This window comes from Varroa destructor, unplaced genomic scaffold (assembly GCF_002443255.2).
Source record: "Varroa destructor unplaced genomic scaffold, Vdes_3.0 BEIS01000004.1, whole genome shotgun sequence".
Classification (NCBI taxonomy): Eukaryota; Metazoa; Arthropoda; class Arachnida; order Mesostigmata; family Varroidae; genus Varroa; species Varroa destructor.
The window spans coordinates 4,878,809-4,939,756 of record NW_019211457.1 but is presented as its reverse complement, the minus strand read 5'-3'; the positions used below and the strand labels follow the sequence as shown (position 1 = coordinate 4,939,756).

Here is a 60,948-nt window from a genome sequence, read left to right as displayed (position 1 = left end):
GTTGTTTGCCCTTGTCCTCGTTCTTACCTCCAGCTTCGGCCCTCTTAGCAGAAAAAACAGGGCATCAAATCTCTTGAAGGACGTTTACATTTTATCGTTTCCTTCTGCTTGTTCCAGATTTGCATAGTTAGTATATTTTTGTTAGTGCACTGCGCAAGTTAGCCTTTATTACACTCTAGTGTGTTCCTATACTCTGGCCTTTTTTGTCGCAATTCAATGAAGAGATTTTAGGGCGACAAATAGCAAAATCAATCAGAATCTCGGAACAAAGTGCACTCATCCTCGGTTTCACGCTCCGCTAAGAGGGGACTGGTGGCTGATCAGTTGCCTCAACAGAACCTCTGAAAAGGTGGGGTCAATGTCGATTACCTCGTCTCGCTGCATCTTATTTATGATCCACCTAGCAAGAGAATTCTCATTTATTTCAAATGGCAACGGAACTTCCTGTCGAAATAGATCACGTTGGAGGTCATTGTTTCCTCGAAAACTTTCCAAGCAGCATTATCAAATGGCATAAATCGTTTGTTAGCTTTTGGAGATTTTGAATCGAGTTAAAGTAATAGATAAGTGAGGTCGGGGTGCTGGTATTTTCGCTTCTCTGGAATTTTTGCTTGACGAGTAAAATGGCTGACGTAAACACTTTGCAAGCTGCGAATGACAAGGAAATTATCTTTTCCTTTAGATTTATGTCATTGTTTTATGTTTCTAATTTCAAATGTCCATGTCCAACAGTTTTATAGGTAAATACATGCTACAGGCATGATAATACGTTTGTTATTCGCCCTAATACGATATACTCATGTCGGCTCCTTACGCTATCTACCAAAACGTGTAAAAAAAAAAACAACAGACAAAGTCCGCTGTTTCTCCACACAATTTGCGTTCACGAAGTTCTCATTATACTCATACACGGATCCATATATTTCGAACGTGCTTAATCGATGAATGATAAGTTTGTATTGCCTTTCCTATAGTTGAGTTAACCATAGAATATCTACTTAGAAACTCCAATGTAAATTTTAACTCGTATTCTATCATCTTAGGATAGGTGTAGCCATGGCACCGAACGGTGATTTGATGACCTGCTGCTCACGTATGAATCTAAAACCCTACCGATTAGAAATGTCGATGCTGTACAGCCTCAACATTAAGTTTTTATATTGACGTTTAAGGCTACCTTGGGTTTACTTTTTTCTGCTTGATCTTAGTCGTTACGCTATTATGCCTATCTAAGAAGGGCGATTCGAGGCCATTCCTCAGCTACTACGCAAGTGCTTTTGTTGTACAGAAGGGGGCGGGCGGTCAAATCAGAAAGGTTAGACTTAGTCATGTTTTTTTCTAATCGAGCTAAGGCCGATTTCAAGCGGGAGCAATTTAAAGCTCTTACTGACAAGAGATATATATATATATATATATATATATATATATATATATATATATATATATGCTTCTACGTGAAAAAAACGGTCATAAGTGAAGTCGACACCCTTTATATAGGCTTTACGTCTAGTGTACATCACTTCCCATAGGACCTATTTTCTTACAGCCATTTTCGCTTTCACGCCGTTAGAGTTCGACCAAATCTACACGCATGCGGAATGCCGTTACTATTAAGAATTACTATGATTTGCATCGAGGTACTTACCTATGGTTGTTCGCTATCATTAAGTGGCTGAAGGAATGGGGCAACATGACTTCAAATGCTTTATGAAGCAGACCGATTGATGTATAACGATTTTTCCGGCAAAAATCCCTATTTACCAGGTTAATCATTTGATCCCATTTTAATTCATTTTATTTGCGTCATTCCCTAGAGAAAAGCATCACAGCACATTCATATGATTAAATCTGTTCGAAAAATTCTACTCTGGTATCACGCAGTCGAAATATGTTATTCTCTTTTTCGTTATCAACTCCACAGTTGTCTACCTGCTTTGCTTCGTCTCGCTCGCGCCTCCGTTTGCCCCCGGAGGTGCGAGCGAGGCATCCTCTACAGGGACAATTCTACAGTAAACTAGTTGTTTAAATCTCATAGCTACGGCTTAACCTGTTTGCTCCGCGGCTGCACACAATGACGACGGTAAGAACGGCATTTGGCTATAGAACAAGTTTGGGCTGACACCTTTCTCCGTGTCTGCTCCCGTCTGTCTCGTACTTCTACTATTCGACGCCGGCAGTAGCAGCAACAGCAAGAAGCTCCATCGACGGCGTCGTCAACCTGTCGCTGGGCGACGTAACCGGCACAAAATCAAAATATCAGCCACTTTCCCCTTTTTTCTACAAAGGACACATTGGCTGGCGGGCCCACAAAAAAAACGTAACGCTAGGCGTAGTGCGCCGAATTCATAAAGCAAATTGGGCTTTCGCTTCAAATACTCCAATCGCTCTGTTTTGGCCTAAAATCGCCGCGGGCATATAGTACTAGGTCTACCTAGCTTGTTCCAGTGAGATGCGGCTCTACGGGGCTACTTGAGCGCACGGAGATATAAAAAAGGCAGGTTAAAAACGGACACCTTCTTTGCGCCTGCCTCCTATCGTTCGCTCACTATCATCCTAAATCAGAATTCTGCTTCTGCGCTTTCTGTGCCATCCTGTGGTTTGTTCATTTCGCACAGACGAAGGCGGTTTTAGACTTGCCGGGTGCTGAGGCACTCGACGTCGTCGTATGTCGGCAAAGAAGTCGGATGTGACGTGGCTAGGATGGCTATCCTAGAGATATCGGTCGCTTTTCAAAACGCGAAACGCTCTGAACACTGGGGCCCACTCAACGTGTACCTAAATACAGGAGCACGAAGCATCCTTCTTCTTAGATACTATTAAACAAACAAAAGCTGTTCCTGTCAGCTGTTCTACCAGCAGGTCCTGCCTTGGAAAAAACATCAGGCACATCACGGAGTGACTGAGTGGTCGTAGCAATAAGAGGTAGTTGGCTAGAGGATAGTGTAGCCAGCTGTACGTTTGCCGTCATGGAGTGAGTCAGTGTTGTCGTGTATCAATTGTTGAATTTTTCTAATCTATCCTAGTTCGTCCTTCTAATCTTACATAAAAGAGACAAACAAACGATGAGGCAGAAAAAAGGTTTCTGGCACAACAAGCACACTTCCTGTCACACTTCCTGCCTCATGTGTTTATAAGTCTCAAATTGGAAAAAATGAAAAAGGAGAATAGTCACCGTTTGTTCAGCCAAAACAAAAATCCTCCGTAAATACTATCAGCATAGGACATACAAAGACAGCAGACTTTGTAGATGAAAACATTGCTTTCAACAGCAGAATTCGGCCGGCTAGCGTTGTTTGCGCATGTTTATCTGCGTGGAAATAAAAGGATAGATAGGCGCTCGAGCTAAGATTTCCATCACGAACCTTTAAGAGGACATGAGGCTGCTTTCCACTCAGGGAATTTTTAAAGCCATTAAATCGCGCTGACCGTGGTGGCATTTCATAGTAGATTGAATGGTAATTTTTGCGTTACTTTGTTGTTTTAATAGCAGGTGTGCTAATATTATCAGGGGTAAGAATGGAAACAACAAGAAACAAATCTGTACAAATACTACCAAAAGACGACGCCAGCAGTTTGAACGTACCGAATGTTTCCTTCGTGGAACGTCCGATTGAGAAATAATTCATTCGCTGTAAATTCCTAGTCATCTTTTTGGGTTGCCACTAGTTCCCTTAGCCATTATGCCCTTTTGCTACCGCCTTTTCACTGCTGCTACTGCTGATGGCACGGAATAGACGTTGCCGGTTAGAGGCGCTGAGCTGCACCTCGCATTTGGTCCGGTGAACTGCCTTACCATTTCTATCAGGCGGCCTTGCTATCCACTATCATCAGCTGTTCCACGGGTTTGTTGGTGCTCCGGGTGTAGCCGGCCAGCACCCCCGACCTGCCATTCGTGGACACCTGTCTAAACCGAAGTAGTGCAATAACACTGTTCCGGTATAGAATTGTTTCGATAAAAATAGTGCATGCGGAAACAGTTGAAATGGACGAACCAACAGCAGTCGAAACAGAAGTTAGCAGAACGAAGAATAAGAAAGCTATATAAAACGTCGTCATGGTGATACGAAACGATCTGTGATTTTTAGTGTTCCAGAAATGCTTCCCCTGCAGAAGGAAAGCATTGGAAAATGATCGAGGGAAAAGGCGGAATATGAATCCTGGAAAGTCTCGCAAAGTTTTCTGTTGTAGATGGACGAAAGAAGAAATTAGAATGAATGGGTTTCCAAATAGACAAGAAAATGTGTGCCCTCTGAGTTTTGTATAGTGATTTGTAGTCATATGTGGATAACTGTTCTGTTGCAGTTTTACCTTTCATCATATTTTGAAGTATACAGAACGTAGGTTTAGATTTGTGTTTATAGTCCCCCGTCACGACAAATATCGTTTATATAAGACCACATAAATCATTCATTAGCAAAACATTCATACCTAATATCCGCAGTATAGACAGTTAGCAAAGCATTCTGACTAACTATTGCACTATTGTTTGATGATCACAATGGTTAAAGATCCGCGTTATTTCATTATCACGTTCTTGAAATCATTACCCTGTTTTACTTCGACTATAGTCTTGGAGTGCGTGGTATGGGTTTTGGGCACTGCAGTCTGTACTGTGACATGCCCGATCATAAATTAAGGCTTCAGCAAATATTGATCGTGGTTTCGCGGTTGTATTACAACAGTTTATGAAAAGAAATTCCACGTAATATCTTCCTTTTTCGTCCGGTGCTTCTCCCACCGACGTTACTCTTTTCGATGTGGTTGGTCGACCCTCGCAGTTGCTAGCATTTGCCCTCGCCCACCCTACCTCCTTTTGCCCCCTAGCTCTGATTTGCCTTCCCTTCCAATTGTTATGCCTACCGCGTCCCTCGCCCCCCAATCTCGGCCCATCTATTTGTCCGTGTTGTACTATTCATAGCGTTGTTTTACTTGCTGGCACCATCATCAGATCTCTACGGCCTGATCCTTTACCGACCTTCCACTTTCCTCTTGTATCCTTTACTTATGCCAATACCCTTGCATCCTTTGCTTCTCTTTCCCCTGTAGCCTCCCTCTCTCCACCGAAACGCCTACTTGCTCAACTACTAGTCAGCAACTCACTGGCAGTTTGTGCAACTCCGTTGCAGATGTGTTGATGTATTGCGATGATGCTGAGTGCCTCGACATCACTTCCCATCTGTTTGCTTATTTTCTTCTTCGTTTACGTACATACATAGATAGACAGTTGATGCTGAGCTAACTGCTATGGTGCCAGCTGTTGCTAGTTGAAGCTCTCTTAACACCGGTGTGCTGTAAGCGGGTCAAGGCCATGAGTGCTTGGAGCACGCGTATTACTTTAATGGGGCCCTTTGAGGTCTTCTTGGCATGCCGCGACGCGTATGCGTCGCCGCGTCCATTTATGTGCCGCGGTGAGAGACAGGGCACGACAATGGTGACGCAAGCCACACCAATAGTAGCGGAAGAACTAGCAAAGGAATAACATAAAGCGTAAAAGTGGAGGTGGCGGCAGGAAAATACTGCAAGAAATGGAGAAGGCGCGAGTAAAAGAGGATAAGAGGCAAACCTGGCCAGGATACGATCCAAATGTTACTAGTGTGCTACGTCTCTAGTTTAGGCCCGAGGGAAACTAGTGACCATTGGCGTGGCACGTCTCTGTATGTGAGTGTAGGAAAACGGTACATTCCCGGTTTATCGCCACTGTTGGCAAAAGTATCGTTTGCCCAGCGAAGGATGGACCTAGAGACGGGCAGTTTTATCATGCCGAGGCCCTCACCTTTGTAGCTAACTGTTACTATTTTTGTAGTTTCCATCGGATCATAGGAAGTGAGGCAGAGGCAGCTGAGGGTTGGTTCGCTCTGGATGCGTGTGCTATCACATGCGAATCTTGCTGATGACTGCCGCGTGTCGTTTAGGTAATAGAGGAACCACTATGACCGGTTGGTGGTGACGCCAGCAGGACCCAGGGGGCTGTTAGCTACTGCCTCTCACTGAGCGTCCAATGACCAGTTCAATAGCGACTAGAGACAGCAGCTTTTCTTGCAGTTGGTTGAAGCAACCACAATGACAACAGCATCGTCAACAGCAGTGAGCATCTAGCACCAATAGCAGCGGGCCGAACAACGCTTACTGCCAACATCCTGCCGTTAAGAGGACTGGCATGGCGGAGGCTTCTTTTTGACTACCTGACCTCTCGCTCGCCCTCTATCTCTGCCAATGGAGTAGGTAGTCGACTGTAGTCGCAAGGGGCCAACAAAAGGATCTACTAAAACTGTCCGCCTGTCAACGAACCGATCCGTTTACTTACCTTGTCGCATCCACGGTTTCTTAGCCATCCTCTTATGCAGTCATGCTAGCAAAGAGCGTGCACCCTTAATAGATCCCCCGACATGAACGGCGTATAGTGACGCATGAAAGAAAGTGAAGTCAATGCATTGTGTTGTCTGTAAAGAGGGAAAAATTAGGCAGAGCCTTTTGGGTGGGACCGGCCTCTGGGGTCCTGTTGAGGATCTTTACAAAAAAGGGGAGTCCGAAGGCTTTGCTTGTCCTTCCGACCGTCTTAAATCTTACTTACCACCGTAATGCCGCTGCCGACAGCTCACATCTTTTTCATTTCAGTGGCATCATTGCTTATTTCTTTCGGCGTTACCCTCGCCGGATCCAGAGGTGGTACCGTGGCTTTTCGTTGTCGTTGACGCCGATGTAGTCCTCCACGTCTTCGTCTTTCACCGCACCTCTATCAAAGCACGAAATAAACACAACCTCCTAGAGGATGCGCTCGTCATCTGCCAGTCTCGCAGAAATTGATAATCGTAATAGCTAAAGAGGACAAAGAAAATGAGGATATAGGTCTTACGTTGGTTTCAAGCTGCTTTAAAGCCGTACGAAGGAGATAGTTACTGCACTAAAATCACTTTCTTAACCCGCAAAACACATTATAGTAACCTGGATGCATATGCATTGGCATCTGTTCTTATAACTCTACTAGATTTTTTTTACATATTAATAGATGTTTTATATGCAGGCTTAGTCGAAAACGATTTAGGAGAATGCCTAAATGCTGCCTATAACTGTATCTTAGTATGGATGCCGCCTCAGTAACGTCAAGAAGCTTGACTTGAACGCTTACTGCTTGGTCTAGCGCATCGACTCACTCGATATAAATTGTATTCAAATTATTACGCTTAGGCCGATTCAAACAAGTTTATCACGTATGTCTGTAGGGCGCACTCGACGCGGTCAGATACAAGATGAGTGATGTTTTACTTCAAAGACGGTTTGTGACATATTGCACTGACTCTTCATCGTGTAAATTTTCAGACTACTACACGCCTCAACATTGTCTGCTTTAGTGGGTTACGTATGATGCCTTGCGAACATTGTTTCGTGTCTACAATTCTCAACGTCTCATAAAGACATATGCGTATAGGTTTAACAAAACGGCATCTTCTATTACTTAAGCACGGTATCAGAAATATTGTTTTATGCTTTATAATAAGTCGACACATTGTATTTGATTCGCTGTACGTCTACTGATTTGTCTTTACCCCGCCAAGCGATTGCATAGGATGAAGATGTCAGAACGAATACGAAAAAAGACTGCCTTTTTCAAACGTTGAAAACATAAATCGCGCTGTATGAAGCTAGCAGCGTCCGAAAGGGTTAAAAGACGGATCGTGATCGAACGTGATTTTAGAGACTGCAGGGACAAATCCTAGCCCCTGCCTCCTTGTGAGCTTTTTCTGCATCGTTGACCATCGAACGTCCTCCGGCCGCTCGCTCGTGTGCCCGCTTTACAAGAATCCGGATCTGAAAACAGAAACCTATAAATAATCGAGCTTGCAATTCGAGGCTTAATTCTGTGTCTCCATCTCTGGAACAGCCTCGACCAAGAAGATGCCATGCTGCTGTTGAGCTCTTTTTTATCCAAAGGAGCTAAGCCTCAAATCTGCCTATCCCGTCGATGCTGCAAGTTCGGTCATCACCACTTGCTGACTCAGCTGGCTAGGTGAATCGAAATTCGAGTGCGGCATTTTGTACACGCAAGATAAGTCATGCGTATAAACCCACTTACCACTTGCGTCAATCCTTTTTATACTGCGGTATGAATCTGTGAATGGATGTTTATGGCATTGAGCAGTCAATGGTTATCTGCTTACTTGCGAGGAGGTAAGATAGCACAATGTTTATATATTAAAAGCTGAAATAATGAGATTTGGTAGTACGACGATTTTTGTTCTATTGAGCTGCGTAAAGGCAAGGCCTAACCTTTTTGAGCTTGTCCTGTTTTTTGCATTTGCACTAAATTAATAAAAACTAAATTAAACTTGTAACAACGACATAACACGGAAGCATCCAGCGTACAAAACAGTTGTGTGTGATGAGACGAATTGTTCATTCCGCTTAATGGCTCCCGGTAAATTACGTTTACAAGTCAATGTGTAATCATTTTGTTCAATGTGTTTATGGAATCTTATCGTCTCACCTCTTTCGCTAGTCGCCAGTTATTAGGTAACGGCTCGCATACAGCCATATATTTATATACATATGTATGTATTTCACTGATTTCAATTCCCCGTGCTCATTACTTCTACAATTTAGTTGACAAATATAGATTAAATGTTTGCCTTTGTACGCAAATAGGATTCAATACGGTTTTCAAAATCTGTGTTTCCTTAGTCTGTATTAGCAATTTAGTCAAATCCGTCTCGTATCCTGAAAATTTGTTTCAATTGCATCTTTTCGTCCGTCCCGTGAACGCATATACTTCTGCATTATTTGTGGGTCTATTGGACAGAAGACACACACGAATATCCTTAGTTGTGCTTTGACTGATGGTGGTTCAGCTCTGTGCCGTTTTATCTGCTGGTAGATACCTACCATCGATTTGATAAATACGTAAAGAATATATATCATAAGATGTCCGTCAGCTACTCAGCAAACGCTATTCTTACGGCCGAATTAGTACACTGCAATAGTGGGGTCGATTTATGAATCTAGCCGAGACGTCCATTGGCCAAACTACAAAAGTAGAACGACGCATTGACGCTGAGCTGCAAGGGAGCTCGACTTCCTAGTATAGTGCGCTAGTATCTGACCGGTGCTGCTGAGATCAGGAAACGACGAAGCGACAGCGAGAAAAAAACATAAGGGCAGCGAGGACACTCGATAAAGCCCCAACTACTGAAGAGATAACCAAACTTCTTCCCGTCGAATGCGTCTTTTCCACTAGTTTTCCCTGAAGACAAGCCGTCGCCTCAGAGCTGCCAGCGAGTACACGCATAGGATGTACCCGATCACCTAGCTTCTGTCGAAGGTAACTGCTGAAAGAAATAGTGAAACGCCAGACAGATATGGATGCAAACCGTAGGGTCATCCAACAAATACAAATGGCAGATGGGCAAAAGTAACGGAAAAGCAGGCCATAGCGGGCGGAGCATTCGAAAAGAGGACGACGGCCTTGAGGAACAGGACAAAACGTCGAATCTAAGGTAAAAGCGAAGGGCACATTGATGCGAAAACGCTTGTGGTCTTACGCGGCCATTCCTGGAGTGGTTGCGGTTACCGTTGGATCACTGCCGTTTCGATTTGAACCGGGCCTAACGGCAAATGTTATGGATGTGTCCTTCCGCTCGTCGAGGACATCGCCGTTGCAGCTAACCACACGCTTTGACATAGGAATACTTTTTTTGCAGAAGTCGTTCTATTAAAATGTTGGGTTAGTATAGTTTCGCCGATGAGTTTCGACCTTTTATCCTGTGTCATTTCTACAAAACGTCCTGGAGTGGGTCGGTCCAGCAACTATTTATTTCTATTGTAACTACTCTGATCACCTTTGGGGGGTGGCTAGTTTATACACAGTTGTTCCAGAAAGCGACTTCAAGTCAATGAAATCAACAGGGCTTGCTTTCACACAGAGGTTTCAAAGTCATATATGCGGCGCGCGTGCTTATCCCTATGATTAGTTTGTGGGCTTGCGCCATATCCAGCGTAACATTATTACTGAATTATTATACGTGTACAATAAACGGAGCTATTTCATGTGAAATCTTAAAATTCGAAGCGAATTTGTACGATATGACTAAACTACCTACATCGTAAACAAAAAAAGGACTAATCAAAGCGGCGCAATTTCTATCACATAATTGAATGGCTACTGGCAGTGACAGCAATCGTTTGAGAGAAGATCCTAATGGTCTTCTAAATTCGAACCTAGACTAGTTTACGTATCCGTAAATTTAATGGGCAAGTACATTATCACCATCGTACTAGACGGATGTCGGCATTATCATTTTGGGCTAAAATTTAGCCTTCTGTCTCTCTAAAGTAATGTTTAAACGACAGTACCGCATATGAAACCCTGACCATCTATTCAGATCTGCTCACAGTTATGGGCAAGCATTATTGCTTGCTTTTAGTATTGGTATCTGACTAACATGAGCCGATTCTGAACAACAACAAGAAGAGGATGGTAAAAGTTGGCCCGTTTGTCATCTCTTTGCTATAAAGCTCTTCGAAATTCTCCTTATAGAATGACTGTGATCGATAGGAAAAATCTACTTGTTCAAACTGCGTTAGAGAGATGAGTAGATTCTAGTGAATACAGACATACATGCAATACCTGAGATGAAAATAATTCTACACTTTCCTTACTTGTTTGGTACTCGTCATCAAAGAGATATTGTTCTCGTATTGGTTCTTTGGTAAATTGACAGGGATTTGACGGTGCAATATTTTGAACGGAAGTATGATAACTTCAGCCGAACATTCCTATAAAATATCTAGCTTTACTTCACGGCTATTATTTATGAACTTATGCATATTTTCAAGAGCTGCTCTTTATAGAAGCAGCGATGAAATTCAATCGATGTGATAAAACACCACATAGACCTCCGTGACAATGACTGAGGCCTCCGTAAGAAACTTTTAATCCGGCACCGCAATTGCCAAACTATAAAAGTAACTTAACGTACGAACTTTTGATATCTAGGGAAATCTTCATATCGCCTAGGGAATTGCTCAAACCTATTGGCACCTGCATGATGCAAAAGGCTGTCGGCGCTAGAACTCATCAAAAGCGAGGGCCCAAACTGTCAGGCAGATTTACGTCGGCCACGGATCTCCTTGGGCGCACGTAACCAGGAAATCCCGGATCGCCGCCAAACGCAGCTTTTTACAACCAACGCTTCAGGTTATTTGAAGGCCATAGCACACAGTATTTGTGTGCAACCGCTTCCCTCTCCGGGAGCCGTTGTGAGGTCTACCGTCGCTAATACATTTCTGGTTTGTTCTAGTTTTGTTCTTAAGAGGGTAAAGAGAAAATGCGAGAGGGAAAGGGAGAAAGAGCTACCCCCAACTCTCCAAAAAGCCCCTGTGCTGAGGGAAGCGGCTGGACATTTAGCTGCCGAACTTGCTTGGCCTGGGACTCCACGGGAGTGTTTAAATTGAATATGCAGATGGCCGCAGCACGCACTTCACTAGCCCCACTGGTTTTGGTGTCTGTGCTGCTGGTACAATTGCGGCTTTTTGAGAGATAGCAGGGATTTCTGTAGGAGCAGTCGGCGATCCAGTATTTCGGCACTTGTTGGATGAGGGCCTTTAAATCAATTCGTTGATCTGGTCAGCGCCGGTTTGAGCCCGTCGTTTTCATCGTGGCTATCGCTGGATGATTGCGTGTATCTGTCTTTATGTTAGAAGATAACTGTGTATGCTCGTGAGCAGTTGTCGCATTTGTCGTGACCTTTTGTTTTCTATAACAGCAGATCTTCTTCATGACCGGAAAAGTTCAGGGCGAGAAGTTCTTGTTTTCTTCTTGCTCGAGCTCCAGTCCTAATTCTCAGCGTGATCCTATCAACTTTAGCCTGAATGAGCTACCCCACCGGATCGCTGTTTCATCCTGCTTCCGTTCCGCTCTACTGTCTTAAGTGATAAGGACACTTGCTGCTTTTGTCACCCCGATGATTTCCTCATTTCTTCGTTAGCATTAGTGTTCCTGAGGGAGCTCTTAACGATCCCTAAACTTCCCAGGATTCATTGCTCTAGAACACAATATGACTCCGTTCAGTCGTTGCAGCTTTCTCAGATCGATCTGTCGATATTTTGATAACGACGGCCCGTCTAGCCGACGACGCAGATTTCAAATATTGACGAAATTAACCGCCATTCTTACGAATGACGAGTCAGGCTTGCTCGAGTGATTGCGTTTAGAAGGATTCCCTATTGAGCATTATTTCTGTGGATCTCAAACAGGTAGGAGCAGCAAGACACTATCAGCAATAGCATAAGGCAAGAGAGGATGGCTTAAGCCGATTTTGTAGTCAGCAATCATTTAGAAGGAACGCGTAAAAGGCAGGTCAGTACATCATAGTACAGGTATGGCAATCATAGAAAAAAAAAAAAAAAAGAATGAACAAGCAAGTTACAAAGCATAAACTCTGTTTATATAGATAAATGTATATAACAACAACTTATGGGTTTAGGTGAAGTTGGTTAATCGGAGTGGCACCATGCGCGAATGGTCGTCTTCCTGATAAAGGGCGCAGGAGACAGCCCTGCCAGTTCGGCCATTATAATAGAACTTAGAAATGTGCTATTAGAATGGTAGTTCGCAGTTGTGTCCATTGTTCGAGCTACATTACTTCAATAGACATACGATCTTCAGCATACGAGCAGCTACCCTTTTGTACAGATACTGATGTACTTTACTGATTCATTAGCCTTGCAATTTATTTGCCGATATTGTTAATACATAGCTGGTTCTTCTTATATAATTTACCGGCTTTTGCTCTATTGAAATGTCGACCGCTGCAAAGCTTAAAACTGCTTTAAGCTTTGCAGCATGCAAAACATGCGATGCGTCCACAATTTAACTCATTTTCTGGACGACAATTCTGGGACCTGAATCACGCGTCCTAAATATTTGTTGACAACCTGTAATATTTACATATATATAAGATAAAATGTATGTCTTTAACAAGCAATGGTCACTTGGAAGGCATTTTTTAATATAATCAGTCCAAAGACATTCTTATCGATGCCGGTGAGAGAAGAAGACGGCTTGTCTAGGAAAAATCTAGTTTATGCTAAAAAATAGCAAAAACTCTATGCACTACAGTGCATACGGATGCAGTTTAGGCAAAACTATAATAGCGGTTTAGTACGGACACGCATCTAAAATGAAACCGCCAGACGTCTAAGGACCCTGCTTTGTGTAACCATAATGTTTATACGTTTTTTTTGCAGAGGCCGCACTTTAGAAATCGACACCTTTTGTAAAAAATTGTCAAAATACGCCATCTCAGATATCCAATGAATGTTTATAATGCCGCTGCGTGCTCACAAGAATGTATGCAACCGTCAGATATTTATCCATCTTAAATATTCTACCCCTATAGTATGATACTACGCTTCCCGGCGTAAGTATACTCTGTCATAGCAGCGATTAAGTCGACCGATGTTTCAAGCATTAGATTCTCAAATCCGTAGCATCTAATTTTGCGTCTTCCAAGTAGCAACGATGTGTTCGCTCACCCAGATGGCCTATTTTACGACCTCGTGCGCCAGATATTGTTATCCTATTGTTTCAGGCTCTGATCCGGATTTCAGGCACAGCCTATCTGACTGACGCCACCGATGAAATTATCTAGTGTATAGCATTTAGTTCAATTGGAAAGCTTTCTCTGTCGTTTCTGTAATTTGCCCTCGTCACCGAATCTGAATCGTTGCTATCTATTCTTTCTCATGGTCTCTACTCATCAGCCTGTAGCTACTTGCATGCCAATAAATCAATAGTACCACCAGTTAATGAATTCATGTCCGTTGATATCTACCTAAATTATTCTGTGGTTCTCTCGGGGCCGCTTTGCTCTGGATGTTTCCCATTGTAGTCAGTATCACCTTATTCCATCGTGAGTATGGCATTGTGCTAATTGAGCGAAGCATTTGCTTTGGATTTTTTGTTTTTCAAATACGCTTCATTTCAATTCACTGTTCAGAAATTCTCATGCCGTGAAATATTCTGCTATTAGAAAAGCTTACGTTGTCGCGTCTAGTGTCCTTCAGGCACCCCGGTGGTGCTTTTAGACACAGCGTTTCCATGTGTTAAACTAGACCTTAAACGGCCTATTAGTAAATTCTGTTAGAACGACCTAACGGCCTATTAGAAGATAACTAACTTATTACACGCCTGCAGTGCCGTGACTTTTCAATCCATATTGTCTGCTGTCTAAAGAAATAGTTTTGGTTTTGATATTTCATCTGATTCATTGAGCACCAGGATATTCTTTACGGGATGGACAAGTCCGCAGTGGTACCGACAACTTCTTCATATAAGAAGATAACTGGGGGGTCAGCTCTGGATCGCGCAATGTCTTGCCTTGGATTGGTGACCTTGGCCCTCCATTTTGTAAATCACTGTTGGACTTTTGGACGGATTAAATTTCAGCTTAAGTCTGGATGCTATTTAAGCTTAGTTGTTCGATAGGGTTCCAACGCCCTAATATGTGTGTGCGATTAAGCCTACGTCATTCGCGAATAAAATCCCAGCATCTTGAATCTCTTTATGGAGGCTCCAACACTGGATATTGACTTGTTTCTACAATCGTATCGCTTATTTTTTTAGTTATTCTATGTAGAAGAAAGTCGACATAATCGGGCAGCTTTATCTTATGAGTAGCTCATCGGTAATCTAGTACTTTTCACATTCGCACTGTCTACGGTATACGATCAAGCTGTTGGTCATGGCGATACACTCTACATTTGTCTAGTATTTTGTACAGCTTTTTTTCGTGTTGGTATTTTTGGACGCGTCGATAAAGCTGTGCCTTACTCCTTCGCCCTGGTCCCTATAATCGGCGTCAGTAAAGATATTAGTGGTTCCAAATGTGTCCTTTTCAAATTCATTGCAACATTTCTCCTAAAGCCTTGTGCCTCTTCTTCCATTCTCCTGTCAAAGATAATTGTTACCATTTGCGGTCCCTGTTATAGTACACTACTAAAGTGTTTGCGCACTAAGATATGTCATAGCGTAGCCTTGAATCCGGGCGTACGGGCGGGTAGTTTTTCTTTTCGCGTTTATTAACTTATTTACCACTGATGGAGCTACTGGACGTCCGTGTAGCCATTCTTCTCTGTTATTGTCTTTGACGGTCCCTATCCTCATCTAAGTGGTTTAGCTTGCGCGCATACCTCCCGAATCGTAACGTGCTTTCCGGTCCGGGACGGTATAGAAGACGGCTGTATTAGTTTTTGCCGATTTTTCATTTTTCACGCCTTCTTTATGTGGCTGCTGCTTCCATCGTTTCGGCTAAACGACGACTGTGTTGCATTGTGGCCTGATATGTTTACTCGTTTATCTTCCTGCCTGTCACTCACCCCCTCCCCGCCGTCCCGAGATAAATGTAAAGAGAAAGGTCTCGCGTCCCGCTGCGCTTTTTGAATTTCATGATATTACCCGAAGAACTATTTTTGAATCGTACTTTAAAAAATGCGTGTCTTCGTCCTCTAAGCCATTAACTACTCCGTTGTTCGTGTCCAGCCGTTTTCTTCTGGTTTCTTTTTTCGTGGCTCATGTGTAGATTCTGAGGTACAATATGATAATATTGCGATCAGATCGTCTCTGGAAGCACGCGCGTTTAATACCCCTTTACTTCGTAACTATTTAGTGATATATGAATAATAGATTATGTAAGACTTTTACCGTAATTCAAATAGCGCTATGTCTGGACAGCTCCGGATGTCTGGAAAATTATAAATCTAACAATTTAGGTTTAATTTGTTTTGTGTTGAATTGCCATAGATAGCGCTTAAATGAATCTCCTTTCTGTGACGGCAATGTTACAAGGTATTTCAGCTGGAAGTGATTGATAGTCCCGCGTCCTGCCTTCAGCCAGCGGAATGATAAGCCCTACGTAAAACAAAAGCCAGGACTGAATAATAAGAATATGTTTACATATTATCAACAAAGTTTATGCGCGCTGATGAACAACGTAGATCGTTCCATGAAAACTGAAATCATTCTAAGACCATCGTATAACGGCTATAGGATGCTAGCGTTATAGCGTTTTATGCTTAGCAGAAGGCCAAGACGGCCAGCTCGGCATTATCGAGGAGTTAATGGTGTCGACTAGTCCTGATTGTGTACAATAATAAAAAAAAAATATACATCCATTTCTTATAAGAATAACAATGAATAATGTGACCCCATTTTGCTGGGGAGTAATGTGTGAAAAATAATGTAAAATTTTGTTTTCAGTACATGGAATTATAATATTTCGTAGGTGACTGAGATACAGAAGTAAATGTTAGCTTTTGCGAAAGCCATTACATACGGTAGAGTTGATCGTCCTTTTGATCAAACACTCATCTTTACAAACACTTTACAAACAAAAAGTAAAAAACAACTTTGACGCGTATTTATTCACGGACAGTGAAAGTCCAACTATAAACTACAATGGGCATCGTCTCTTATGCGCGCATAAATTTCAAGAGTCACTTTGGTAAGCTCACAGGCGAACATATATATTTATGTGATCTTAAAAATTAGCATATTAGCTGCATACACACCATTCATTGTCGAATTGCCAAGCTCATCCTGGCGACTTTACCTGTATGCGAGCCTATTGTATTTTCTACTCATCCTTCCAACCTACAAATAATAATTTCAACTATACAATTTTGGACTATCCGTGAGATCGCATCCTTACCTCAACTTCCTTCAACACTTAAATGTTTGATTATATCTTTGTCTTGTCCATGCTGCTTCCATTCGAAGCTCAAACCCAGCTTTCACCAAGAAGGCTTCGAAAACCTCTAGGACTACTAAGGCTGCCGAATCATCTCGTCGTATAGTAGCGGCTCCTCTTAGTTCTTTACCACAAATATCCTCAAACGCATAATTTTGTCTGTAGTTCATAGTGTTCGGACAACGCGACTGCAGACGAAGCGGGTCCACCCACATATAACAATGGTAGTGAAAGCGCAGGCTCGATAAGCTCAAACGGAAGATGAGGGGTTGTTGGGGCTGCTGCTAGTGCTGAAGGATCTACGTTTGAAACATAGTAGCAGACTTCTTGAAACCGAGCCAGATCTTGGCTACAGCGGCCGTAGTAGCACTGCAAATGGCGGGTACGAGAGTCGCCAACTCCTCCGGCCGTCTCCCCACTTCGCCTTACATCAGCCAGAGTGGCTTTCTCTCTCTAACAAACAGGGACAAGTTTTCTCGCTGCCCTTAGCAGAAGTATACAGCCGCCCCGCTGTGGTCGACATATATATATATATATGTTCAACGGTTGGGTAGAACTGCATTTCCGGATAACCTACAGGGGGGGGGGGGGGTGTTAACGGGTAGCCTCAGGGTTCCTCAAGGCGTTGGACTTCAGATGGGGCCGGCGGCAGCGGCTCCGGACGTGGACGGAGTAGGCTGCATAACGTATGCAAATTGGACATTGTGAACTACAGTACAGCCTTTGGGTATACTGCATATTATTCTGTACTGCTGCGGCTGGCAACGTCGACAAAGACGAAACAGGGAGGCATAGAGAAATGGAGAGAAAGACTTAATAAAAGGCACGTGCGTTCTACTCCTTAAAAAAATAGGGCATTTTACGAACGTAAATAAATTTTTAGGGTAGACTACGACGAGAGGCAGCCACGCGGTACTGCACCATGGTCGACTTCAAGTGGAGGAAGTTGCTTTGGTGGGAAAAGCTTGCATAGAAGAGAAGGGCTAGTCGCTAAGAGATGAGTGATCGGGAACAGTGATGTGCTGTGTGTAAGACGGACTGATGTCCATCAAGCAGAAACTGCCTGCAACAGTATGTATGAAAGACGCGGGAGAGGGGTGACAGCCATCTATGTGAATTTTTACTTGTCTGATTTGCGCATTCGGCTGGCAAAATGACTAATAGTAGAGAAAAACGTTACGGCCTTCTGATCCTTGGGGCTCATCATTCATTCCGTAAATGTTTATGGGAATTCTACCAATAACACAACTCATGATATGCTTCTGGTGTATGATATATAGGAAATGTTTATATATATATATGGAAACTTTCTTTTTACACTTTTGATGTATGATATATGTAGATATATATTCTACCTATATGGTTATTTGCTAATGCATCAAGGATTATCATGTAGCAATGCAGAGGAATATCGGGTATGTGCTAGGTGATATTGTTCGTAATGCCTATATCTAGTTAAAAAATCCTCCTTTTTTTGTATGCCTAGAGGCATAAGTGTTGGCGTTCATCAGTTAATGGAAAATTAGGGTTATCAATTAATGTTCATATATTCACAACTTCGTAAGCAGTTTTAAAGTAGTAATAATGTTAAAATCGATTAGTCATGTTTTGAAGTAGCTCCTTGCTTCCGCTGTGTGTCTCAGAGAACTCAGCTTGTCAAGACTGCCACTCCCTGAAGTGCCGCTGACAGCTGTTACTACAGACGATGCTATCCCGCTACCGTCTCCGGCTATGCATAGTACGGTGAAAGACGTTGGTGGTCATGCACATTTCTCTATATGGAGAAATCTATCCAGTGTATGAAGGGTGTCTAATTGTCTTTGGAAATGTCCTGCAAAGTGGGACAGATACTGCTAAGTTGAGCTTGGCGGAACAAGCAACTTGTTCTCTTTCAATGATAATAAATCACTTTCACAAGAAATTAATGTTACGTTATATATAATTAAACCTGGGCTAAACATTGGATGCTAATTAAGCGCTGTGCTTATCTATCTACAATTTTTATATCTACAATACGAAATAGGTACCAAACAGTTTTTCGCAACCTTAAACGCGGTTTTTTGAAATTGAATGGGAACATTTTTGAATAAAATTAAACGCACGAACAAAAGTAGTAATGAATGAACATTAGTTGTAACATCTGACCTGATTAGAAGATCCCTCTCTCTTGCTGCCTGTTCCATATCCAATGAGAATTATATACGCAGTCTATAGTAGCAGTAGTAACGGGACGCATAGTTCGGTCTCCCATTTCACCTTCTTTATGCCTCCACTTATTTCGTCTATTTGATTTGAAGCTTAAGAAGATACCGTAGCACTTCGAATGAAGGAATTAAAGAGTGGCTGAAGGTCTATGAAAGCACCGCCTAAATTTTGAATTCTCCCGGCGTTCTACGCACCAATTCAACACCAATTACAATAAGCAGTGTTTACTAAATCCAATCCTAGCTCTAATTAGTTTGTTTCTGAAAACATCTTATTTTTAATAATCTGCCATCCAACATGTTGAGTTGCTATGCATTTGAAAGAATCAGAGGTGCTTCGCGCGGACATCTACCACATCGACGTAGAATGGGTGCGCAGGACGCTCAAAAAATATTGGTAGCCGGCAGGAGAATTGATAAAAATGTAATATTTTGAAAATAAATTTTGCCCTTTTTTTGAGAAATTGACATTTGGATGATCACATGGGTTTGCTAAGATAAATGGGTTGTCGCAAACTGGTGAAGGCACATGCACGCAGCAAATAAAGGCAAGAGGTATTGAAACTATGAAAGGCCATTCTATGTTTTTCCGTTAAACACATATGTTTAAAAAATACATACCTAAAAAAAGCTCAAGCAGTTTAATCGAATGTGTAATTGCTTAGAATTTCTTACCAGAGCTAAAAGAAATAGGTTATCCATAGTGATGGCGAAGAAAACAGTTGTGAATATTTCGTTAGAACTAAGTTTGAAGCTCTGGACGTAACCCTTTAGTAAAAACTATTATATAAAAATAGACTAGGCACATAAAGTTTAAAGAACCGATTTTGCTAAGCAGTAAGCGTTGCTAAACATAAAGACTCGAAACAGAATTGCCATCGCTTTTTCCCCCGCTTTGTCTCAAAAATAAGCGTTATAACTTTAGCTCATATTTTTAGAAGGTCGACGAAAGATAGACTCGAAAAAGTATTTTTTTAGCGCCTTATAGGTAAATCTTAGAGGTTTCAAGAATAATTTAAGTCGCGTTAACTCCCACAACTGAGCAGGTATTCCAAATCCATTGGGATCTAAGACAAAAGGTTCACACACTTTATCCACTTGATAGTCGATCTGAATTGCCACTTTTTAATGCCTTTTTTTTTAATACTTTGAATGCCGTTAGCTCTTAAGAAAGAAATAAGTGTCCTTTTTATAATCTTCTGGTAGCATTTGGACTATAAACGGACTCGGGGACAAACAAAAGAGGTACCCATGGAAGTATTCATTCGTAGGTCCATCTTCTGACTTCTGTTCACCGTTTTAAATCCTTTACTTTATAGAGTGAATCATTTTACTTTAATCTAAATATTTTTAGGCCCATAAGGCAAGGTTTAGGCTTTCTCATTCATGACCTCTTAGAATTTCCGAGGTTGGCAATGCCATAGCCCTCGCACTTATTTTTTCTTTGCTAACTCTCTTTATTGAAGTAACACAAACGATTCCTTAGGGTTGTTGTCTTTCAACCTGCGTGAAAAACGTACAGAACAGGCCAAAAGTTTCGCATGATGACGTTGTCGACGTCGGCCGCGGTGCGGGCGCCGGTTAAGCCTCCGCGACTATGCGTATTGCGTAATGACCCTTGCACGCACAAATCCACTTCGTCTAGGTGGACTTTAGCCCGTTCGGAACAGTAAGTGTAACTTTCCACGCGTCTGGCTTTCCAATGCGGTAACTAGGACACACGAAAAAGCCTAAGCGGCAAAAAATATGAGAACTAACGTTCGTTCAGTAAGCCAACACGGCACAGTAACCCACTTGCACGTAGGCGTACAAACACGAGTGTTTAAGTGTGTTCGATTGTTAATCTCCTCACGAAGACAAATCATCTGGGACTAGTTTGCCATAACAGACAGGTTAGAGGCATCTTCCCTTAAAATTGCAAACAAGCAATATCGCTCATAGCTCGTACTATTCATCTCTACCACAGCGAAGTGTCGCTCCATTTCAAATCAATGAAGGGTCTCTTGGTGAGTGTACAAGTATAAATTTAGACGCGCATGTATATGTTTTCCTATGGGTATGATGATAGTGGACTGAACTGAGGATACAACTGAAACGGGAAGACATTCTGCATTTATATGCGGTGAGCACAATGAGACAATGTTAGTACCTATCTCGATCTATGTGTCCCTCTCGTTCGTGTCGAGGCTTCACGATGTTGAGCCTAATAAACACACCCGGCCGTTCCCATGGGGCGGCGCGTTGCCGAAACATTTCGGAATCTCGTCGATACTTCTGCTAGCTACATACAAGCTGTTCGCATTAGTCCTTCTGTCGTGCTTGGCACAGACAGTTCCCTTCTGGTTTCGAGCTCAGCTTAGATTTAGGATTTAGGAATCACCGACTTGACGCTCGAAATTCTAGTGTGACACTCCAAACTCATTGTTCCTGACTCCCGTCTGACTCTGCAGGCTGATTAGTCACGGTGGCGGCGATGACGGACGTGCTATGTAGCTCCGACTCAAAGAGGGGCAAAATATGAGTATGGTACGAAGAAACTCGAAAGACCGAACACGGGATACCAACAATGAAAACACGCTAAAGCATTTGTGTGATTAGTTATTATTAGGCTCACGTGCCCTGCGCTCTATTTTAGGGAGGACAACTTCTCAAAGCTATGACAAACAAACCAACGAGCCAGAAGCTACCATTTTCTTGCTGGCCCTTTCCTTTACCCCCACTTCTTATTTTGAACCCCCTTTCGCTGTCCCTCCGCACTGTTGTTGCTACATCCCTGCTTCCTTTAATTACAATGTTCTTTCTTCTCTGCCGGTTTGTCCGTCAGTGGCACTTACGGCCTTGGTTCTGCCAGTGTTGGCAACGACCGCGACGAGTATGACAACATAGTAATACCGATGGTCCTGGAAGCGTAGTTCATTAGTTAATTAATCGTCTTGTCGCCGTTGTAGTCAAATGTAGTAAGTTTGTATACGGTGAGCTAGCCTGATCTCCGGATATATGCTACCCATTGCTTTGAGGGAGGCTGCGTGCATCGCGCGGGGGAATACAGTGCGTAAGGCAGTTAGGTGGAACGAGCGTGATGCAAGATATGGTGACATGGATCGGGCAGAAAAGGGGGACATAAATGACACAAGATGAAAACAGAGAATGAAATGGAGCCGGAGTGCGTGGGACTGCCTAAGACAGCCCAAGCAAAAGAGAAAATTAAGAGATGGGCCTGCGGACCTAGGTTTTATGCCGTTGTCGCCCCCGACAGTGTCAAATTCTAGCGGTCTGTCGGGAAGACCGTTCACCGGACGGTAGTCTCCTGTTCCTGCGGAGGAGAAAAGGATTAGAGGTCAAATAGTTCCCGTTGTGTAAATAAGGTTGATATATCGTCTGCGGGTCGTCTGTAGGAATTGGTAAGTGAAAACGAGTGATCGGTGTACGGGTGTCGATTGCCAGAGCTCTGCATATGCACATTCAGATGTTAGAGATATCGACGGATTAACCTGGTACTCGACACAGCATTACCTCCTTATCGTGCAATGGTTAAAATGTAAAGGCAATCTTTTATTATTAATCTTTCCTTTAAACAAACTAAAAGTTAAACTAAGTTATGATCTATCTAGCGCATGTTATCACGTGCCTACGGCTACGATTGGTACGATCGCATTATGATCAGACGGGAGAAAATGATACAATAGATACCTGTTACTATTGTTTGCAAAGAAGAATTCTGTTTTGTGTTACTCGATCGTAGGGTTGTAGTTAGTTAACTTAGTGTCTATGCGCCAATGTAAAGTTTATGTACGAATACCTTTTCATTAAATTCTGACTTATGTCTGATTATTTAAGTTCTACCGAAACAATATGGTGAGATGCGAAGATCGGAACGAAAACGAGAAATATATCGTTTAATTGTATTTGGATTTTAATTTTTTACTTTTTTTTTGACGTAAAAGGACATCGTATCTACAGTAGGTTCTTGTATTTGTATATTCTATCCTATACGGTCGACTTCGTGCTACTGACATCTCCAAAGGCTAAAATGATCTGAACTAGTTTCACCTTGGTATACATCAGCACCACATTAGTGTAAGACACTATAAGAACTAGTCTATAATGCCGAGCTGTGTTTTTGTTTAGGATCCAGTCTCAGAAAAACGTAAACTCTGTATAAATTCAACAAAGTTAGTTGACATGACATATCGAAGTGTGTTATAATTAAATAATGTAAAATATATATAAAAATCTGTCCTGTAACTACTAAATGAAAGCATATGGATATAAGAGTACACGTGGACAAATTAGATTATCTAATTCAGGTGTTTTACTTCGCAAGCGCATATCTTCTATACCCCACATAATGGCATAAATAAATATATATGAAAAACTACAACTTTTATCTCTGGAAAGCACGTTTGGACCATTTATTCGATAGCAGAGCACCACAGTTGGACATGTGCGTGTTCCATAAAACAGCTTTAAGCGCAGATTACTACACTTCTGACATTTCAGTATAGCAGCTTTAGTTCGGATTAGTAATTATTGACCATACGCCGCTCAGATCGACTATGCACATGTAATAACAGTGTGAAAGCATTGCCTAGAGATAGGTTCTTTCGGGGGTAAAATTCGAGGGTCAGCTCGCCTCATATTTTAATTAAGGGCTATCCGCTGCATACTAGTTCTACTACGATGGCTTACTACTCACATGAATTGTAGTCGAAGTAACTATCAGCGAGCTACCATAAATTCAACTACGGGTTTGCAGTCGTCTCCTAAAAGTGTGCCCGTTGCCCAAGCAATTCCCACCACGCCTGCCATTTCCACCGTATCCGCCGTCAACTGAATTCCCCTTCGCTGAGTTATACACAGTACGTTAGTATAGAAGGCTTGATCTCTGGAGAAACTTCTGTTCCGAATCGCGAGTATGCTAGGCTTGCTCTAGGCATTTCCCCATCGATGCACACACTTGCCAACGAAATAGCGATTTCGTTCCACTCCGACGAATAATCTAGGACCGAAGCGCTTGTGCCATCTTAGTCAATTAACGGGGCAAGTCACTGAATCTTGAAAGATGGCTACTGCCCCCCCCCCCCCCCTGTTGCGTTTAGCCTCACCGACTATGAGAGGACACCGAATTCGGATGTTGCTTAATCTACTCCGGCTCTTGAGAGTCAGCGGTATAGAGATGCTGGTAATTGCTGAAGTTCGTGTATAAAAATATGTTAGTCTTTTTCTTAAGTTTAATTCTAATTAAGGTCACAAAAGAAAAGATGGAAATACATCGACAGGAAGCTCTTGAGAGGTGAACAGCTTTTTGTAGTGGCATACGTTGGATTTGCAATTTCATTATTCTTTAGTGCATTTTTTTTTTTATTATTCCAAATACAATGCTTTACAACAATTCTTGTTATAAATTTCGTGCCTAAGGTACGAAAAGCAGAAAATTCTGTCTTTACTAGAAAATACAGTTTGGTCGGTATAGCTTTATAACTGTCACATTTTGAAATCAAGATTCTTTTTAGTTATCAGATTCGCCTATTAGTTATTTAGCTCGGTTTGTGGAATTACTTTTTAATTTATTTATTGAACCGATGAATGGGCACCTAGTTTATTTAACAACTGCACACAGAATAAATCCGAATGTAAATTGTAGTTTTGTAAACTATCGTTTAAGGCCCCAACGTCATTGTTAGCCGCTTGGTACTGGCTCTTCAGACTCAGAACCCATAAGGAAGCTATTTTTATAGGGTTAAATAAAAGAAAAACTAAGCACTATAAGTTAATGAAGGGCTGACGACGTCATCGCTTCTGTATTTCTGGAAATGGACAACACACCTACAACGTATTTCGTGGGCGACCTATCGCTGTTGTACGTTTGTAGTTTTAGCCTTTTAGAATCACATGGTTCGTGTAACCTCAAAAATCGATTCAATGTGAGCATCAGTTTAACATGGCCTGCTAGGCTCATGCTGAAGCCCAGTCAAAGCTTTGCCGCTTTCCCATTGATGAGGCGATAATTGAGGAGACAGTATTGTTTAGCATAGGTTTAGAGGAAACCTGATGACAATTGAACCGATTTTAAAGGTTTCCTTTAGCCGACTCCTAAGCTCAGGAGTGCCTCACAGTTGCCTGTTCTTGAAACTCGCACCGATTTCGCATCCATGTGTCCTCGTCATCTATCTCTCCGGCGCTTCTGGTATATTCGTAAATTTCTTTCTTTCCTAGAAGACATCATTTTCCTTATTAGCCCTTTGACGACCCTGTACAATCTCAAGCCAAACTCGTCTTTTTTTTTTTTGTGCAAATTCATATACTCGCGTTATAATTGCGCTGAACTTCGCACACGGTTCGCACTGTAGAGTTTTATTAGTCATCGATAGGAACCAGTTGACGATTCATAAACCTTTCATTTGTGCTTTCACTCAGAGAACACCCTGAGAGATGTTCCGTTTCGATTTATTACGCTTCACTTACGTCATCGTTTTACCGAGAATATTGATTTTCTTAAGTTTGCTATGTAAAACGGATCAGACATAATTGGTACTACCTTTCTAATAATACATTACTTACAAAATCAAAACCATTACGCAATCCTTCCCTTCATACGTTACGTGTTCACATGATGCTCCACGTCACGTAGCTTTTTTCTAGAAATAGCGTAGCTAATCGTATTTCGTGAATGTAAGTTAAATATCTGCACATACACCAGCAACTGTTATTAATATGGGACGGAAAACTGTGAACTTTGGTTGATGATTAGGCCTAAGCCGATTGCTTCAGCCTAAAGCCTTCCACCTAAGGGCATTTGTTACAGTTGCATGTTTCATACCAGCACATGCAAGTAAGAAATACATACTACGTTTAAGGTCATGTGTGCATACATAAACGCCGGTATCCAGGCACAAATCTTTGACTTGTGTATACACGTACGTGAAAGAAGCCGTTGTTGATTGAAGATGATCCCCTGCCTGATTCCGATAAGCCAACATGTGGACTAACCTCAATCGTGTGCGCGGGCGGATGACTATATTACTCGCGCATTTGTCGCCCTACGGTTTCGCTATAAAAGAACCTGTATTAAGCCAGCAGTACTGAATTGCAACCGATTCACTTAAAATTAGGATGGAGCTTGTCCCGGTTGTCACGCAGTGTCCAATTTAAATTTACCCACCGCCTATGCTATGCTGAAGTCGCGGTTCTCGGTACCCCTCCGGAAGGACGAAGAACTGTATAGAGATTTGGTGAATTCAACTGAATTTTAGATCTTTTTCTTTCCCCACATATACAAAGGGCAAAATGCAGACCAATTCGCTTATCAACTAAACGGTCTAGGTATACCGGTGAATGACGGCTCATCAGATCCTGTTATTTCTGCTTTAGCATAATTTTTTAAATACTGTAGTTCAAAACCCCGCCTCGAACTGTAATCGTAGCCGTAATTTTCGAGCGTGAGTGTAACAGAGTCCCAATTGTTCCATTCTTTCAACAAGTAACTGAAAGTTTTTTTTTTTTATACAACTTGAACCACTTTTGCCATTTAAAACGTAAATCAAACAACTATATGTTTCTTTTATCGCCTTTTCTTACCAGATCTTATGGCCATACACATGTGCCACATAATGAAAATATGTTTGAGCAAAAACGACATATTTTCCGCGTAACTGAGAGCTGAGAGTAAGCCTGCAATTTTCATCCGTTAACATAGCCAACATATGGCTGCTATGGGAACAGATCTAGCACGCAGCACGGTAGCATAACTGAATGACATTAACCGGCCACATAATGTATGTGATAACGAGAAGCAATGATCCAGGACCACGAGTTCATCATGTGCTCCATAACGCTTCGACTGGCCAGCTGCTTCTCTTACCTCCTCGTTCTTGACGAAACTTGCGATTACGGCACTGTAAGTCTGAGAAGGCTTAAAGAAATTCCGTGACCACTTTCCAGTCGACAACTGTTGATGCGCCGACATTTCCTTTAGGTTTCTTCGATTCTCCATCGATGAAAGTGATCCGCTAGTGAAGGAGAATATTACCATTTGATTATAAGAATATGATCTCGATTAAGATAAACGCCTGACTGCCTTTTTCGAGTGAGGGAAGAGCGTTCTCTAACTTCTAAACCGATTGGTAAAGCTATTGTTCCACGTGCTACCATATTCAGGCCGTGGGTGCCGCTCCCTCTATCGTCATTGATCGTTTCTATCAAAATTATTCCCCCTTCTGTACAGGTTTTTTCATGTCGCACTTTCCTATGTCCTCTTTCTGATCCTCTAGCGGGCTGCTTCTACAAAGACACGTTTGCACGACGAAAGTTGCCGCTGAAATCCGAGCACGAAAATCTCCAAAACTTTTAGTCTCACGCCTTTAACACAACTACACATATTTACTGTAATTAACTGTAATCAAGTCATGGTTGGTTAAGTGCAACAGGGCTGGCCACAAGAAAGCTTTTCCAGATACTAAAAAAACTGAAAAGAATATGAATCAATGTATATGTCATTTTGCTCATTGCATAGACAATATAGGGAAAATTGTTGGACAAAACAGATAGCAAAAGTTATGTTCTTCTGTATGCATGGTCATATAGAAATAAGTGTAGTACTCATATAACGCTGAACTATTTGTGAAAGACAAGCTCGACGTTGGCCAACCGTCTGGCTTAGCTAGGAATAGAGTCAGATTAAAGTACTACCTATTCATTTAATGTGTTTTTGATATAGTCAGCGCGTGCTCAGTGACTGATACATTGATACTGATTATAAGGCCTTGTTTAAAAGTGAGAAAAGAATTACCTAAAGGAGCGTAGCACGTAAGAGATAAATGCCTGCTTTTCTCAGTAAGTACTCTCTCTAATATTATGTGGTTTAAAATATTTGAAAAAGCTATAAACACTGAGTGAGTACCCGTTCATTATAAACACGAGTTTACCATACTTGCTTATGCGAGCACGGGCACCAACCATTCATCAACGGTCACTCCCTGCTCCGTGGCTCTTTCCGTTTTTTCTTCGTACTAATTTTCAGCAGGTATACAGAGAGACGTACAAGAATCACAGATAATATAAGCTAATGTTGGCGGGGCAGTGGTTAGCATGTTTCGAAAATATCGAAATTATGACGCGTGCCGTCAAACTGCGTTTACGAGTCTCTTATTAAAGATTGCCGTCGTTAATTGTTTGAAGAATGAATGTTGTTGTATTATACCCACGATTGGTCATCGTGGGTTGTTTTTCCTTTTTGAATTGCAAAAGTTTTCTATCAGTTGTCTTGCTGAACTGGCAAGTACTGTTCCTTAGACAATGGGACCTCAAAGGCGAAAATTCGTGAACGTTTTCGGTATGTGTAATGAGCAACTGAACTCTAACGGCGTACTTGATACTATTTACCAATTGCCTCAACAAACTCTTCAACGAAAATGACGCATGCGTCAACAAATGCTGTTGTGATCGGTTATTCTACTATCGATTATTTAATAATTAAGTAGAACCATTCTAGATTTTGCTATTTTTTGTTATGATAATAATAATTATTATTATTATTGTAGAATAGGTTTAACATAGCTTCGATTACTGTAAGTTGAAATCGCGGTTTAAGGATCTATGCGTAGCGTTAATCTCTATTATGTCCTTTTGCTTATTCGCAAGCAGGTGTTTAGTGGTAAAAATTTTCTTTCGCTATGATAGTAGCTAATATCGGATCTCGTGTTAACTTTATGTTATACTATATAGGTCTATGACCTTAAAGAACAGTCTGTATCTGACACAAAATTGTAGCAAGACTGTATGATAATACTAAACGTAAATAAATAAAAACCTAATACTAGTTTCACATTGAATGTAGATATTAAATGACCCTTGTTCCAAGACCACCATAACACTAGGCGTTCCCCAGACGTATCGCTTTAATATTCAAATCATTCAGCCATGTCATAGCATTGATGCAGTCGGTATAAATATATCAAAGCTCAACCCAGCTGTAGATAACTCACTTACGCAACGCGCTCTAGCGGCTTGCTCATGCAACAAGTATATAACTTTATGTCTGCGCCGGAATCATCGGGCCGCTGCTACTGCTAGCTTCACTATCGACTAGGTTACGCTTTGACTTCAAAACTTACGTTTTTTCAGTACGCGTCGTACTAATCGATGCATTCATTGACAGTAATCGGTTATCCGGAATCGATTCCTCTGTTGACTCGTGGATCCATTCAGGACTGGTTGTGCACAAACAAACGACTGACTACACTCTCTGCCCTGGGTGCAAGTAAATCGATATCTCTTTGCGTTATGTACAAACTGAAGGCGGAAATAGAGGTGACTCAGATATTTGCATTATTTCGTCACAGTTTTAACTGAACTTCGATTCTTTATTTTTGCAGGTTTTCCTTCCACTTTGTGCAATTCTTTTCCTTCTGTTGTTTATAAATGACTTTGTACCGTACTCACTCACCTCGCGCACAATTCTTGGCTTGTAGGCTTTGGGGTAAGAATTAAACTATACAATACGTAAATGGGCTTTGCTAACGTTCCGACAGCTTAATGACTCTAGATCTTGACACAACACCAATGGCACCCTTCAATCTGAAGGTTTTTTTAGCCCAGCGAGATGCTCACATCGACAGGTAAAGCTACATCGTCCAAAAGGTACCGCCGTGATAACCCTGTCAGCGATTCTACGTAGCATCAACTTCAATGAACGAATACAGAACCGCGTTCTTGTTATTTGTCACGTTTAACAGGAATATTAACTTTTTGTACTGAAACATTGGTACATCAGTCACCTTGCATCCGGAATCCACCTCTATCGTTACTTCAACATATCCGGTATGAACCACATCAAGTCAGTTCATAAGTATGAAAATTAACGCATTTGTTACTAGTATTGGTACTATTTTGGATAACGTATAATGCATTAGCATATCTCCAGAGAATTAACCTTAAACTCACTCCAACAATCTTTTTCCAGAGGTGATGCGTCCACACGTTGGGCCCACGTCCCTGCAACGAATGCACTGGCCACCCTTGAAGATTGCATCAGATCGCATCTGGAGAATGCTCGCTGGCTTTAGTTATTTTGCAGAGTGGCGCACGGGGTTTGCCTTACGGGAGTATCGTCACTTTCTACAGCATTAGCTTCTTTGAAAGCCGCTATTGTCACTGTTTCGTCAATTTAATTTCCGAGCAAATTTCTGTACCATTTGGCCAAATTTTTGGCTTTGATATTCCAAACAGTCAATCGGTATACGGGCTTTCTGAGTGTATATAGGCTGCGTACTTCGCCGAGGTCGTCGCAACTATTCATTGCTGGGACTTCTAAGTAAATCTGATCCCTTTAGTCACTAAATGGGCCCGACGTAAGGTAAATTAATAACGTCACAACTTGCTTTGATTTTTGGTGTTTGATGATAGAATCGTCGACTTTGCTATTGTATGAGGCCCGTTGCTCAACGTCTTCGCAGAATTTTGAAACTGAAGCCATGCCTGTCGATCGGCACACGCGTGTAATTTGGCACATGCGTCAAGGAAAATGTGTCTCCGCTTATGCTCGGGTGTTTGTTTACCTCTGGTACTAAGTCTCGGCTGTCGATAGTGCGGGCGTTTCGTAATTCATGTCCTTTCAGTGCACTCCAACGTTATACTTTCCATGGATTTTTTCTTTCTCTGTCCTAAGTCTTTCCTGTAATGACAGAGAGCAAATATACAATTACCGCATTTGTACGCTGAACATTATCGTCTCTTTATTGTCATTGCCTAAGTTGAGGAACAAGCTTTTTGATATCAATGAAATTTATGTGTCGTGCATTGATTCTTTGTGCTTGTCTTAAAGATTGCCGCTGTTTAGAGAAAAACTCGTTCGACAGGTGTTCAATATCCCTTGAGCTCCGAAAAGATAAGTGACTCCAATTCATCGGCATTCCCAAAAGAACTGCCATTTACCTTACCTGGTGGTAGGCTCAAGGTGAAGTGCTAAGAAGGTGTTACTCCCTTAAGGCTATGATGGTCTTTTATCAGGGCTCTCTAAGGGCTATTAGGTCCTGCGACTATCATGAACAGCATCAAATTCCAGAGCTCTTGGGTCGAGTAAGGCACATATGTTACACTTCCTATTTTTCTACCAAATGTCTTGGCCATAGAGTTCTATATAACCTGAGTACATTCTATATGTAGGGATAATTGGAGGTGAAGTTTCTCAGCGGTCTGTAATGTTTGATTTAGACGGTCAAGATTTGAAAAATTGTTGGTCGCATGGATCCTGTTCTCGTACAAATCAGAGTTGACTCAATATAAACGGACGGCTTTGAGGGTTCCACATGCTTCTGTGAATACAAAGTTACTCAGAGATCTTTTTCCTCTTGTTTGTTCACTCAAAGTCGGCATGACCTATGGATTTCAGAATAGGATCCAAAGTAAAAATAATGTTACATCGATTTTAAGCACTTCATATAGCTGCGTAACTTATAGTATTAAAAACTTTTAGTTACTCGTGTCCGCGTTTTAAATATTGTTTGTTCGTCGTAATAAGTTTAAAATGATTCGAAGCCTAAAATGGACGAAGGATATCTTGCAAGTAAACACAACATTCAGTCTTGGCTCAGTAGTTAAGTAAGGAAATAAAAACAGGACATAAAATTATGTAGACTTTGAGTAACTAATGGAATACTCCAAGAGTAGCTTATATATATATATATATATACTCTCCCTATTTCCCCTGCGTGTTTCGTCGACTTTAATCGCTGTATATTTATATGGGTGATTATTGCTATACATTGGTTTTCCTTAACAACTGCTTGATATTAGTTCTAAAAGTCCTAATCATTGTTGTGGGTAAACTTGAGTTGAGAAAATTTTATGACAAAAACATATCTTAGAAAAAACAAATCTTCATATTTGAAAATTTAAGAGCGGCCGAGACTATTCCGATATTGAGGGCTAGCAGGCGGCGCTGCTGAGTTGGGCACGTAATTTCTAGCAGTTAGTATACTTCGATCTTTATGTCAAGAAGTGTTATCGGTTGCATAAATCTCAGACTGCCTCCCCCTTTTCGACAGACCTAAAAGCATTCCTTTTACTCCTTGTATGTATGTATGTATGTAACATGCATCCCATGCGTCTAAGATTTGGAAACAAGCATGTTACGATTAAAAAAATCTCGCAAATTCACTTTTTAGCGATAACTTTACGTGAGGTTAATTACTACTGTCACTTTGTGGCTGTTTCTGCTGAGGGAGACAGCGCAGATACCCTAAAAGACCACTCACGTAACTGCTGGTACAATAGTAAAATGCCTTTTTTCCGTTTTGCCAAATTTGATCCTACGGATCACCAAATTATCTTCTGCCTTTCGAATTTGTCCACAATTGCCCTATTCTCTGTAACGTAGAGCAATGTGCCCTCCGTACCAAGATAAAGCACTTTGAAACTAACATATTCACCGGTCTTTTTGCACGTTTGTAAAGGCTTTCGTTGCTTGAGGACATCTACAAAGCCTAACCGTTTTAGCTGGACGATTATTTTCGATTGAAAGTTTAACTTTTTCAAAAATGAAAATAAATTCGGACAAGAACTTTTTTAGAGACTTGTAGTAACAGGAATAATAATAACAGCGGAAAATGGAGTTTTCTTATCGAATCATTGGAAAATATTGCTACTAAGGAAGTAATAGGCTATTCCAAACCGCAGGAAAGATAACAGTTTTCTAATGTATAGAGGAATTCGATCCCTTTACGCAACAGACTCTCGATTTTAGCATCCTCAATACATGAACACTACCCAAGTCCTTTGCACTAGATATGAAAACAACTTACAAACGCTTGTTTTTAATAAATATATGTTTAGGTGCTCATGTTTGTTGGCCGATTAAAGTAAACTTTTACATTGATTGAAATTATTTGCGAACTTACCTCAATAGGGTCCTTGATTTAAAATTAAACCAATTGTTTTGTATGGACTTTGTGATAAGAACGAAGCAGTACCATTACACTCAAGTATTTTTAAAGATTGGTTCTACTGAATCTAGAGCAATCTCCCGCTCTCGACAACTTTTTAACGAACCGACATTGTACTTACTCCTGTGGCTAGTACATTATTACCGAAATAGCAAAGCAATACACATAGAACAAATAGAAATATAATTCAGCATAGCTGTGTCGTTCACAGACGTCATAAGACGTGACGTTTTCGAGCGCTAGAAACAGCAAAATCGTATTAATTATTTGTACAAAAATTTCGATTGACAACCATCCTTTTAGACGAATCGGCCATGAATACAGGTGTTTTTTGGCAAAATTTTTTCCGCAGCTAACATTCTATGAACGGCTAAGGGCAACACGATTTTCTATACGTCACTCTGTTTGGGAGTAAAGTTTCATTGACGACAAAGCGAACAAGAAAGCATGTGAAGTCATCTAACCGCCATACGTACTCTCTTCGATTTGTATCCGATATCAAACCGCTAGTTCTGTGCATCGACTGTAGCTACTGTAGCGCGGTCATTTTGAAAACATCGAGAATGTTCTGTTTATCGTACATGACTGTGTGCAGAAAAAGCAATCGTACATGCTATCCCTAAGGTTTTTCGAGTTGATATTCCCCGGCTTATAAAGTGGCTTGTAAGCTAATCTGATGTAGCTTGTACTCGACATAAATGTCTGTGTTATTTCAAATGCTGCTAAAGACATTAATCCAAAATACTAGTGCTTTTAGCGGTACATAGTTACAATTTGCCGGTCTGCTAATATTAGAAAAATCGACAAGTAAAGGAAAAGTCTATTTGTCTTGACGATACGTAGCTTCTAAAGGCTTTCGTCAATGTTTAAATTTTTTGGTTTTACTGAAAAGTGTATTTTTGTTTCGTTTCCTTCATTACAAATACGCATGTATCGTCCGTTGCCGGTACGAAAAGTATGAATACTGTTGATATGTGATAGATTGAGTATAGTTTGGATTGGTACAATGCAATTTCGCGTTTTTCGTGTTTTAAATACTCTGGAAAGTTTAAGCCATAACATCTGAACTACAGTAGTTACGATTCACCTGCAGAGATTGCCGCATCTCCAAGAAATCTATGTTTGACCATTAGAAGATGCGTGCCTAAAATCGCCACTACGGACAACAAAACGAAATTTATTATTTTACTGAACTTAAATTGTTATTCAACAAAATATCCATATACCGTTCTTCCGAATGTATTGGTCGTTGTTAGATTTGAAATTGAAAGTGCTATTTAATTTTAGCTCAACACATACAACCAGCTTATCCAGTATATTGAACTCTTAAAGTACAATGGAAATTCGAAAACGTGTTTAAACACTGCCACACCTCTTCACACATCTATTCTGGCCCGATACGTGACAAATCTATTTACCACATTCTTCGTTTACTTCAGTACTTTTTCTGTATAATTTTATAGCATGTACGTTGAAAAATCTCATATTGAATTGACGCCGTATTTTTCGTGCTCTGTGTTCCTCAAAAGCCTCCATGATCACAGCAGCTTGTTCATCACACTTAATGGCTTATTTGATTTTATGGGGCATCATTATTCCATAATACTACAGAACGTACTACCTAGTCATCTTGCCTTTGTAGCCATCACTTTTACTGTTTATACTATATTGACGGCTTAAACGAACAATTTATTGCCGCTGCAAGTAACTTCGGTAAATGGCGAGCGGTTTGCTAGCTACAGCGAATCGGGTTCAAGCGTTTGCATATTTATAGCCCTTCGCTTCTTTATAAATCGCTAGCTTTCCGTAGCAATCTATGTTTAGACGAAGTCCTCGAAACACCGAAGATCTTACGATTTTCATAACTTGTGTACAGGATGCTTGACAAGTTAGGACGCTACATCGAAGAAACTTTAGAAATCGTTGTATTATACGTGAAAAAAGCACTATATAATCGTAACTTTCCACTGTGTAATAAGAACACTATATGAATTGGATATGAACCGGTTCCGGTTCCCTTCTCAGTGACTCGAACAACCCTATTCAATATCTGGTGTAAAGATCCCTATATCCTCATTCACGCTGCCTAATTCTAATTAGTGTTAGCACCCCTCGACCCCCCAACTTACCAACTTCTTGTAAGTAGAAAATAGCCTATAAAATGTTGTAACCGTATAGGGGGCGATTGCTTTGGGTACGTTTCCATAAAAAATAAATTTCATTTTTATAGGTACAAGTCGTGCATATTGTGCACGTTGGCCTTGAACAAGCGGCATTGCATTCGAGCTTCTCAGCATCCAGATATTCAGTCTAAGCCGAATGAACCAACATGGCGTTATTTTTATGCGATATCAAAAGTCAACAATTTTCTGATGGAATGGCTTTGCCGCCGAGGCCGTCAGCCAGTATGGTTCGAGGGCCGCTTAGTCATATACTTTATAGAGTACGCACATATTTAGATATACCCTATTCGCTTCATATTAGCCTATATTAAGGGTGCATGTTTTTATTCGTGAACATTTTAAGTAAACTATGTATATGCTCTGTGTCGCATAAAAAAGAAAAACAACAAAGCATATATATACATATATGCTCTGTTGTTATATATATTTGTGTATATGGTTTAAACACGGACAAGTCAGAGGTAGCTTCGTCGGTTGTCCGAGCACCCGCTTAATGGCGCGGCATGGCAATGAAGCATTTAATGATATTTCATTACTTCAATTTTTCTTCAGCTTTGCCGGGCAATTGGATCCGTTGCTATTAAAAGGATTCCGCAGGAGAGACAATTGGGAGGCTGGTAGAAAAAATTCTCTGAAGGAACTGCTATCTGCGGAGACTGCTCAGACCAAACATAATATATCGCAGAACCCTCCTGCACTCTGTGTTATTACATTTCCCATTAACGACAAGAGCTCCCCAAGTTCGCCCAAATGCTCTTGAAACATAAAACTAACTACCTAGTGTTCTTATTTTATGGGAAGAACGGACCATTCTTAGATCTACTTATGTATCATGAAAAAATGAGATAATTCGAAAATAAACTACGATATCCTTACTCTTGTTGTCCATATTTATTTCTTCGCTATTATAGAATAATGGCAAGGAATAACACTTGCTCGCTTTTTCCACTGCTTTCAACACGTTTTGAAGATCCCGTTTTGAGAAGATAAAGAAAATTTCGTCTTTGTAAAACCTGTGCGGATCAATTAAACGCGTTGGTTTTGGTTTTGCACTCAATATCAAGACCGCGATAACTGAGCTTTGTACTGTGATAGAGAATTATTAAAATAACAAAAGAATTTTGGCTAATACCAACAGATCTGTCGAATAGTAGCTACTCTTTACATGGGATTTTAATCGTAAACTAAACACTACGTAAGAAATTCAAATCTTCGATAACACGTTCAAGTACATGCCAACTTAAGCGCCCTCTCCAAAAACTGATAATTGAAAACTTCAATAGTTAGCCTATTTTTAATAAAAGTTTAAGCTCGGGCTGGCGTCCAGTAGTTCAATGATAAATAGTATGTATCTTTGTTTCATAACGTTTAAAAATTTATTAAACAACTAAAAACAATTAAAAATATACACATTTTTAGAGGACGAGCAATATCAATTTACACACAACAACAATAACAACAAACATGTCTGTTTTAGTAAGATGCTTTAGCAGGTTAATCGAATGACGCTACTAGGAGAATCGAAGAAAAAAATACATGTACTACTTTTATTTGATAAACATTGATAAAAACTGACAAACGATTTTGTGAAAGAAAAAAGATCCGGACGAAACTTTCTATGCCTATTTAGTGTGCTACAGGGTTGTGCTCTTGAGGCCATATTGTTCCAAAGTGACTATCTGAAATCGAGCTTCTTTTAAACTTTAAGCAAAGGACTTGAATTCGTATCGAAATCCTGACAACACCAAAGTTATAAGTTGTTGAAAGAATCCATCCATGAATTCTGAAGTATGCGCTCAAGCCAACAAGTTTCTATCCATTTTAAACTGTGCCGCTTTTTCAACGCGAAAAAACGTTCACTTACGTAAAACGTAATGCAACACAAATACAAAATATATACTTATAATTTCGCTTCATCTTTGTGCTTAATTACATGTAAAAATTGTGCACAAGTGACGATGCCTAAATTAAATGAAGGGAGTACGCGAATGTTTTTGTATGAAAGATAGAAACTGGCAAAGAAAAAAACATTACGCATAGGCCATGCACTGGGGCGGATTCTGTTCCAGCCCAGAATAGAAACAAATCGAAGGGGCTAATAAATTGTGGTGAATGAATCTGCGCGTTAGCTAACGTTGTCATTCAGTCCGCAATGTCATAATTTCTTCCAGTGTATGACAAACAAGGGTTAGCGTGCAGCTCTAGCATTTAGTACTGCTGGCAGTACTCTTTAAAAGCAGAGAGATGATTGCATAAGTCAACATACCTCATGGGAGTCTATACGATGCCCTTGTAGCATGTCTATGACGCATGTTAGCTATGCAGGAGAACCAACAGGTGAAAGCCTTCGATTGTGCTGCTAATTATACATTTTTTGTTTAGTAATAAAAAATGGCATCGATATTTAGAGCTTATTGTAAATTCTAGTTCTATTATTAATTAAAACCTTGGTAATAAAGTTAGAAATTATCGGTCGGCAGCAGGCAAGCTTGCCATAAATAATACAGTTAATTAACTGTGTATTATCAAGTTACTCCCGAAGCTTCTGTGTTTTTGACAGCGTGTTGTTTGGAACTTTGTGGGTGAGGACAGTAGATAACGGCGTCATCGCTGCACTATCAATGAAATCGATTAGATTAACCAATAGTCAATAACCCTTCATATGAAGATACTGTGAACTACAAAAACAATAAAAGAGATAACAAAGTACGTTCAGATAATCGATTTTTTGTCTGAAAAAAAACACGCATTTACGATATTTACGGACAAAGAAGACTAGATCGTACGGTGTCCGTTAAGGATCTTTGTCGCGTCCACGGAACATAGACAAGCGACTGCTTACTTGAGCATATGCTATAACTTCCAATAGTGTTCTCCACTTCGAAGAGCAAAGCTTCAGACATTCGTTCAACGTGCACGCACGCTAGGTTAGCTTTTGACTCGTACATGACTGTTCAACATCGTCCACCTCACCGCTTGTGGACTAATGGTGAGCAAAAACTTCCATAAGGCCTAGTTGAATATGGTGGTACACTAATAACGGAAATTAACTGGGCAGGCTGGGTTCGATGCCAATTGTATACGATTGAATAAAACGTCTGCCCGTAAGGAAGGATAACTTTCAGCTACCATTATTGCTAAGTCCTTTTTACTGGCTACTGATGTAGCCAGCAAAAGCGAGTGCGGTCATTTCCATCTAGCCGTTGTCGTTTCTAGTTGTTGCAAATTTGCGGATTGCAAGGGTGCTATTTTGCTATACTTTAGCGCGCGGATAGAGAGGATATCACTCTGACCAGGCCGAATTTTGCTTCCTATAGATCCACAAAGAAAGTACATGTCGAGAGTAAACCCGAAAAACCCTGACCTCCATCGGACCCTTACGTAGCGACCTGTAATATGCATACTCTATAGACTTACTCGTAGGACATAGCTACCGGTACGTTAAATGCGATAGGAACTGTCTTCATTCCACGGCTGTGTCGCTAATATACCACTAGCCTCACGTGATAAAAGATTACATTATATAGAGGCTATATCGAAGAGTAAATCGCATGCGAAGCTGTGATTGCTTCGAAAGCCTTCTGGCGCGGCCAGGGAAACGTTAATATCACCGTTCTTCTTGACAGTCGATGTATGCAGCGTAATACGTATACGTACATCGACCCGACTCCACGAGCTTCCTTTGCCTCTAACTACTCGTTCGGTCGTTTACTGTTTAAGTAGTTGGCAATTCCAATATGCCGTTTGTTTGTCCAGCACGACGTTGCTATCGCTAGCATTAGAGACAATAGACAATTGATCGTTTTGATGTGATATCCTTAAAAGCGTTATCGTCTAATTAGCACTATGTACAAAAGTCAACCCGAACGACCCAAGCGCTCTCATTTAATCACCTATTATCAAAGAAATTGTCAGTTTGTCAACAGTCATCATTGTCGCTATGACAAAATATAGAACAAACTATAATGGTTATAAATACAAGGTACTTTGTTTTACTACTTATACAAATTGTACAGCGTTGCAATCAATACATTACGTTTGACAAAACGGAAACTGAAAAATTGCACGCAGTCACAGGTTTGAACGGATGCAAAAGGCTTGGCACAATCATGGCTCTGCGTTCGACTGTACTTCAACATAGTTCTATAATACGCAATAGCTCTGTACATCGGTTCTTGCAATGTAAAATTGTCATTTAACTTTTTTGAAAAGATGTGGTTTTTTAGCTTTTCATGTCGTGTTTAGTAACTGTTTTCAATTAATTCAACTACTGTAGTACACCTTCGTTTGTCACTACGTAGGCTATTTGTTTCCAAACAGATATATTTCTGTTTGTTCTGTGCGGGGGAAGATTGTCTAGACCGCTGCGCAGCATATATTAAATCTGCATTGACCACATACAAATCGCGGTCTAAATTTCCCAAAGGATTACGCACGTCACCGGCTTAAATCTTCTATTGATTCTTAATCTTCATTCCAGTACTTCTATCGATTGCGACAGCCCTCATTTTTAATCACAGGAGTCGATTCAAGCCTTTGCAGGGCTTTTTGTATCCTTCATCAAAATCAGGCTTATAGTGACAGGCTCATTCCTTTGCAATCTCCAAGTGCTCCCAACTGTATTTAGTCCACGCTGCCAATTGAAATGATGGTAGCGTGCTCGGCTTAGTAATTTCGGCCAACCCGGCTATTAAGCCAGCACATGGCGAACTTTTTCTCCTTCTGTCAGATGGCTTACTAATCCATTTGCTTCTTGTGCCTTTTGTTTCTGCCTAGCCAGTACCCTTCCTTCTACTACTCATCTCAAAATAGCGCCCCCTAATCTTACCAACGTGGGCATAACCTCTCACACACACAACCCCTAGGACAAAGCCCGAGGCCCAAAGCTGCGTGGGTCGGCATTTGCTGCTGCTACTGCTCCTGCTGTCATTGTCGCTAATACTAAGTAAAATATAGAAAGGAGGAAAAGAAGTTGCGAGCCACACGAATGTGGGTAAGCATATCGGAGCATGGCGGGTCGGTAAATACGGCAACGCCAGTCGGCGGCTAGTTGCTTGCCGTACAGAGCTAGTCATTGGGTGTGGCATGTCATCCTGACGGCAAGCAATATGCTGGCTAGTGGTTTGCCAGTCTTCCCCCTTTGTGTATTCCTAACTTACGGGATAGTTGAGGATAAGTTTTGCTGCGCCACTACCGCAGCCATCACCAGTGTTTTTGACGCGTGATGTATTTGCTTTTATAAGTATACGGCGCTTGAGATCCAAGATTCCGCCTAGCGTTAGTCGCTGCGACGGCCTCTCATTGCCAGCTCCTAGTGGACCCGTAGCTTATGCGAGGAGTACAACGCAATACACCTATGGCATGTTTTTACGTATTCAAGCCAATCTATAGTAACAGAAGCAGGAATGTCAGCTAGTCACAGAATGACGAAGTTACGAAGTGAAGAAGTGAAGAAGGGGTAGAGAAAAATACAAAACCTACTGGGACAGAAAATGTAATCATAACAATAGGACAACATATGTATCATGTAAATTTAGGAGCGGCGTGACCTGGCTGGCTAATGCCTATCTCTTTGGTGTTACCATGATAATGATCATAATTGACGAACATACTGCTATACTGACTCAAATCTGGACAAAAGTTATTACCGGAAATTAATAATCAGAAAAATTAAAATATTAAAGAAAAACAAGAAACCAAAGAAAATAGAAATGTTACTAAGGGCAATTGTCAAAGTCACTCCAACTAGGCTTTTCGTGAGAGCGAGTCATTGACGCTATATTTATACAGAAATTTAAAGGACAGAAGTGCTAGAGGAGAAATAAAACAAAATAGTTGAGCTGAACCTATGACCTAATCAGGATCAAATTTTTTTCAGTGTTTTGCAGAAAAGAATTATAAGCCTTGTATTTCTTTAAAGCTAATGGATATATGTCCCATTTAAACAGTATACATACAGTATATAACAATATATCGTGTATATTTCTATTTTGTATAATACACTAACATAAAATCATTGTTCAACAGATTTTTGTTAATAGAAACGATTCCAATTGAAAAAAACAACGATCGTCAACTAATTCCTGATCAAAACACCCTAATCGCCGTACGCGTCAATGTGAAAATGTGGATTACCACAATTTCGAAAGCTATTTCGGTTCGACTACTGGTAATATTCGCTGTTATCTCTTAATTCGTCGTATCGCCAACCAGATGTATTTACCTCTACCATACTCTCAATCCCTCATGTATTGCTGTCCTTTCATTTCATCAGATCCAGCTTCACACTCGCGACTCGTTCGAGTAAGAACCGAAGTCCTGGTAAGGGTTTTTGAAGTATGGCCTGCCACCATCAGCGCGCATGGGCTTCTCTTCGTGATTTATCTTTTGTCGTCGCCTTCAGAAGCGTAGTGATAAGCGGTCAGTTGGCAGTCACCGAGTCACGCGAGATTGAATCAGCGCCAATACTAAAAGGGAGTGCTAGCGGCACGCAAGGGAATAAAACTTAAAGGCTATCCCCCGTGGGGGGGGGGGGGGGGGGCTAGAACAGACACAAAAAACTGATTCTTTTGCGCAGCTTGATTTAGCTTTAGCCGAGCAAATTTAGACTGCCTAAACAAGAACTAAGTCAAAAGTTGCGATATGTAGTAAATCTAATTTTATTACATAATGTTGTGATATTTTATAGTTTTGGCTAAACCATTGATACCCTCTATGATAACCCGGTTGTGACGTTAGCTCTCTTGTTGTGTTCGTCACCAATGACTATCACCGTTCGATAGTGCCTCTTGTCAAGTGCACGAGCGTTGAATGTTGGGCCACCGCCGCTTTAAATCCGTAATTAATACGGCGAGCTTTAACGCAGTTCCAATCAACAAATATACGAGTATTACAGTCTTTAAGAGAAACATTTCTACAGGGCTCACTGGTACATACTTTTATGGTGATATGAGATATACGAAAAACTGAACGAAATCCATCAGTGCGGTTCTCGGTAAAGTGTATGTAGGCCATTTTGGCATTATAGGGCTTTTGTACAAGGTGTACGCGCATAAACGTAGATTTTGTTCGAGACGATATCTAACAATGGTGCGTATTAATGTAACAGAATTTTTTTCTAATTAAAATTGGTGTCGGTAGAAGTTTTACTTTTCAGTCATTGCTCACGCCCGCCATTGATGTAAGCTCTAAATCTAGTTTACGCACACGGAGCCCACAGCCGTAACATGAAGGTATGCATTGTTTCATATAGCCAATACAATACCAGAGTCCTTCGGTAAATTCATAACGCTCGGTAAACTAGAGATAGCTTCTCAGATTTATGCGATGCACGCCTATAGATTCCCTAGCGTTCCTAGATGAGGTGGCAAAACAAGTATCCAAAAAGGAAATATTGAAAATCGGCTTTTTTAACTGATTCTATATGACTAAAGCATCTACATTTATGAAGATTTTTCTAAAACATTTCGGAGAGTTTGAGCTTATGATAGGAAAAAGCCCAAACGGCATTCTAAGTCATTTTAGAGTTATAATTTAGTAAGAGTTATACTTTCGTGCTGAGTCTGTCTGAGTTTGTGAAACTGGTCATAACAAGCACGTGAATGAAATCAAAATATGCCCTTCAGGGTAGGGACTATTCGGAAGCTTATCAACATTATGATGGAATGGCATATTATAAGGTGCAAACGTGCGCTAGGCAGTGACTAGGTAGGCTAGGTAGCTATTGTCCTAACTATTTTTCAAGGGTTATCAGCTTTTCTATGTTTAAGAAATACGTAAGGACTATTAATGATTCGTTATTAGAAACCTGCCAACACCAACATTGCCTTAAATAGTCCATCTATTTCCATAAACTAATTGTTAATTCATTCACTTATTCATGCAGAAATTATCAGTACTGAGCGGTAGCAATTGCAGAAGTACATAATAGCACCTAAATCAGATAAATGAATGATGAGCTTAAGCAGATACTCACGCTGGACCCAGATACGTAACAGTTACTTACCCCGTAACGTCACACTTTAAACTTCAGAAAAAACATTGTTCTTTTATATATGTTATATTCCTTTAAGTATAAAACAATAATACGCCTAATACATTTCGTCTTTAAGTGCTCCTGCATTTTAGGTGCATTTGCCCGACCTAAAGGGCAACGTATACTATGCTACATGCATTTTGCTATACTAAAAGCGCATGCCATATGGATCAATATGAGAGTATACGCTGTGAAGCCAAACTCAAAACGATTGTGGTTACCTATCTTTGCACAGAGAAACTTTTAATATACCAGCCTCGTTGTAGGGATGACGCGTAATCCTTTGAAATCTTACTCAAAGAAGTCTGATTTCAGTATAGCGATACAGCGACACTTTTAATTGGCTCATACTATTGGGATGTACGTCGAGATGGTCGCACCCGGAATTTCTCTTACTATAGATGTAAATTTTAGCTGCGAAACAAGTAAGTTGGTAATAGACTTTGTTAAAGCCGCAGTAGTTGAGATCATGAGGCAGGCAGTTGCATCAGCCATAAACTTCAAAGAGGTATACTTCGAAATGTCATAGGTGTCGAAGACTTTCCATCTAAGGGAAGGTTTCGTTATGTCGAGCTTTGACATACGTTCCCATATGTCAGTGCTCGACGTCCCATATATTACAGTGTGTTATCTTGACCACAGAACGTGTGCTGCACGCTATGCATGTACAACCGGAAAACACGTGATAGAGCTGTCCAGTACAATTCACTCAGAGCGTGTACGGCGATGCAGTCTTTTCGAATAAGGTCGGCCACAAACCAGGTTAGCGGGGTTGTAACTAATTATGATTGTTTGATGTTGTTTGCATTTGCCTGTACAAGGTACTGCGAGACAAATGAGGTTTACGACCTTATCGATTACTTGTGATTCTGAAACAGCAAAAACAAATAACAACCAGTTTTTATCGTGTTTGTTTTTCACGGTACCCGTATACAATTAAACTGCACCAAATGAATGTTCAAGAAACACGTGCTCACGAACCCAGTATTGTAAATATCGTGTAAGCTATCGACAAGCGAAAACATTCGAACGACAGGAACCTTGTATATAGTTTTGCCCCCTTTAGTACTCTATTACAAGAGGCAATACGTTGTTATATAATAAGATTTGATCAACGGAAGACTGTCTTTGCTCTTAGATTTCTAAAATGCTACTATATCATTCGGAATGAAAGTACTGTAAATATGATAAGAAAGCGGTCAAGATTCAATAGGTCTATATACATCTTGTTGTTACTATTGCGTTTTTGTTTAGTGTAGGTGGTCGGCGATTCGATTGTTCTCCAGAAAAAACTCGCAAACGTAAAATTTCCTCACAAATATATCTGCCTACATCTTACGTCTTTTAAACTATACATTTGCTCAAATCTCATTCTCCCTGTCTGAGACTTTTTTGACTGCTATAATTTGAAACTATTACCGAGATTGCGGCTACGAGCTTCCAAGTTTTTAACAAGCAGGGCACTAGCATTCAAGCTCAGTGCGTTTAGCAGACAGTATCCGTGATTTTAATCAACTCCGATGATTATGGCCATAAGAAGATGCAAGGGAAGCGAAGCAAATCCCGCAACATTTCCCGTCCATTCTACAAAGCAGGGCCCGCACAGGAGTTCATTAGAAGATACCGGGATAAGCTTCGTGCCTACATGTGCGTGTGTGCATGTCTATGTACGATAAGCACATAGTAACTCTGTTGCTATACTCAGTGAACAAGTCTTCACTCTTAGGCAGTGCACACTGGTCTATTGAAGTGCTCTTAAAGCCCTTTCCTGCTTGGTCGAAGATTCTTCATGTGAGTACGACAAATCATATTTGTGTGTAGACACGCAGCGTATTCGCCTAATATTCTCTTAGACCGTATTCACTCTTTCCGCAAATGAAACAGATGATTGCTCTATGTCTTCTCTTCAAATCATTGTTTAGGCTAGTAGAAAACAACGATGAAAAATTGGCGTAAAGCATGAGATTGCCTATGGAAGCGTACTTCGTCGAAACATGTTCGATGAACTCGAATAGCTGAATTTAAGACTCTGACCCCTGCCCAAGCACTATGCGCCTCCACTTTTTCGAAATACCTTTCTGACTTGGCTCACCTGTCTAGCGACGTTGTTAACTTCGTTGTAGCTACGCAATATAAGGCCTCCTCCTGTTGGCGTGAACTCCTACGGCCTTCTTCTGTTATGAAATACAGCAACGAGAATAAGAGGGACAGATCAAGAAAGATAAGGAAGCCGGAAGTAGCCCATACGCTTGTGAAGCAATAGGACAAGCGAGAAGGCTCCGAGCAGCGATGGCTAGCGCGGAGCTATTGAGGCGTTGCTTAATATAGTAGCGGCAGCGGTTTCGCTGCTTGTAGACCGTCCACCTTCAACCAGGCGCTTACCCCTAAGTATTACGAAATGCCCCTCTTGCCTCATGCAGCCATTGGAAGCGCAACATACAACCGATACGAACGAATATACCTATATTGGAGCTCCACCCTAACACATGAGCAGGCACAAACAACCGTTCCATCCGTAACTCCAGCTCAATTCTTTCGTTAGTCATTGGTGGACCAAGAAACCATAGGCAGCAGGCGGAAAAAGATACCTCACTGCAGACTACCTTGCCTCACATCAATCTCCACGTAGTAATGTTCGCACGATGGCTCTCCTCACTTCAGCCGAAAGTCTTCAGTTGCCAGCGCATACCTTATCCGTCTATTATACACGCATCACGCATTAGGCCGCAGGCTCCAGAGGCCTGCCGAGTTCTCTTCTGCTCGTACCCATTCCCCCATGGAGACCAGCGTTTTTAATTTGTATGTGTGTGTGTGTTTTCCGAGGAGGAGCAGGGCGCAAAGATGACATGTTGGCCATACACTGGCTACCAGCCTGGCAAACTTTGATAAGAAGGTTGGTATGTTTAGTTGCAATACAGACGGGGCGAACTAGCCGAGACCTTCCATCTGGATTGAGCTGCTCAGCTCTGAGCAGAAGCATGACGGTGCGGCCTATCTTGTCTGAGTGACAGCGATGATTGCTTCTGATCGGGGTTTACCTCATATCATCACCTCACGGCAAATCAGGTTACTCAGCTATTCACTAGACGATATTTGTCAGGCTACCTATTCTTCACAGACGAGCAGCAGAAACGGCACCACCAGCGGTGGCGGCTGCGGAAACATCGTTTAGGGAACCTGTATGAGCCAGCGAAGGGTCTCGTTACAGTGTTCTAGTAAACGATATATCCCATCATCTAATTAATTAGGTAACGCCTAACAGTACATAGCCTCGATGAAGGTATGGCCTCGATTAGAGAACAGATCGTACGAGAGCCGAAATACTCCGGGACGCCCGGAGCCGCTTGGCTTCGTCCATTCGAATCATCTGCGGCATGGCGGCAGCGATATCGTCAATTTATCAACAGTTGACTTTATTTTTCTATATTTTTAGCGCGCGATTAAACAAATAGTGATAAGAAGGAATTCTGCTGTGGCAGGTCTGATTTAATGACGCGTCGGCGGTTCTAGGCGGAAATGTTGCGCAGCACGATATTGTATAGAATATTGTTCATAAAAGTACTCTGGGGTATTAAGTTGGAGGTAAGGATGCTTAAGACGAACGCAATAATAGGCGCTATTTAATATCTTATTCAATAGTCATTTGTTAATTCGTTGTGGTCAGACTAATTGTTCTTTGTGTGATACGCTTTAGAGAACTCATCCATTGTGTCTTAAAGTAAATACACATCTTGTCTACGATTATTCTATTGATTACTGTCAATATCGGGACCAAGGTAATGGGTTTATGCAAATTTCATATTTAGACGGCATAATGAAGCTCAATCACCTCGGAAAATGGTCAATTTGCTCCCCATTGCCTCCCTATTGACGTGTTCTTTTGTAACAAAAAATTGGCTCCATTCATAGCAAAGCGTCCTTCGCGCTGCTGCCAAAACACTTCCTATTATGACTAATTTAACCTGACATAATTTAGCAACGTTTCTCATCAAATCAACGATTTAGCCGTTGACTGCTAATATGGCAAATATAGATTGAACAGAGATGAAATCTGTATACAGAGTGTACTATGAACCTGCGGAAATAATGTGTATGAACTGACTGTCGCGATGGGCCTGGCCATTGTCTGTACTAAGAGCAACATGGACTCAGCGATAGAGTTTGCCTTAATGACTGGTCTTTTTTTCTTTCTTTAAAACATACTATTGAAATAACCTTCTACGAGCTCCATATGGGAATTTTTGCTTTAGGCACTGCAAGCCCTACATGCCCGCTAAAAGGCCAATTCGTTGCGTGCATTGGAGGCTTCGAACAATTTATCTGTTGCAGTTAGCTTCTTTCTAACTTTTAGGGTCAACTTTGATTTCAGCTTAGCAGAGAGAGTAACACTGATATCGGTAAAGTAAACTCATCGTATACAGAGATTTCGCTTATCTACTCAAAGAAGGATTAGAAAACCTTCAGAACACACATTAGACTGAAAACACACCGTCGAGCGCGTTATATAGACTATGCTACTTGTCGTTTTATGTACGCATATATTCGTTAGAGATGTCGTCGCCTCACATGCGTTGGGAGGAAAATGGTTTGTTGAGAGATGCTAAAGTGCACACTTAAAATGTTTAGGGAGCAGGAGAACGGCGCGTGTCACCTGTAATTGGAATCCAATGAAAAAGGTAGATCCAACACTTCGCCATTTCGGACAAAAGCTACATAAGCACTGCTCATTCAGCGGACGCTATGCGAAGGTAAGAAGCGGATGTGCTTAGAGTAACGAAGAACAATTTCTCAGCCTATCCTTTAAGGCGTATTTGAAACAATGACAGAATCGATGGTAACAGCGACAACAAAAATAACAATAGCCAGCGAAGCGGCGCAGCTAGACACAAGGTCTCCCGTTTCCAATTAGCGCCCGAAGAATGGAGCAGTTACAGCAGAAAAGCTGGTGAATGATGAACCTCCTTTTACTTAAAGAATGGCTGAGTTCACGTGATTTTACTCAAGAATTGCAAACTCTTTCTCCCTTTTGAATTCTGTCTTCGTTGTGATTCCTTTTGAACTTCTTTTCACGTTCTGAAGCTCTAGTTTCCTTTTCTACTTCTCTCGGTCCCCTAAAGGGCTTTATCGTGTCTGAGGCAAGGCATCTTCGAATCGCTCTAGCTATATTACTTTCTTCATCCTGCATAAGCTAGTTAGGTTGTATGCTTACGGATAGTACCAGCACATCGGTGGAGCTGAAAGCGCTGTTTGAGTTCACACCCATCTGTCAGTAACTGGTTGACAGAGGTTTCCTTGCGACGATACGAATGGCTCTCCAAAAGCCATTCGCACCGCAAAGAGCCCCAATGTCCCCTCAACGCCTACGTGTGCTTGCGCAGTTTACGATGAACTATGATTCCGGACATTCTCTGAACAAAAAACGGGTCACGGCCCGAAGGACTTCCATAGCGTTGTTTTTGTTATCATCGAGGCACTTTGTGGCGTTGTCACGGGCGTGCTAACGTTCGACGATGACGACGACAAGAGGAAACGACATTCTGCCAGGTGTTCCTTACACCTTAAAAATAAATGAGCAAATGAATACGAACATAAAGCAAGCGCGAATCAATCTATCAATCTACGACCAGGAGTAAACAACACAATTAAAAACAATTAATGTTTGTCTATGAGAGCGTCCTGCAGCGTCGCAGTTCCGTATTAAAAAGACCACGTGAAGTATGCAGGTGCGCCACTGAAGCAAAACAATAATTGTTGTCAGGATCGCAGTGCGTGCGTCGTTTCCATGATCATGGTCATTATCATCATCGACATCCTCATAAAATATGCACGAATGGTGGAAAAGCTTTTAATCTTGCAACGGAACATTCTGAGTCCATCTGATCGAATGTATTGGCTCGTTGAAATCTTAGGAGTGTGCAACGAATTCTCAAGATAAACGGAAGCAGTAATGAACTATCCAGAGATTCAAGAAGATTCCTTTAACAGCAAGATATTGGTGGAAGACAAGGACAAACGATGACGATCAATATTATCATCACTATTTTATCGTTCTTAATACACTTAATCAAAGCAATTATATTATCATTTTAACGCAACGAGCTGTGACGCGAATGTAAAATAATTAGTATCTAGTGTCTAGTATCTAGGAGCTAACTCAGCGTCTCAGAAACTTTTCTGATCTAAAGTTACTGATCAGGTGTCACTAGTTGATTAGGTAATGGGCATAGTGCACAAAGGAAGTTAACGGCCCTTAATAGACAATAGAGACCTTTGCAATTTTACTCTTAAGTCAAATCATCTGTCCACGTGAGTGATTATCGGCAGCCATTTATGAATCTTGAGGGATATTTCGGTATAAATTTAAACTAGCATTTCGCCCTGGACTTGCTCCTCATCTTTTGTTTATTTTTCCAATAATACATAACAAGTACAAATCGTCAGTCTTTTCCAGTTTGGGAATTTGGTAAAGGAACATGTGTAACTTCTGTGAGTTCGGTTCGCGAACAATTTTACGAATGAATTAATACATCCTTTTTTCATTAATCGTTCTTATTTGTCCTAAACGTATCTATTTAGCTTTCAGACGTCAGCAATTCCTCACCGGAACGTGACAAAAGACGTAATTACACTGCAGCTACTTGTATGTACTACTGTCGTATATGTACGTACATTCAATGCGTGCATTTGCCTTACTAGATACATCTACACTAACAGATGCGCGTACTTCAACGGTATTCAGCGTGACGCACAGGGCAGATGTGACGGGAGGTGGTTCAGATAGAGGAATCCTGCCGAAAACGTGATATTCATTTATCGGCAAGAGCAAAAGAAAAAGTCTCTAGAGGTACTTGGTTTCGTTTGTACTGCTGCAGGCGGATTTATTTGTATGATTTGATAGAATTTTTCATCTCAAGTTACATTTAAATGTATCACAACAACGGATAATTCTTGGGATGACTATTTTATCTCATGGTCATGGCCTCGGTGCTTTGGGAGGAAAATCATCTCTAGCTATGGCTTCTGTAGTAGAGCCTCACAGACAAATAAGTGTTTGATTAGGGGGTGCATGAACTCGATGTTGAGGTTCTGTTTTTTTAGTCTCGGCCAGCTATTGTTTCTCCAACACGCGAACCAAACTAAGAGGACTTAGGGAGCTAAATAGGAAGCCGTTCCGCGTTCCGCCGTTCCGCGTTCCGCCGTTCGTCCGTTCATTGAAACCAACATCAGGCTTTCTGTAAACGTTAGTTAGCAGCTTCCGGGTCAGGACGCGGTTAGAAGTTACGCAAGTTCTAGCATACTTAACGGCGGTACTTAATTCAGCCTTTGGAGAGTTGGAAAGAAGAAACATAAATCCTGTAAAACCAAGACTGAACAAGACAAAAAAACGTGTTCTTCCTCCTCGTCCAGTGAGCATCAGTAGATTCTGATCAGACCTTCGTACGTCTTCACGTACAGCTCTCTGTTCGTAACTTCTTTCCGGCAAGCTTTATCGCCGTAAAACTAAATTGGTTACGACCCGGTCTACGTTTCGCACACCAGTTGCAGCTGTATGAAAAGATCGCATTTATTCGTTCATTTCACAGATGTAAGTTTGTATTCACGTGCCCAATATGGCACGGAGATGTGTGAGCCGAAGATAAACTGAAGTGAAAACGCGAAGAAGAGTACAAGTGGACATGTTCTTTCAAAGCCTATCGAAATGGCATGTCACCGTTTATAGCGAGTTACGAACGATAAAACACTAACTGCGATATACAGAAAAAAACAATAGTTTCATGTCATACACGGCCTTCGTTCCGTCGCTTAAATTATTCTGAAAAAACAGGTATATCTATGGAAATGATTGGAGACGAAACTGAACCTAAACTTTTCTCAGCGTTTTAAAATAAGGGTCAAGTGCAGCTGCCTTTCTGAGCTGGACAAAGTGGTACGAGTAATTATACAACTTAAGTCACTGGCCTGCCACAAGCTGATGTTGACTAAACACTGAACTTATCTTTTTCTTTCCTTAAGTGCCAAATCATATTCGAATTATATAATAGGAGCATTTTTTATACTCTCTTCTCTTCGCGTTGTTTGTTAGCCTATCCTGACCCCAATGCAACAAAAAAGAAAAATGGATAAATTATCAGTATTAACTGTACAAGCACCTTTTTTTATGATAGTAGTCCTTCATTTCGTTCCTTCTTTTCGAGTAGGCGCCATTGCTGTTGATCGGTGTCGCAGATGGCCGTCATTTTGCTACGAACCTTTGCCCCCACAATATTTACGTTACATAATTGCGTCAGCTGGTTCATGCTGTTCCTTTTCCGCCCTCAACTTTCACATCCTTTCAACCAGTGGTGGACCGCTGATATTGAGCGAAGTAGCTGCTCGTTTGTGTTTTCTGAAGTTTTTTTCTGGGTAAAGGCCCATCCGAAAAAGAGTTCCGAAAAACAGGGCGCGAGAAGAGTGGCGACAACATTCCCTCCCCTTTGAAAGGAAACGCTCTGTGAAAGGAACGCGACCAGCAGCAGCATTACTTTGAGCAATTACTTTAAGTTCTCCCCTCACCCTCCACATAGCGCTTGCACCGGGCTATTTTCAACCAGCCTCTGGCCCTTACGCCCTTTTCTTCGTCTATAAAGGTTATTCTTTTTTCTGGTCAAGATTGCGATCCTTCATAGGGTCATCAGCCACTCTGCCGATTTTGTACTGTGTTCTTGCCATTTCTTCCTCAATCTGCTGCCTTCGTCCACTTCTGCTTCTCTTTATTATTTTTATTTCTCTCGCTGCTCGAGTGCGTTTTCACTTCGGTGCTTCTGCAGCGGAGGGAATGCCTTCGCGAGAGTTCACTGCCGCTGACGCCTGGCGGGCTCACGGTGCAGAATTCTTTTTTCTTTCCGTCACTCTTGCAGAGTTCGCCCCTTTACGCTTTGTTGCCGTATTTCTCATTTTCTCAAGAGACCAAATCGAAGGTGGACCGCAGGGTATATTGGATTGGATACAAAGGGAATTTAAGAGTTAAAGGAAACCGGGGCACTTTTTGTCGATGTACCTTTAGTCGGTGTAAGCAAACGAGCCAGGCCAAGATCAAAGTGCCCTCACACCACACGTGGTCCCAGTGCCTTCTCCAGTAAAAGCTAAGCGTCTACGAAGACTAGCTGGATGCTAGACAACATATAAGTCAAACTTCCGAAGGCAAAGCAAACGTTTGTTGATGCTCGTGCAAACCTGCGGTTATAGTCTGTAAAAGTCGTAGCGGACACCAATATCTGCACATAGGACAAAACAAGGTGGATAAATACCCTGCGCCACGGTAACAGTCGCGCGTCGTTTCCGGCAGTTTCTTATTACTCTCCAGGGACGTAAGATAACGTAAGGTAAATTGGTGCAACAGTACGCATAGGAGTCGAGACGCTACCCACCCAGCTTCTTTTTTTTTTTTTACTTTTCTTGCGATGTTGCCCGTCGTGACGCCTACCCGTAACAAACCGTGGAGGAAGTTCTCTGCAGGTCAGAAAAAAGCTCACCTGGACGAACTGAAGATCTCCCCGACTTCCCCCTATAGTGTCTGATTCATTGGCTGTTCAGCCGATCTAGGTTTACTATGTCCTCGCTGATTCTCGCGGTCTGTAATCTTGGAGCTCGTTTTTGGCGATACTTATGACCATGACTTTCTAAAGGTGTCCGCTTTTCCGTTAAAGGGCTTAGTCTGTTGTGCGGGCTTTTGATACTTTTCGCGCGTTCGTACTCTCTACTAGCTCTTGGATTTTTTGCTTTTTCTTAATTATTTCTTTCCCTTTTCGTTCCCGCTAGTTTATTTACTAGTGTTGCTGTAACATATTTAGAATCGAAAGATGGAACGTGGTTTAGTCTCTCAGAGCGCGCCCACGCCAGCTAGTCTCGTTGTATGTACGACACCACGGCATGTAGTCGTCATATTTCCTGGTGGAGTACCGGAATGCACGGGAAGCAGTAGATACCATCATCATTACCAGCAGAGACAGCAGTAAGACTTTCGGGAGGGTATCAGCTGCTAGCAAATTGCAAGCTGGTTCTGGTGTAAGCAAGGATCTGGTAAATACTAAATAAGGGGGTTGGGAGAATAGTCTTCATGGAAATATAACACCGACCCCAGAACGAGACAACCGTTCCCTTTGACATCGGGTACGGAGTGGCTCTACCCTCGTCTCCTTTCCTTGGTTTTGTTCCCTCTTCGGGCGCTCAGAATTATAGCAGAAACTCTTGATTCTTGATAGTTTCATAGTTGACGTACATCTACTACAACCATCGCGCTTCGTTCTCTGTTTTTCTCTTTACTATTGCCTCCTCTTTTTAGGCGAACAAGGCCAATGGGTAATTCGGTAACAATGTGAATGGAGAAATTCAATGAACTTGTCCGTCCTTGATATCAGCTTCTTCAATTACCCCGGAGCTTCTCCTCTACTATCAGTTTTTTCTCTCATATATTTCTGTATCTATCTGTATCCTTACGTTCTTTCATATAAAGACATGTACTATTAACTTAAGCGATAGGTAGAAAGATCGTTCTGGTGCAGAGGGAAAAAACAGCGAAAATATGATGGATTGATTGTACCTTGCTTTAACGCACAGTCGAACACTGTGCAAATGATATACGGCTTTGACGTCGGACAAAACCAACATAGTTGCCTGTGTGCATGTGTAATTTATTCGGAAATTTTGTTTGAACACCACATAATCAATAATGTTTAAAACTTTCGTATTATGAGCTGTCCGTAATCACGCCTTCTGTAAACTTATATAGTTGCATCTTCACCTAAACGGAATGTTTACCTCCCGTTACGCGGGCGTAACCACATTTAAGCCCCTAGCTCTTATAACATCTTCTATTCTCTTACCATTCACTGATTCATAGAGAAATAAGAGTTGCTTATCAATGCATTGCGGCTAGAAATCATTGTCCCGTAGTTGTATTGAGTCATTAAGACCAAGGGGCTCTTGATAGTCCTCTTAGGGGAGCTTCACCGTGCGGCTTTCTATCGTCGGTAACACGTACGTTAAGCTGGCGAAGGTCAGATCTTCGCTTGAAAGAAAAGCATCTCTCGGAGAAAAACAATCATAATATTAACCGGTCCTTCAGTACAGGCACCTGAAATCAATCGTAGCGTCCTAACTCTTGTACTGATTGAGCTTTAGAATCGGGAAGAACATTTCGCTATAAGTAACTTAATCACTATCGCCATATGATATGGCATGCTTCATGCTAGAAATCAAATCCAACAAAGAAGAACCCAACAGAAAATGTCAGAAGCAACAAGTAATTAAATGACCGGCGTTTTAGCCAATGAAGAGAAAACTCACCTGATAATAAAAACACAGCACCTGAGTGGAAACAGAAACTAACTGGCACGAGATATAGATCCCCTACTTTATGCTCCAATGGAGTGAGCTTCTACCAACAGAAATCCAAATTTTCATAATTTTTCTTCTTCAGTTCTAACAGTTTTTCTTCGAAACATGGACGTAAAATACTAACAGTAATTTACATATCTCATTTCCTAAACGAAGCGTTATTAACGTTACATTTAGGACTGGAGCGTTTGATGAATCCATGATAATTCCTTTGGTAGTGCATAGATCACATCTCATCAGTGGAACAGGGAAACAAACCGTACTTGTATATAGTCTTTTTTCAGAGGCAGAGATAACTTCGTCTCTCAAAAAAGTCTATTGTTGTCCTGGTTTCATTGTTGTTTTCAATGGTACCAGGTGCATGTATTGGAAGTATGCTAAACTTACATCAGATTTAACAATTAGCTTGACAAGGCTGTGTGCTCCATATCGATTCAATAAATATCAAGGCTTCGAAAATTAGTAATACGTAATTTACCAGATTTATAGCATCATAAACACCACCATGTAGGAAGTAATTTATCTACGAACATGTGACGGGAAGTGGGTTTGCTGTCTGGGGGGGGGGGGGGGTCGCAAACAAAAAAAGGCAGAGAAGAAATCGCGATAATAATATTATTATTATTGTCATTATAATGATATGGTGATGAAACGGAAAAATACCTGTTGAGGTTTTTTTGTGTTTCTGCACTAAGTTTTCTGCAGGATTTAGAGATCCGTTGCGACTGACAACGGGTTTACACAAGGACCATTTCCAAAAGCCACTATCTAGCATTTGCTTTTCATCGATATATTTTTCAGTAAGGATAGAGATCCACCATTATTATTGTTACTAGTATAAGACAGATATTACATACATTTATAAGCGCAATTAATTGATTATTTATTATGCTCAATAATACGCTGAAAGGAAGGAAAACACAAATATCTAGCAACGGGAAGATCGCAGAAAAGACAAGCAGAACTTCTGTCTTTTCCAATAACTTCTCGCGATCAGAGAAACCCCCGTTTAGGAATTAGGAAACGATCAGCTCTGACGTCTCCGTTTTGTCCGAATCATATCAGCCGGGGTCCAACTAATCCTCAGGCACAATGTATGACCAACACCGATCATCAAGGCTGTGCTGGTGAACGACGACGTGTTAACGTGTCCCATTCCGCGCGAGGAACCCAACAACGAAAAACACAAATTGTATCTCCGTGCAAACGTCATTCGGAGTGCGATGCACCCAGCCACTATAATAAGGATCTTCGCGTTGCGACTATTCCACTGCATTTTGTTATCTTGCGATTTTCTTGGGATCACTGTTCTAACGGCTGATCGCTCAAATACTTTTCAATGAATGATGAATCTCTGAAAGCAGAATAAGCGCTCGTTTTTGCACGCGGAGCGCTTAAACACACACACACACAAACAGAAAATAGAGAAACGAGAGGAAAAAGCAGACCTTCTAATTGGTGCCTGTTGTTTACAATTACTGTGATTCGCTACTGCAACAAACTTGTCACAATGAAACTGTCGTTAGCCGATCAGTCTGGCTGATTTGCGAGAGGTGACTTTATGTGGTTCGCCTGATGCCATGTTGGAGATTGGCTGCTGATGGATAAGACGTTGGAGATCTTTCGGACGCCTTCTGGTAGGTTTTTCTTTTTATCCGTGTATTTGTGTCTGTCTATTTAGCTCTCAAGCTTCGTCATCTTCATAACTCTGTCGCACTGCCGGACACTGTTCCTCGGCTTTGAGGGAAACTGTTTCGCTGTTTTCAGTGTCAGCGGTCCAGAGCGATGTTCGTGGCAGATGAATGGCAATGTAAATCTGCAATTCTAAGCATGCGCCGAAGTAATAACGGCAAAGAAGGTACGAAGAACCGAACTTTCACAAACAGGCCAGGGAAACAAAAATGTGGTGTGGGGGTTGAGATCAGGAGACGCTTTGATTCTTACAGCGACAGAAGTTTGCGTACAGTTCACCCACGTTGTTACCCCCGATTGTAGCGAATCCTTCGACCGATTTATCATCATCTACCAGCGGCGCACATCCTCGTGGAGTAAAGCTCATCGTCAACCGCGTATAGGAGACCTACACCGTACCAATGTCAACATTTGAGAGCGACGACGGCCGCAACGCAGTGGTAAAAGCCTAGAGATAAGAATGGAAAAACTGTCCATGCGGAAGCTGGCATATTGGGTCTTGGAATCGCAGCATTTATTGATCAGAACAAAGGTGCTGCGAGGCGAGTTTAGAGCAGAGTGCACTTTTACCATAGATATGCAAGGGTGAATATAATACATTTGTTGGGTAGAAAACAAAATATATATAAATGTAAGTGTGTTTGTTATATAGAGGTTGAGATATGTGTGTTGACTTTAAGTGTATTGTTATCGAACAGTTTGTTGATATGTTCAATAAAGATGTTGGACACTTTCAAAGCAGACATCTTGCTTCGTCTGTTTTTTTTTCAGCATTATTGAATATCACCAAACGCTAGGATTGTAAACCAATGTAGGATCACTGTTCCGTTAAAAGTACACGTTATAGACTTCGAGAAGCCAAGTACCTTTAGAGATAAGCATAGACCAGATTGGTCTCGTCCACAAACAGTCAGTCAGTCATTCATTGAGTACGCATTGCGCCTTGTAGTGCTATCGTACTGTTATCTGTGGGATTGTGAGATTGATTTAATTTATGCTGTGTGCTACTGTTAGCACACAGCATAAATTAGCAGGGATCGCTGGTTCAACGTCTTTCGATAACGCATATTACTCGAGAACTGCTATTGAAGAAATAAACTTACCAAGCAGCACGAGGTAACAGCAGTACGAGAATCAACAAAAGATATAATCGCTCAAACGTTTGTCTGTATACCTACAAACGGTGGTCCTGAGTTTTTCAATTTATTTCCTGATTAATGTCGCTCGACTATTGTTTAGTTCAGAGATCACTACGTATTATTTATCTATGAAAGGAAAAAAACCGGAACACGTAACAATTATTACGATGGATTTATTCCGTTAACTGTATCGTTATTGTTGCTATCGGCATCACAATAACAATCATAATTGTCGTTATCAATAATATAATTATCGTGTTTTTAGAAATAGGGTCTTATTTTACTATCGGAGCTCTATCTATTTTACTATCGGAGCTGGAAATGGTTTTCCGCGGAAGACCCCAGTCTCTTGTTAAGGATGCATTCGTGATAGCGCCTTCAATTTTTCGCAGAATTGTGGAAACTAACAGAGATAGTATACACAATAATACACAATGGGTGTATACAAAATAATGATTAATTGGGTGCTTGTTTGGCTGTCATAGAATCTACATATATTAGTCTATGTTGTCAAGTCATAGATAAAAGACATTATCTGACGAATTTGGATGTCAGTATCTATAATCGTCTATTGGTCCGCAAAGAAGATCACAGATCAGATAAAATTTACGCCGAAGCCATGCGCAGTGTAAACGATCGTTTCTTTGGAACAAACCAACACCCTCATGCCTGTCATGCTCGTGACGCCCTATTTTACGCTTTTACTTGTTGTTCGTGAGCATTTATCCAGCCCCCCTTGTTATGTCTTAGAAGCTTATTCAAAAAAAAAAAAAAAAAAATAGCTAAAATTTAGCACTACATATACTATACAAAAAAAAGGAATATTGCTGCGATTTGACAAAGAAAACGGGCTAATCGACTTAGTTTAAACGAGTCGTTGTATAGGCCCTCTAGTAGACGCCGAAGATTTTCACTTCGTGTCACCGGAATAGTGTCCTAACCAGATCGCAACATGGAGTCAGCAGGAGTATACATCGCTATGAAGCTGCACTCGCCGCGATTCACACAAGAATCTGTAGGAGTGATCTGTGAAGGCGTTCTCGTCGAGGTAGGAAAAAATTTCATATCGTTTGAACGATTCGAATTAATCCGTGCATACAATTGAGCCCTGGGGACGGAGGTCGGCCAATTGCTATAACGGTGTAAAGGTATCCTACACAGCCATTCCCAGCAACGGTGGAGTGGCGTGCGAGACGTCGCAAAGTAAGGGAAAAATTTTATCACTATGTATGAAATAAGGAAATACGGAATGGGAACATCTTATAGAAAAAATATAATCTTCTCCTGACTCGACAAACGAGGACACACGTCGTCCCTATCTAGTAAAAGATGACTCGTGAGTACTGCAAACGCACATACGAACGAAAATGAAGGAAGGGGTGGTCTTACCTATTTCGCAATTTGGCATTGACAAATAGTCGATACGAATTCAATTACTGCTGCGTTTAGAGGCAAGTCTAGGATAATATATTAATGACTTCAGCGTTTGTATTATATGCATTCAGTTGTGTACGGTATGAATAACATTATCTTTAAAAATGGCCTGTAAACGAATGAAACTAGAAACAAGGTTAAGGAATAAACGTTTTTCAGCTTCGTAGCTGTGCGCTCCATCAGTTACCCGGGGGGAATCGACAATATATGTTATCCGATCAGAACCTTCAAAGACTATTAAGTAGTAGTTTTTTGGTTATTATGATGAAAACCAAGTTTGATATTCCACTTATATCATAATCACGTATACATGTTCTTAGCTGATGCCGCTCGATTAGGTCATCTCAGCTTGGCCTTAAAGATACTAGTTGCGTATGTGGATATCTGCAGATTCAAATGCCGTTTCGACCACTACCTTCAGAATTTCTTTGGTATCTTCTGAGATCAAATCTTTGCGGAGGAAGTTCTTTACATATATATAGTCACCGATCGCGGAAAAACTGCTGCCGTGCGCGTGACGCTTACCAAAGCGTGAAGCCTCATATTTCTATACATACATTCAGTATTGTTCAGCCTTCGGTGACATGTTACTAAAAACCATGCGATTACCAAGGCACCTTGTATTCCTTTCTTGTGGTTCCGTACTTTCAACTAGGTTAGGATCGCAAGTAAATCGTCATGGTTCGCGTAGGTAAATCTCCCTTCGTCCATAGTCGATTTCGCTGATGCCCGCCAAGTGCCGGGATAAATTTTGCACTTTTCCAACCTTAAACACCGAAGTTAATTCGTGCTCATTAATAATAATAACAGCTCCCTTCAAATCCGCTTTTCTTTAACTTGTTAGACATAAACGTCATGGCCCGATCCATTCGTTCCTAATCTAACCTAACCTTCTAGATTAGTCAAGTCAGACGACATCACCAAATGGCACTGCTACCTTGCCGCTTAAGGACAAAAACCGACCGTCCTCGGATGTTAACATTTGGTTCAACAAATCCAAATGGCAATGAACACAGCTTTTCGACTTCTGCTGTGCTATTTCTACCAAGTGCTATATGGCGGTACGCTGACTTAAATAGGTGAATAGTTATTGCAAATGGAGACAACCACGTAAATACAAAGACGCCGCTGTTATTACTACTGGCGCCACCGCTACGAGAGAGGTTCACAGGGCGGACTTGAGCAGACGATTATTTTGAATATTTTTAAGCACATACACGTGTAGCTTTTCCATGCTTATATTCTCTGAACAAAATTTACAAGTAAGTCACAGATGCGATGTCAAATGTATTCCGCTCCTTGAAAACAATTGCACCTGGCGAGTTACATTTCTAGCATTGCTGCTAATTGACTGCAAAGACGAAGTGAAGCTTTTCCGTAAATTAAAATAACATTATTCTTTATGTGATTTTATTTTAACTTATGGAATATTTAATTCGCAGGCCACAGCGCCAGACTCTTAAGACAGATTATTTGACTGCTTATTTCATCAATTTTCGGTGTACCATCGGTATTTGGATGTATGTCCATATTTCAATCCATAAATTCGATTCAAGAACCAAGCATCTTGTTTTTGTTTTTTGCTCTTTTTTTTTTCATACTAGTAACACGTATTATAATTTGTTTTATAATCCCTCCGTGAGTTATTTGTCAGCTTACAGACACACACAAACTACGACATACACATGTGTGTTATATGCAAGATTCCTGCGTGATACCGAAATCACTTGAGCTGCTCTCTGTCATCCATATCATGACCACCATCTGCGTTGAGAGGAATTCCCTAAAGATATTTTTATACAAAAGAAAGGTTGATATCCTAAGGTCTGTTTCTTCTCCGACAACTTTAGTTGTTTTTTTGTGAAGACCCTTTCACTTTCAGCCGTTTATCCGATCGTTTGTATCCATGTCGAATTGTCGTGCAGGGCCGCTATCAAAGCGAGTCAGTTAGAAGTATAGGCTACAAGTTTCATTTAGAAATGTAGCTAGAAAAAAGAAAACGGAAATCCTTACCTGTTCGTCTTCTTTTGACTTGAAGCCGTAAAACGAAGCAACGGAGCTTTGCAAAATCGGCGCTCAGAAAAGAACGTTTTATCTCAATTTTTTTGGATCGACGGAGGCTCTCCGCCCTTTTAGCTTCTCTCCAAATGGTTTGAGATACATCACTAGTCGATGCAACCGTAGCGTGAGCATTGGCACTACCACC

General features: G+C 41.2%; 3 long non-coding RNA genes across 13 annotated transcripts in view; 1 reads left to right on the top strand and 2 right to left on the bottom strand.

Moving 5' to 3' along the window:
* Positions 1-21,525: 21,525 nt before the first annotated feature.
* Positions 21,526-33,311, bottom strand: LOC111249965 (uncharacterized). 10 transcript variants are annotated; one of them, XR_015325634.1, is made up of 6 exons: positions 32,839-33,311; positions 29,056-30,614; positions 25,865-26,952; positions 23,640-25,155; positions 22,169-22,256; positions 21,526-21,843 (listed from the first exon to the last, which is right to left on the bottom strand). It is a non-coding gene; the product is annotated as an uncharacterized LOC111249965 (long non-coding RNA). The 10 variants fall into 10 exon arrangements; XR_015325635.1 differs by having other exon boundaries at positions 22,169-22,250; XR_002673143.2 differs by lacking the exons at positions 21,526-21,843; positions 22,169-22,256 and having other exon boundaries at positions 23,326-24,132; positions 24,770-25,155; positions 32,839-33,303.
* A 4-nt stretch (positions 33,312-33,315) lies between these two features.
* Positions 33,316-35,941, top strand: LOC147755762 (uncharacterized). The gene is made up of 2 exons (XR_015325647.1): positions 33,316-33,546; positions 35,619-35,941. It is a non-coding gene; the product is annotated as an uncharacterized LOC147755762 (long non-coding RNA).
* Positions 35,942-57,494: 21,553 nt separating this feature from the next.
* The window catches only part of LOC147755761 (uncharacterized), a 29,243-nt gene continuing 25,789 nt past the window's right edge, over positions 57,495-60,948 (bottom strand). The window contains exons 7-8 of one of the 2 annotated variants that reach the window (XR_015326748.1): positions 60,756-60,948; positions 57,495-59,508 (exon numbers count right to left, since the gene is read on the bottom strand). The exon at positions 60,756-60,948 is cut by the window's right edge and continues 58 nt beyond it. This is a non-coding gene — a long non-coding RNA (uncharacterized LOC147755761). The other variant, XR_015326747.1, reaches the window with a different exon arrangement.